This window comes from Xenopus laevis, chromosome 4L (assembly GCF_017654675.1).
Source record: "Xenopus laevis strain J_2021 chromosome 4L, Xenopus_laevis_v10.1, whole genome shotgun sequence".
Classification (NCBI taxonomy): domain Eukaryota; kingdom Metazoa; phylum Chordata; class Amphibia; order Anura; family Pipidae; genus Xenopus; species Xenopus laevis.
This window is the reverse complement of record NC_054377.1, coordinates 139,974,670-140,026,493: the sequence shown is the minus strand read 5'-3', so window position 1 is coordinate 140,026,493 and position 51,824 is coordinate 139,974,670. Positions and strand designations below refer to the sequence as shown.

At 42.2% G+C, this 51,824-nt stretch overlaps 2 protein-coding genes across 8 annotated transcripts; one reads left to right on the top strand and one right to left on the bottom strand.

The window, feature by feature from the left end:
• Positions 1-14,110: 14,110 nt before the first annotated feature.
• Positions 14,111-24,104, bottom strand: tada3.L (transcriptional adaptor 3 L homeolog). 7 transcript variants are annotated; one of them, XM_018256457.2, is made up of 11 exons: positions 23,813-24,104; positions 23,570-23,703; positions 22,882-23,063; positions 21,803-22,021; positions 20,345-20,595; positions 19,819-19,924; positions 19,573-19,717; positions 17,350-17,453; positions 17,058-17,167; positions 16,038-16,223; positions 14,115-14,776 (listed from the first exon to the last, which is right to left on the bottom strand). In XM_018256457.2, the coding sequence occupies exons 4-11, from the start codon at positions 22,007-22,009 to the stop codon at positions 14,584-14,586; spliced, it is 1,302 nt and encodes a 433-aa protein (XP_018111946.1). In that variant the 5' UTR covers positions 22,010-22,021; positions 22,882-23,063; positions 23,570-23,703; positions 23,813-24,104; the 3' UTR covers positions 14,115-14,583.
• A 160-nt stretch (positions 24,105-24,264) lies between these two features.
• On the top strand, positions 24,265-44,696 carry LOC108714705 (actin-related protein 2/3 complex subunit 4). Its single transcript, XM_018259156.2, has 6 exons — positions 24,265-24,421; positions 33,174-33,292; positions 35,767-35,878; positions 38,509-38,604; positions 40,333-40,503; positions 43,811-44,696. Exons 1-6 carry the CDS (start codon positions 24,419-24,421, stop codon positions 43,814-43,816), a joined length of 507 nt encoding a protein of 168 aa, XP_018114645.1. The 5' UTR covers positions 24,265-24,418; the 3' UTR covers positions 43,817-44,696.
• Positions 44,697-51,824: the final 7,128 nt, after the last annotated feature.

The following is a 51,824-nucleotide window of genomic DNA, read 5'->3' as shown; positions in this document are numbered from 1 at the left end:
AAACTGGAGAGCTGCTGAATAAAAAGCTAAATAACTCAAAAACCACAAATAATAAAAAATGAAAACCAATTGCAAATTGTCTCAGAATATCCCTCTCTATGTGATACTAAGGGGTTATTTATTAAACTCCGAATGGCAAAAATACATTTCAAACAAATTCGTGTTGTTTTAGTATAAAAACGGAATTTTTCGTGGAAAAAAACCCACAAATTTGTCGGAATTTATTATATCCCGTGGATGGAAAATGTTTGAATCTGAAAATCTGGCATCAGACCTGCCGAGGTTGCATATACGTCACTGGGAGAGGTTCAAAGATATCTTGATCTGTACTGGGTTTCGTGCAATAATCTGAGGATTTTGTGGTTTTCAGGCAAAAATCTGAAAAAAATCCCGAGTTTTCGGGTGAAAAACTTGTACGATTAGTTTTTTTCATGATTTTTTGCTGCAAAGAAAATTTTCAGGAAAGAGTATTGATCAATAAGGAGAAAAAACTTGTGCTGATTTGGCCGGAATAGTTTTCAGAAAATATTGATATAAATTTGGATTTGATAAATGGGTCTACCCAAGTTAAGTGTAACAGGTTTCATCCAAACTCGCACAACCTGGGCTTTAAAGTATTAGAGAGCCCGGTGCTCAATGACGGAGGGATCGGCAGCCTCCCAATCTTCAATGATGCAGAAAATTCACTGGCACACGTGGCAAATGACAAAGGGGTTGCTGCCCCCCGGAACGTTGCACTCACAAAGAAACACACAAGGTCTTGCCCTACCCTAGTTAACTTAAAGGTGAACAACTCCTTCAAATGGTCCATGTAGCATTGCTGTTGATAAATATCCAGTTGGTACTGTTTGAAGCCCAGAGAGCAGTTTTTTGGTAGTCTGCCAAAGAATTAGATTTGGGGTCTGTGAAGCCTCAACATCCCATTAATGTATTGGTGCTCTCTGAGGAAGAAGAGGGGGCTGTTTTGGATCCACTGAGGAATGTGAAAAATGCAAATAAAAGAAGTCAAACTGAATGTGGCATTGGGATTTAACAAGCCGGCCAGCATGTTCTACATTCCCATCTCTATAGCAAGCCTTAGAAACAAACCTAGGAAATAGTAGTCGGTTCTAGTGAATTGGGCAACACAATCTAAGCACCACTGCATAGACTAGCAACGGAAAGCCTCAGTGCTTTCAATGTTCCAAAACTACAACTCCCATCATCCCATAATGAACTGAGTTGGAGATATAATGCTGTATATGGCCAAGGCTGCCTAGAATAGTGTTATATGACTCATATGGCTTAGTCTCATCATTTCATCTCATTAGGAGTAGTGCAGACCAGATCTGCACAAAGGCTGGGAGTAGCGGTTTGTACACAAAATGTACCCTCTAGTGTTCTTTCTGGGAACTGCATACCTGATGTTAATATTAAATGGGTTTTTTTCCCATTTTTTTCTAAGGGAGGAAGAGATCTTACAAGACTAAAGGGCACCACAGAGCCCACTTAGAAACATTGTTAGAGCAGTTATAGGCCAGTTTCCTTCTTGCTGCAGATCTTCATTGTAGAACTGGAATGGGATGCAATAATAAGCTTGCAATGCATTTCAGCCACACTCTGCCTTTCATAAACTGCAATGGAGAATGCCGCAAAGGTCCAGAAGAGATGCTTTTTAGCAGCGTTTCTAAGCAACAATCCCCTGACGAGACATTGCACCTGTGACTGAAGGCAACTGCCATACAAGTAAATCGGGTAGACTATATGGGGTTCAAAGGGGCTGCTAATACTGCAGGAACAAAGTAGCTGTTGCCCTGGATGGATTGTGTTACTGCCACTATCTAGCCTTACTATACACACTGACCACCAGTTATAGCTCTTTTCCTTGCCTAACTATTCAAGCTGTTGCTGCCACCATCTCATTAAAAAAATATATATATAAAAAAAAAATAAAAAAAAAAAATATATATATATATATATATATATATATATATATATATATATATATATATATATATATATATATATATATATATATGTAGGGCCCAATGCAGCTTTTCTTATTCTCCCTCTTTCAATGTAGCCTTCCACCGTAGCGACAGCTTGGACTTCACCTAATAACACCTTTGCTAATAAAAGATAATGATGGAATCTAACAAGAGCGTAGGAGAAAGCTGGGGAATCAGTAAGGAATAAGGTGACTGTAGGAGTATGGGGGTACAGCCTAGTTCGGGGGAGGAAGACAACTCTGCAAATAGTAAAGTACAGCAATGTGCGGATTTAGGGTTTGAGAATTCTGTTTAAAAGAGTAAAGTTATTTTAAAAGCCATTGTTTTACTTTTTATACCTCCGCACGATGAATCACTCACTTTTATCTAATGAATAGATCCCACGCACAAGAACCTGGGCTACTCAGAACTCTGATGAAGTGCCAATAGAGAGGGCACGAAACGCGTTAGTTCGCACCACTTACCCACTGCCTGTTATCACTTATGCAAGTTGAATAAAAGCCGTTTTTCAAAGAATAAGTGTGGCGAGTCTTGATGTGGACGGGCCAGCGCTGAAGAGCGATACACAGATTCTGTCTTGTAAATGCCGGCTTGGAGTTGCCGGAGTATCGCGAGAGCTGCGGCCGAGACGCCACAAAGAAGGGTGAGCTCCGTTCATTTCATTCACAACCCGTGTTTCTCCTGCATACTCAGAACTGCCGCAAGGTGGTTCACATAACAGAAACTTCCTATAGCCTCTTGTATAGTAGAGATCCACAGAGGGACTAGGAGAAGGTCATATGGAGATGGTGCTTTTCAATGTGTTTATTAATGACCTGGAGGTGGGCATTGAAAGTACTGTTTCTATTTTTGCAGATGATACTAAAGGGCTAGTCCACACGGGGAGATAGCGACGCGTTTGCGGTCGCGGCGACAAAGCGCCGCGACAGTCGCCGCGACCGGCGCAGGCGACAGTTTTGTATGGGCGCCTATGTAAAAACGCCTGTGCTAACCACACGAGGCGATGCGCTTTTCAACAGTCGCCTGAAAAAGCCTGGCGAGGCATTTTCAGGCGACTGTTGAAAAGCGCATCGCCTCGTGTGGTTAGCACAGGCGTTTTTACATAGGCGCCCATACAAAACTGTCGCCTGCGCCGGTCGCGGCGACTGTCGCGGCGCTTTGTCACCGCGACCGCAAACGCGTCGCTATCTCCCCGTGTGGAATAGCCCAAATTGTGCAGAACTATAGGTTCCATGCAGGATGCTGCCACTTTGCACAGTGATTTGTCTAAACTGGAAAACTGGGCAGCAAACTGGAAAATGAGGTTCAATGTTGATAAATGCAGGTTATGCACTAGTAGGGAGAGATGGTGCCTATAATAACAGTGGGATAACACTCTCTGGGAAGGGAGTGTGACTGTGGGATAGCAGGTATAGTAGGGAGAGATGGTGCCTATAGTAACAGTGGATAATAGTCTCTGGGAAGAGAGTGTGACTGTGGGATAGCAGGTATAGTAGGGAGAGATGGTGTCTATAGTAACAGTGGATAATAGTCTCTGGAAAGGGAGTGTGACTGTGGGATAGCAGGTATAGTAGGGAGAGATGGTGCCTATAGTAACAGTGGATAATAGTCTCTGGGAAGGGAGTGTGACTGTGGGATAGCAGGTATAGTAGGGAGAGATGGTGCCTGTAGTAACAGTGGATAATAGTCTCTGGGAAGGGAGTGTGACTGTGGGATAGCAGGTATAGTAGGGAGAGATGGTGCCTATAGTAACAGTGGATAATAGTCTCTGGGAAGGGAGTGTGACTGTGGGATAGCAGGTATAGTAGGGAGAGATGGTGTCTATAGTAACAGTGGATAAAAGTCTCTGGAAAGGGAGTGTGACTGTGGGATAGCAGGTATAGTAGGGAGAGATGGTGTCTATAGTAACAGTGGATAATAGTCTCTGGAAAGGGAGTGTGACTGTGGGATAGCAGGTATAGTAGGGAGAGATGGTGCCTATAGTAACAGTGGATAATAGTCTCTGGGAAGGGAGTGTGACTGTGGGATAGCAGGTATAGTAGGGAGAGATGGTGTCTATAGTAACAGTGGATAATAGTCTCTGGGAAGGGAGTGTGACTGTGGGATAGCAGGTATAGTAGGGAGAGATGGTGCCTATAGTAACAGTGGATAATAGTCTCTGGGAAGGGAGTGTGACTGTGGGATAGCAGGTATAGTAGGGAGAGATGGTGCCTGTAGTAACAGTGGATAATAGTCTCTGGGAAGGGAGTGTGACTGTGGGATAGCAGGTATAGTAGGGAGAGATGGTGCCTATAGTAACAGTGGATAATAGTCTCTGGGAAGGGAGTGTGACTGTGGGATAGCAGGTATAGTAGGGAGAGATGGTGTCTATAGTAACAGTGGATAATAGTCTCTGGGAAGGGAGTGTGACTGTGGGATAGCAGGTATAGTAGGGAGAGATGGTGTCTATAGTAACAGTGGATAATAGTCTCTGGAAAGGGAGTGTGACTGTGGGATAGCAGGTATAGTAGGGAGAGATGGTGTCTATAGTAACAGTGGGATAATAGTCTCTGGGAAGGGAGTGTGACTGTGGGATAGCAGGTATAGTAGGGAGAGATGGTGTCTATAGTAACAGTGGATAATAGTCTCTGGGAAGGGAGTGTGACTGTGGGATAGCAGGTATAGTAGGGAGAGATGGTGCCTATAGTAACAGTGGATAATAGTCTCTGGGAAGGGAATGTGACTGTGGGATAGCAGGTATAGTAGAGAGAGACGGTGCCTATAGTAACAGTGGGATAATAGTCTCTGGGAAGGGAGTGTGACTGTGGGATAGCAGGTGTAGTAGGGAGAGATGGTGCCTATAGTAACAGTAGATAATAGTCTCTGGGAAGGGAGTGTGACTGTGGGATAGCAGGTATAGTAGGGAGAGATGGTGCCTATAGTAACAGTGGATAATACTCTCTGGGAAGGGAGTGTGACTGTGGGATAGCAGGTATAGTAGGGAGAGATGGTGCCTATAGTAACAGTGGGATAATAGTCTCTGGGAAGGGAGTGTGACTGTGGGATAGCAGGTATAGTAGGGAGAGATGGTGTCTACAGTAACAGTGGGATAATAGTATCTGGGAAGGGAGTGTGACTGTGGGATAGCAGGTATAGTAGGGAGAGATGGTGCCTATAGTAACAGTGGGATAATAGTCTCTGGGAAGGGACTGTGACTGTGGGATAGTAGGTATAGTAGGGAAAGATGGTGCCTATAGTAACAGTGGATAATAGTCTCTGGGAAGGGAGTGTGACTGTGGGATAGTAGGTATAGTAGGGAAAGATGGTGCCTATAGTGACAGTGGGATAATAGTCTCTGGGAAGGGAGTGTGACTGTGGGATAGCAGGTATAGTAGGGAGAGATGGTGTCTATAGTAACAGTGGATAATAGTCTCTGGGAAGGGAGTGTGGCTGTGGGATACAGGTATAGTAGGGAGAGATGGTGCCTATAATAACAGTGGATAATAGTCTCTGGGAAGGGAGTGTGACTGTGGGATAGCAGGTATAGTAGGGAGAGATGGTGCCTATAGTAACAGTGGATAATAGTCTCTGGGAAGGGAGTGTGGCTGTGGGATACAGGTATAGTAGGGAGAGATGGTGCCTATAGTAACAGTGGATAATAGTCTCTGGGAAGGGAGTGTGACTGTGGGATAGCAGGTATAGTAGGGAGAGATGGTGCCTATAGTAACAGTGGATTATAGTCTCTGGGAAGGGAGTGTGACTGAGGGATAGCAGGTATAGTAGGGAGAGATGGTGCCTTTAGTAACAGTGGGATAATAGTCTCTGGGAAGGAACAGTGGGACATAAACTTTCCCTGGTGGTACCAATATGTTGAATTGCAAGGGTACTTCCACAGTTACACAATACAAAGTTAAATGTAATGTTAACTTCACATTTAAATTTCCTTGATATCGGTGAGACCCGGGTATGCAATGTGCATATTAGCCGCTGGTGTAAGTATCTCAGTGCCAGTTGTAGACAGTCCCTTCCAATCCTGTTCTGAGCAGCTGTCTCTTCTCTGCTCCCACATGTTCTATTTGTCTTTGGTTCCTTTAGGTTTCTGACATGTTCATTCCCTTTATGATCATCTAAACTCCATTATCACTGCTCATAGGTTTAAAGGGCATGTAAAGGCAAAAAAATAAAATCCAATCTCCAATATACTTTAATTAAAAATTGTGTACCACTTTTACAAGGAACCAGACTGGATGCAGTGAAATTCTCCCTTCATTTACTGCTGTGGATAGGAATTGTCAGATGGTCCCTAACTGCTCTGCAGGGAAACAATCATACTTATGAACAGCAGGGGGGGCCCCCGCCTTACTTTCCAGCCATGCAGAACTCAAGCAGCTTTGTTTGTTTCCCTGTAGAGCAGTCGGCGACTGTGTAGAGATTTGTATTGGATTTTATTTTTGCCTTTACATCCCCTTTACTGTTTCCAACTCCAGCTGCAGGGACAAAGATCATTGAGCCAGATTTAAACAGATAAACTGGGATTCTATTTGGAGGATTATTTTGCTGCAGCCACTGGTTCTGCAGAGTTGGAGAAAGTTTATATTAAACAATACAAAAACTATAAAAGCCACATTAGATTACATGACAACACAGGACCCAGTGCAGTCTGTATATTCTGATTATTAATCAGTCTTGCTGTATCGGCTTCTCGCAGATATTATTTGACTTGTGCTGTTTTGATAATTCACAACGATCCCTAAGCAGCCCAGACCTCACTGAGCATGTGCACAGTCTTGGTCTTGCAAAGATGTTTAACAAAGTTACAAGTTGGTGACCCCCTATGAAAGCATAAATCATTTGTTTGATTAGGCTTGTGGTGCAGTAAGTTCATGTTTATGTTTAGTATACAAAATACAGCATTTCTAGCCTTCTTCTATTTTAGACTTTACTTACCCTTTAAGTGAATATATTTATTGTGTAAAGTAGTTCAGGGAATGGAGACACAGGGGTTAGCTGCCCAAAACTCTCTGTAATATACCAGACTATAGTGTCTGCACTTTCTGTCGCTGCTGGGGCCCCTCTCAGCCTTCCAGCCTCACTAATTGGAGATTGTGAGTCACGGGCTGGAAAGACTATGTATTATACAGAAGGGAGATCGTCAGGATAGAGATAATGTAAAACTCCCAGCATTTGCCAACATTTCCTTATTTCCATAAATAGGACATTCCTGTGCCTTTGGGTGATTCAGTATCACATGCTGAGCAATGCCAAGGAACAAGGTCCGTCTGCACTTGGAAAGAAATCCATTAGATCTGCTCCCTATAGGTGCACAATGGGCTTCATTTCATCCTAACTCATTTCAATCCAGTTGTCAAGGGGGTCACTGACCTCAGCAACAACCAAAACAACAATGTGGCTTTGACTTTTTCGTTTAATTGCTATTCTTCTTTTATTACAGGGTCATGCTTATTCATCTTCTGCCCGGTTACTAAGAGTGATTAAAGGGAGTTGTTCATCTTTAAATTAACTTTTAGTATAATGTAGAGAGTGATATTCCGAGAAAAATTGCAATTGCTTTTTAATTTTTTATTATTTGTGGTTTTTGAGTTATTTATCTTCTTTATTCAGCAGCTCTCCAGTTTGCAATTTCAGTGATCTGGTTGCTAGGGTCTAAATTACCCTAGCAACCATGCATTAATTTGAATAAGAGACTGGAATATGGATAGGAGAGCACTAAATAGAAAGATGAGTAATAAAAAATACCAATAACTGTAAATTTGCAGAGTACAGAGCATTTTCTTTCTTTTTTTCCCATTTCAAAGCTGGAAAGAGTCAGAAAATAAATTTAAACTCATTCAACTCTTAAAAAGGCCAATTGAAACGTTGCTTAGAATTAACCATTCTATAACATACTACATGTTAACCTGAAGGTGACCCACCGCTTTAATATAAAGTCCAACTGAAAAAAGACAAAGGACTGTTTATATCACACTTAAGAGTTTATACGAAGGGGAACGTCCTATAAAAGAATAAATCTAATGATAGTTTGTATTATTTTATTTTCATTTGATTTAAATTTGTATTCCAGGCAAGTGTGTTTTAAAGAAATTGTAAACAAAAACTGGGTAAATAGATAGGCTGTGCAAAATAAAAAATGTTTCTAATATAGTTAGTTAGCCAAAAATGTAATGTATAAAGGCTGGAGTGATTGGATGTGTAACATAATAGCCAGAACACTACTTCCTGCTTTTCAGCTCTCTTGGTTTCCACTGATTGGTTACCTCCCAACATTTTGGAAATAGAAAGAAGGACAAAAAGATCTGACCACACCCATTGTTGTGACCATGCCCCCTAATTACCATGTTCTTTTTACAAAAATTGGCAGGTTATGACATTTTTAACACATTTCTGTGGTTTGTATGTGTTATTGCTAATGCAGGTGAACTGCCCTTTAAGCTCAAATCAAAGTTTCCACAAGAGACCTGCTCATCTTAAATTGTTACAATTGTTTCTTTGTACATCTAATATAAGTAATTTAAAAAATTAGTTTTTTTGTTTATCTAAAATTGTTACAAAAGTATCCAAGTGCACCTGCCACTTTTTCTGGGCTCTCTGCCAAAAGCCAATTAAGTTAGAAACTTTGTATCTTTTTCTGGCTCTTCAGTGCAGGAAAGTTGGGACATTCCAGTACAATCCGGGACTGCGGGTTGAGCTGTCAAAATCTGGACTGTCCCACGAAAAATGGGACAGTTGGCAGGTATCTGATTGGTTAACAGGCAGAAACCAATCAGTGACTTAATGGGGGGTAGGGTTGCCACCCGGCCGGTATTTTTCTGGCCTAGCTGGTAAAATACCTGCCAAGGCCGGGATTACAAATTTACCGGCAATGTAGCTGCCGGTAAATTTGTAATACGATTAAAAGGAGCCCTCGGCCTGCCCCCAATCCCCTGGAACTTACCTTTTCTTTTACTTCTTCTAGCGTCCGTGGCCCCGCCCCTTTTGACGTCACGGCCCGCCACTTTGTGTCCCCGCCCCCAGCAGCCGGTAAAACATTTTAAAAAAGGTGGCAACCCTAATGGGGGTGGGGGGTGTCACATGGGCCATAACTGTTACTTTTGAATCTGAGCTGAATGCTGAGGATCAATTACAAACTCACTGAACAGTTATGTCCCATGTGGCCCCCCTTATAGTCACTGACTAACTCAGAGTTAGAGAGCTGAAAAGCAGGAAGTAGTGTTCTGGCTATTATGTTACACATCCAGTCACTCCAGCCTTTATACATTACATTTTTGGCTAACTAACTATATTAGAAACATTTTTTATTTTGCACAGTCTATCTATTTACCCAGTAGTCATTTTTACACTGAACTGTTCCTTTAAGCGGTAATCAATCATGGGAGGCAAGTTTTTGGGCCCTGCACCAGGAAAGGGATATTGCACAGCAGATCAGTTTATGGCCAGATATCGGTTGGGTTGGCCCCAAAAATGCCTTGCTGATCCAAGCACTGAATATGTTTAAAGATGAGAAGAACCCACACCAAGTCCTTCTTTCCATAACCAGCTTGGCCTTCATTACTTTATATTAGGGTTGCCACCTTTCCCACATTCGGAATCCGGGCAGGGGGTGGTACCCGTGATGTCAGAGGTGGGGCCAGTGATGTGAAGGGGCAGACCTGTGACATATAGGGGCGGACTTGTGATGCAAATGGGCAGGCCTGGGCCGTGACAACCCGTGATTGGCCACAGCACCCAAGAAGCAGGTAACAGGCTTGCCTGGTTTTCAGACTTCTGAAAACCGGGCAGGTAATTTCGAACTGGACAGATGGCAACCCTACTTTATATATATCTTAACATAGCTGCCTGTTAAGCAAAGAATAGCATATAAAATCCTTCTGCTAACATTCAAAGTATTGATGTGGGTGCCGGCCCAAAATCCGCGGATTGGTCGGGTTCAGGCCCACTGCCGCATCAAGTCTTCAGGTCTAACACTTCCAGCTCCTCCATTTATAGATTTGTGCCTGCCACGCCCCTTTCATGACATCACTGTGGGGCGGGGAGGGCCCAGGTCTTTAAATGTAGGAGTTGAACCAGGTCAGGTTGGGTGAGGGCAGATTAGGGTTGGGTGCAGATCCAGAAAATGTTGACCTGCACATCACTAATTCAAAGCCCTTCACTCCTCACTACATTTCTTCCCTTGTATTAGTGTATGTTCCTAGCCGTCTCCTCCGCTCATCTCAGAGCACCATCCACTGCCACCTCTCAAACCTTTTTATCTTGTTGCTCCTTACCTCTGGTTTCCATCCCTGAATTCCTTTATAAGGAACACGCTCTCTAAATCTCTTCAAGAAAAAGTCTACCTTTTGGAGCACTAGAACATAGTCTAGTCCTGTACCTATTGGACAATGCCTTTTCCTTGTGCACTTTCCCCCCTGCAATTTGTGCCTGTATGTTATCCACCCACCCACTTAGACTGTAAGATCTATGGGGCAGGGACATCCTTCCTACTGTGTCTCTTATCACATAGCACTTAAAGGGCACCTATCACAGCCAAAATCAAACACATATTAACAATCTGACCAGTAAAAGCTAAACACGTTTAATCAAACTACATATATCGTTTGTAAAACTGCAGGTTTTAAAAAAAAAAACCTTACTTTGTCAAATGGGTTCTTTCACTGAGGGAGGCAATACTGTGACTATAACAGAGACTCTAATATGCAAATTCCAGGAGCATGCTCAGATTGTAACACTGCTTTGAGTATTCTACCCAGAATGCCTTGTTTAGTAAACTCCTCCACTAGAAGTATCAGGAGATTTCCCTATCTTGTCCCCTGCTTGTAAAGTCATTATGCAAATGAAGGGCACACAGTAACTTCCAGCAGGTGGCAGCACTACTGAACAGCAGCTAACACACAGGTTTGGCTGATTTGAAAATAGCTTAGAAGGGTTGATAAGCAAGCAAGAAATTTCAACTGAGCATGTGCGAGATTTCAGAGCTACAGTTGGCTGGGAAGATATAGGTAGGAGGAGCCAGTGAAATCCAAGATGGCTGCCTCAGCTAGAACTGCAGGGGAGATAGGGGAGATCTTGCAGAAGGAATAGTGAGCTGATCACTTACATTATACAAACAATTCTAAGTGTTTTAAAAATCAGATTTCTTGAACTTTCACATAGTGTATTTACTTAGGAAATGATTTTGGACATGATTGGTGCCCTTTAAGCTCAATGTCCTTATATGAACTCTGTATGTTTATTGTATCTATTATGTGACTTGTCCTCCCTGTGTGTAGTTTACTATATATTGTATTTTAATATATTGTACTTTTATGTATTGTACGGTGTTGCGGTTCCCTAACAGCGCTTTACAAATACTGTTAAACATAAACAGGCTGACGAGCTACCGCTTGCCATATAGGGCATGTTAAAGGGATTCTGTCATGATTAATATGATGTAGTTTTTATTTCTAAATGACACTGTTTACATTGCAAATAATTCACTCTACAATATAATATTTTAATTCAGAACCAGCGAGTGTATTTTTTAGTTGTAATATTGGTGTGTAGGTGCATCTCAGGTCATTTTGCCTGGTCATGTGATTTCAGAAAGAGCCAGCGCTTAAGGATGGAACTGCTTTCTGGCAGGCTGTTGTTTCTCCTACTCAATGTAACTGAATGTGTCTCAGTGGGACCTGGATTTTACTATTGAGTAACTCCATTGAGTGTCTCAATTAGGGGTGTACAGAATCCAGGATTCGGTTCGGTATTCAGCCAGGATTCGGACTGAGCCAATACTCTCGCCTGGCTGAACCAAATCCTTAAGGCCCCCATACACGGGCAGATAAAAGCTGCCGACAGACCGAGTTGGCATCTTATTGGCCCGTGTGTGGGGCCATCCGACAGGCTTCTCTCATCGATATCTTAAATTATTTGATACACTTTTGATGTTACTGTTCCTTTAAAAACAACAGAGGAGTGTGAGTTGAAGTCTGAGGTACCATAAACGGAGGGGTCGGAAGTCGAAGGACTTATGTACACAGCTCTTCCCAGCAAGGCACAGGGTCTGCTTCCTCTACTGTTACCAATTTGACTTGATACATGGGGACACAACAAACTTTCCCCAAAACATAAGATCAACTGAAAAGTAGCTAATAAAATATTCTGTAAAGTAACAAACTATAAATTAACGTAAAGATGAAATACAAAATTAAAAGGACACACAGGAGATGTAATAAACAAACACCTGATAGGTCAATATTGGCAGCATATGGGCATGTTTAAGTGCATTAGTGCCAAGAAAATGAATTAAAAATAGAGAGATTTTTGTAGTTACCGTTTATCTTTTTCTTTTGACCTACATTGGGGGACATTGGCACCATGGGGATGAAGATCCAGCAGCTGGAGAGCGGACACGAAGATGTTGAAGCTGACTCCTCCTCCTGCTGTGGCCTTCATCCCCTGCTCTCCTCCTGTCGGATTCAGTTTCACCAAAGAAGGAACAAACAGTAGCCCAAAAAAGAGATGGAGTCCCTCAACCCCCTCGGTACTGCCACAATGTATTTATATAATACACAAAAGCCATGAATATCTTGTAAATTACATCCTTAAAAATGGTGAGTTCTGATGCCATTTCTGTCACGACTCACTGAAACGTGTGTATTATAATAAATAAATTACCCCCTGTTGCAAAATATGAGGATCTTAGAAGTTACCTCGAAGTTCCATGACCTGTATAAAAACACTTGGCCTTCAGCCTCATGTTTTTATATGGTCATGAAACTCCTCGGTAACTTATCCTCATATTTAACAAGAGGGGGTACTTTATTCACTACACACACACACACACACACACACACAGACACCCACTATGGTGCACTCGGTAAACATTCATTCACATGCCTATGTGCAGGTCAAAAAAGCCATAATTACCACAATGAAAAGACCGCACCAATCAGGTCTTGAAAAAAAGTGGAATTTTTTTTTTTTCAACCTTTCGGCTCCTCACTTGAGCCGTCTTCAGGACGTCCTGAAGACGGCTCAAGTGAGGAGCCGAAACTTTGAATAACATTTTTTTTCAAGACCTGATTGGTGCGGTCTTTTCATTGTGGGCAATCACTTTCTCTTAAAAGCTGCGAGTTAGCAGCGGGGGAGGATTCAGCCCTTATATAAGAAACCAAGGTTCAGCAGACTTCTACTAATGCTATTATGCAGAGAGACAGAGGATCCTCAATAATGTGACTGGTAGGTGAATAAGTTAGGGACCGCCATATGGGGTTTACCTTGACGTGGTATGGTGGCTTTTCAACTTTATGATCATAACTTTGTAACTAAAAACCCCTGTCTTAGTTAACACATGCATTTGCAAATCTACTGAACTACCTAGACAGGGGCCCAGGGAATGTGCACTGACCAATTTGGACATGTCAGTAGCACTTCCCTTATATTTATATACAATTTTACTTAGCAATGTGGCGTGCTCCCACAACCCCCCCTGTATTTGTCGTATAGCCTGAAGCTCTGGCTAAGCTTCCTGTGGTTTGTAGCACCCCCCATACCCACCCCTTTATTAAATGTGGCCCTATGCTTTTAACCGCACCATATTAACACATATATATATATATTTTTTCTAAAAGTGGGCGTTGGTTTGGGCAATCACTTTCTCTTAAAAGCTGCGAGTTAGCAGCGGGGGAGGATTCAGCCCTTATATAAGAAACCAAGGTTCAGCAGACTTCTACTAATGCTATTATGCAGAGAGACAGAGGATCCTCAATAATGTGACTGGTAGGTGAATACGTTAGGGACCGCCATATGGGGTTTACCTTGACGTGGTATGGTGGCTTTTCAACTTTATGATCATAACTTTGTAACTAAAAACCCCTGTCTTAGTTAACACATGCATTTGCAAATCTACTGAACTACCTAGACAGGGGCCCAGGGAATGTGCACTGACCAATTTGGACATGTCAGTAGCACTTCCCTTATATTTATATACAATTTTACTTAGCAATGTGGCGTGCTCCCACAACCCCCCCTGTATATATATATATTATATATATATATATATATATATATATATATATATATATATATATATATATAAATATAAATATATTATTTGTTTTTTTCTTTCAAACCCCCTTTGAAAAATGAAATAAATAAATTCAATGAGATTTATTTTAAAAAAAAAGAAGACGGGATCAAACAGAGAATACAAATAACAAGATCTGTCTATATACACACCTTAGGGCAGCAGAATATCCATGTGCAGCCGTAATCTGGTCCTTCCAGTGATAACAGGCACCCAGACCCTGAATAAACAGTCCCATGCTGTTCCCACAGCCTCTAATCTATACATAACCCTGTACCCGCATTCTCTATATAATCTGTACATACCCTGCCAGGCTGTACCCAAACAGCCCCTGAATTATTTATACACAACCAGCCGTCACCCATATCCGAACAGTCTGTACATTCACTAGTCCCAAAAAACCTGCGCTGCACATTAATGAACAATCTGTACATACTGAGCCCTCACTAGGTGCCGCACCCACAGTCACTGAATCAGCTGGCACCCACTGCAAGTCCTTGATCAAGAAACCATTTCAGTCCTTTATAGGTTTCTCAATCAACCATCAAGCAGCTTTAAGATGCTCTCCCTTTCTTTAAGGGCTTTCCAGGCCTGGTCCTTTTCCTTCTTTGTTGGAGTCCTTTTCTTCTGCCGAGCAGCCATGATCTTCCGGAAAGCGTCCATAACCTCATTGTCAGCCATGCGGACTCTTTGTCGCAGCTCCTGCCTGTTCATTTCTTCCTTTGCAAGCCTACAGCAGGGAAACACATTGCAGCACCCAACAATAAATAAAGGGGGAGGTATTAAGGAAAAACAAACAACTGCCATTCTGAAAACACCATGTTTAGTTCAGTAGCCCTTAGAAACCAGGTGTAGCACAGTGGCCCATTAATTAGCCTTATCCTCCATAAGTTTCTCCATATATTTACCAGAGGCGAAAATCATTCAATCCCTTACAATTTAAAGGACAAACAACGCCAGATTCACTAGAGAGGTGTCAATATGACCTAGCCAAGGGAATAAAAAAAAAGCAAAAAAAAAAAAAAAGCACCTGTGTTTTTAAATAAACCTCTGTATGTCAAATATTTCCTAGTCCTACCAGTTAGAGGAACTGAAGGCGCAAGTTAGGGGCCGGACAAACATGCAGTTTTACGCAGCAGGGTTTTTAAAAAATTGACTGCTGTGTAAATACGCTAAGTGGTTTCAAGCTTAGGCACTGACACACTAGGTAAGCGTATTTACGCGGCAGTCTGCTTTTTTTAAAAACCGCACCACATTTTCGTGCATGTGTGTCCATGCCCTTAATGGGTATGCAAGACTAAAAAACTGAGAATATTTTGTCATTCTATGGCAGCAACATTGCTATAAATATTCTTTCATTAGGCAAAATAGAATTTTTGGGTTAACATGTCCTTTAACAAGGCTTTATGTGGAGGGCAAAATGGATTGGACCAAGTCAACCCACTGAGGATATGGAGAGACGTTACATAGTACTAGAAAGGGTTGTTAAAGGGGTCGTTCACCTTTGAGATAACTTTTAGTATGATGTAGAGTTTGATATTCTGAGCTAGTTTGCGATTGGTTTTCATTTTTTATTATTTATAGTTTTTGAGCTTTTTATTCAGGGTCCAAATGACCCTAGCAAACATGCACTGATTTTAATAAGAGACTGGAATATGAATAGGAGGGGCCTGAATAGAAAGACGAGTAATAAAAAGTAACAATAACAATACATGTGTAGACTCAGAGCATTCGTTTTTAGATGGAGTCAGTGATCCCCATTTGAAAGCTGCACAGAGTCAGAAGAAAAAGGCAAATAACTATAAAACTATAAAAAAATCAGTAATGAAAGACATTTGAAAAGTTGCTTAGAATTGGCCATTCCATAACATACTAAAAGTTACCTTAAAAGGTGAACCGCCCCTTTGATAACCAACAAGCTGACATCCACAATGCGTTACCCCCAAGTCATGGCAAGCCAGTGATCATTAGCAAAATGCAAGTCTCCTCACCTGAGCAGTTCCTGTTTCTTGGCTCGGTTGTGAGCACTGAGAGCCTTCAGCTCCGCTTGCCTTTTGCGCAGCTCGGCCAATACTTCATCCTCAGAATCATCAGCAGGGCGGTCGTCAGACTCCAGCAGCCCCTGGGCTATCAGCTCTTCTTTTACGCGGACCTCTAGTGACTTGGTATGGGGGGCACTGCCAAAGAGAATTTAATGAACCACCGCTAAGGCATCATTTTAATTACTTTGAATCAGGAGGCCCAGACAAAGTCCATTAAAGGAACAGTTCAGTGTAAAAATAAAAACTGGGTAAATAGATAGGCTGTGCAAAATAAAAAATGTTTCTAATATAGTTAGTTAGACAAAAATGTAATGTATAAAGGCTGGAGTGACTGGATGTGTAACATAATAACCAGAACACTTCTTCCTGCTTTTTAGCTCTCTAACTCTCTAGCTCTCTAGTCAGCTCTCTAACTCTCTAGCTCTCTAGTCAGTGACTTGAAGGGGGCCACATGGGACATAACTGTTCAGTGAGTTTGCAATTGATCTATAGCATTGGTTACTGCCTGGTAACCAATGAGTGGAAACCAAGAGAGCTGAAAAGCAGGAAGCAGTGTTCTGGCTATTATGTTACACATCCAGTCTTTATACATTACATTTTTGCCTAACTAACTATATTAGAAACATTTTTATTTTGCACAGCCTATTTACCCAGTTTTTATTTTTATACTGAACCTTTAATGCTCCCTGTCTGCAGGCTGTCCCTGCTGTATAAGGATGGCATGATTAAATTGTATACATTGGCGGCTACTGCCAATGTAATTATCAAACACTTTCAGCTGGCTATGTACCCAATCACATCAATCCATACCCACTCGGCTGCTTGGACAACTCCCCGCTAGCTTCTTATACAGGAGGTTCATGGGAAGCGATAAGGAAGCTAGCAACTAGTAACGCAAAGTTAGGGAAAGCAAAACATGAAATAAGAATTTACATTTACCTCTGAATTACCTATACAAGGTAAATGTACCTGAAGGGTTTGTTCTGGCTGCGAGGAGAGGTACTTGCTCCATCTGTTCCAGATTCCTTTCCTGATATTTCCGGGATTGGGGAATCTTCTACAGGGGAAATAATGTTCTCCTGGGTCAGAATAGAAGCAGGCACAATACTGGATGAGAGCCAGTGCTGAACTACATTACAAATCATTAGGTATTGTTTTTCGGTTCAAACACAATATTTACATATCTAATGATTCAAACACAATGCATGTGTCACTGAAGAGGCAAAAGGGTTGTTAGTAAAAACACACGTTAGGCCGTTACCTCCACCAAAGCCTGCAGGAGGCGCTGTGTCAGGTGACCAAATGGACAGCCATCCTCTGGTTGGTCATGCTGAGAGTCAGATTTCTTCAGCAAAGAGTCCACATCTGGAATGAGAAAGCAAACTGAGTCACATACATTTCCTTAGTGGGTGAAAAAAACCATGTCAAGCTCTTAAATCTATAGTCGTTTAAATGACAACACGGTACAGCACAGCAAACGGGGCACTATACACCCTGTTCAACCTCTGTCCAGACACCGGATTTAAATCCTATGCCTTTAAAGGAAATGTGATGCATGTTACAGCAGGACTGTCCAACTGGCAGACCCCCCCTTCTGTGGCCCCCCACATGCTGTGTCTGCTTACCATATGTAAGATTTTAAAGGTATCACTACAGAGATAAACTGGCCCTGCCTTGTTTAAACCTCACATTCAGACTGTAATCCCCTGTATTGTTCACACCTGTGATCCCCCTGTATTGTTCACACTTGTGACACCTCTATTGTTTATATCCTAAAGCCTGTACTGTTCTACCTGAGACCCAGACTGAAACTGCCACATTGTTCACCTGTTCACACTTTATTCAAAATGCTAATGGGGCACCAGCACTGTGTCACTGTATGTAGCACATATTAGACTGAGAGCTTTCCCTGTCTCCTGCTCTGTTCTGCCTTCCCTCCCTGTGTGTGCCATTCTCTGCTTGCCCAGTGCTGCTTGTGTGCCATTCTCTGCTTGCCCAGTGCTGCTTGTGTGTGCCATTCTCTACTTGCCTAGTGCTGCTTGTGTGCCATTCTCTGCTTGCCCAGTGCTGCATGTGTGTGCCATTCTCTGCTTGCCCAGTGCTGCTTGTGTGTGCCATTCTCTGCTTGCTCAGTGCTGCTTGTGTGTGCCGTTCTCTGCTTGCCCAGTGCTGCTTGTGTGTGCCATTCTCTACTTTACCAGTGCTGCTTGTGTGCCATTCTCTGCTTGCCGAGTGCTGCTTGTGTGTGCCATTCTCTGCTTGCCCAGTGCTGCTTGTGTGCTTATTGCCAATTTATTATTAAGACTTCAGTTAGTACAGGGGGAATACCAGATCTGGCATATAGTTCTATGGCATTTCACATTGATTGCCTGCGGCCATTTTTAAAGGTGGCAATACACTCCAATGCATGGCTAAACCCCTCACTACTAAACCATGGTCCCTGTTGGGGTATACACTACAGAAAGGGGGACATAATAATTACAAAGTGTGTTGGCAGGTAGTTTGAAAAAATGCTAAGGCTCAGGCAAGCCCTCAACTTTAAAAAGCTAAGTTAGTGAAATCTTATCAGAAGCAAGAGAGTGAAATACACACATCTTAAAGGGCACCTATCACAGCCAAAATCAAACACATATTAACAATCTGACCAGTACAAGATAAACACGTTTAATCGAAATACATATATAGTTTTTTGAAAAAACTGCAGGTTTTAAAAAAATCCCTTACTTTGTCAAATGGGTTCATTCACTGAGGGAGGCCATACTGTGACTATAACAGAGACTCTAATATGCAAATTTCAGGAGCATGCTCAGATTGTAACACTGCTTTGAGTATTCTACCCAGAATGCCTTGTTTTAGTAAACTCCTCCACTAGAAGTATCAGGAGATTTCCCTATCTTGTCCCCTGCTGGTAAAGTCATTATGCAAATGAAGGGCACACAGTAACTTCCAGCAGGTGGCAGCACTACTGAACAGCAGCTAACACACAGGTTTGGCTGATTTGAAAATAGCTTAGAAGGGTTGATAAGCAAGCAAGGAATTTCAACTGAGCATGTGCGAGATTTCAGAGCTACAGTTGGCTGGGAAGATATAGGTAGGAGGAGCCAGTGAAATCCAAGATGGCTGCCTCAGCTAGAACTGCAGGGGAGATAGGGGAGATCTTGCAGAAGGAATAGTGAGCTGATCATTTACATTATACAAACAATTCTAACTGTTTTAAAAATCAGATTTCTTGAACTTTCACAGTGTATTTACTTAGTAAATGATTTTGGTCATGATTGGTGCCCTTTAAGTTATGTTTGTGTGGAGTTCCCCTTTAATATCACCGCTAGTTATTATTATTATTATACAGCACTGATACATTACCGCAAACCCTTTACACGTTACATTTATAACAGCTCCTGAATGAAAGGTGAACTACCCCTTTAATAACAATTCTTTAGCTTTTCCACAGAGCGAGAGCATGCCCCGTGGGTCTAAATACAACTACCTTTGGAATCCAGTTCAGCCAGAGGTCCCAGAATGCCTTTCTTCTTGTCTCCTGATAAAGCCGCCCTGGCGCCATCTTTCTGCTCTTCCAGAAGGTCCTCCTGTGCCCACCGCTGCGAATAGTGTTTTCCCAGTGGAGGAATCTATCAATGAGGTCAAATTGTAGGGTTGAGAAACTGTGCTCTAAGATGGCTGGGCAGTTATACGGCTGGCAATCAGCACTTGCGCAGTATAGTTTGTGCACCTTATAGTAATCGGCTTCATCCTCGGGCGTTTTCAGAAGATCCTCTAACACTTTAATCTCGTCGTTTGTAATGTCTGCACAGTACGGTTCCACCGAGGCCCAAAACCTTCCATGCAGAGCACAGGAAAATATAAACCAAGCATTGTTACTGTTACATATCTGCCATTGATCAGCCTGTAAGTCTGACCCCCATCCCTAACTACAGACAACAAAGCACCCGCACATGAGAAGCAACCTCTATTTTCCCTTTGAAAAGACAGTAAAGTCCTATTCTTGGCTACTGGAGAAAGCATTTTGTTTTTTGGAAAGCCTAAAATGGCAGGGGATTTGCTTTTTTTTGTGGTCCGTGACTGACCATTTATGTAAAACGAAGCAACAGTTTCTAGTTACTATGGGGCTGGAGGCTAGAAACTAAAAATCTAACAAGTGGATACCTTCCAAGGTGTGCGACGTGTGTCTTTTTTTAACCTAACTACTATGTTACCAAATACCCTCACATGAAGTGATACTTAAAATTAAATTGTACCTGTTCGGGGCATCATTTTTGGGAATTCTTGGCACATCCACAGGATCATCGGTGAATTCATATTCCTGCATCTTTTGCTGCATGTTTCTAGACTTTGGCCTCCCGGGACCAGGTCCAGACGCGTGGCTAACTTTCCCGTCCAGCTTCTGTTTCTTGGGCTTGCTGTGTTTGATGGGTGTGCCAAGCTCATGTTCCTTGCCCAGTTTTAGGAACCGCCGATCACCCTTTTTATCCTGCCAGTCTGTGAGAATCTGCAATGAGCAGCAGAGGGGTTAATGTTGGCTAGAGTTGGTTACCAAAGCCAAAATAGTATGGCCAGAATCTAGTGATAGAGGAAGGGAAATAATATGCAAGTACAGGTATGGGGCCTTTTATCCGGAATGCTCGGGACCTGGAGTTTTCCAGATAACAGATCTTTCCATAATTTGGATCTTCATACCTTAAGTCTACTGAAAATCATTTAATAAACCCAATAGACTGTTTTTTGCCTCCAATAAGGATTAAAGGAACAGTAACATCAAAAATTTAAAGTGTTTTTAAGTAATGAAAATATAATGTACTATTGCCCTGCACTGGTAAAACTGGTGTGTTTGCTTCAGAAACTCTACTATAGTTCATATAAACAAACTGCTGTATAGCAGTGGCAGAAATTGAAAAAAGGCAATATGGCACAGGTTATATAGTAGATAACAGATAACTCCATTATGTTCTACAGAGCTTATCTGCTGTGTAACCTGAGCCTGATCTCTTTTGAATGGCTGCCCTCTGGCTACACACAGTTTATTTATATAAACACAGCAGTTTTACCAGTAGGAATCCACTATTTTGGATTCGGCCTATCCCCGGAATCCTTTGTGAAAGATTAGGCTGAATACCGAACCAAATCCTAATTTGCATATGCTAATTAGGGGTGGGAAGGGAAAAACATTTTTACTTTCTTGTTTTGTGACAAAAAGTCACGAGATTTCCCTCGTTGCCCCTAATTTGCATATGCAAATTAGGATTCGGATTGGCCGGGCAGAAAGATTTGGCCGAAACATAATCCTGCTGAAAAAGGCAGAATCCCGAACCAAATCCTGGATTTGGTGCATCCCTATTTACCAGTACAGGGCAAAACTGCATTATATCTTTACTTCAAAAACATTTTTTGATGTTACTGTTTTATTATTACAGAGAAAAAGGAAATAATTTAAAAAATGTGTATTATTTGGATAAAATTAAGTGTATGGCAGACAGGCATGCTGTAATTCTGAGCTTTCTAGATAACTGTTTTCCGGATAACGGATCCCATACCTGTACAGCAAAGGTATAATGACGTGGGCAGCATATTTAGTATTTTGCCTATACACAGACCTGCAGTACTGGGCATGAAACACAAGGGTTTATTGCTTCCTACCAAATACACGGAGCAACCACTACTGAGAGACAGTTGCTCTAGATTTCACCCCCGCTCTTCACCTGGGTCTCCGCTTCCAGCACACGGAGTCTCCGGCTCGCAGAGGACAATAAGGTTTCCAGCTCCAGCTGAAGAGTATCGAGCTCCTCAATGCCGATTCCGTCATCCTCTGAGCGGGACAGAACTGCGGTGTATCTGGGGCACAACTTAATATGATCCACAGACTTGAAGTCATGGAACTGGAGAGGACAATCCTTTAACTCGCTCATTCTTCCAGGGGCCTGCAGGAAAGTACAATGCAACAGGTTCATGATCATAATCACACGCAGGATCCAAAAACACCACATATGCACTTGTTTGCTCCTGTAACCTGTCTGCAACAAGGACTATCTTTCTAGGCACAGTCACCCAAATTATGATGCACCATCTCTGAATTGTAATCTCAGCCGAACATGATGCAGTTCTAACCCCTCAGCCTAACACAGGGTCAAACTAACCTGCTGGTACAGCACATGATCTCCTGGTGGATCTGGGTCCTAGTCTCCACCTAATTGTTCTAAAAGTGGCTCTGGATTGCAGGTTATTTTTTGGGCCCTACGTGGGCAAGTCTGACCCTGATCTTACATTATGCACCAGCCCAAATTCATCCCCTCAGTGAACTAAATTGTACACCCCTCAGGGCCGCCATCAGGGAGTACTCTTGTAACGAGCCCAGGCCTAAATGGCCTACCTGTGCTGCACTTTTTGAAATAGCCGGGCCCTATTTGACAGCGCTGAAGCCTTGCTGCAACTGCTGAAGTCCCAAACAGCTGAAGCCATGACGAGAACCGAAGCCCCGACAAGAGCCGAAGCCCCGACAAGAGCCGAAGTCATAAAAAGGGGAGGCCCTGGCGCCAGTTTTTTTTCAAACTTATTAGAGGACCCTCGCCATCAATGGCGTTTTATAACTTGTGTGTGGGTTTACCGTTTTTAGCTCTGATGTCTGAGTGGTCTTTTAACTGTGGCGTGGGGTGGCCGGAATCTGGGGTGGGCTGGGCCCAGAAAATTTTGTTGTACGGCGTCCCGTGATTTCTATTGGCGGCCCGATACCTCTTATTAAACCCAGTCTAAAACAAATCAGAGCATTTAATTCACACTGCACCTCTAATGTTGGCAGAATGCTGTCGTTTAAATAGGTGGCTTGTCTTTAATTTAACTTTTAGTTTGTTATAGAATAGAATGGATAATTCTAAGCCGCTTTTCAATTGGCCTTCATTTTTTCTTTTTAATGATTTGCCTTCTTCCGACCGTTTCCAGAATTCAAATGGGGGTCACTGACCCCATCTAAAAAAAAAAAAAAAGCCCTGTAAGGTTACAAATGTATTATTATTGCTTCTTTTTATTACTAGTCTTTCTATTCAGGCCTCTCCTATTCATTTTCCAGTCTCTTATTCTAATCAATGCCTGGTTGCTAGGGTAATTTGGACCCTAGCAACCAGACTGTTGAAATTGCAAACTGGAGAGCTGCTGAATAAAAAGCTGAATAACTGGAAAACCATGAATAATAAAAACAGATAGCAAATTGTCTCAGAATATCCCTCTCTACGAAGGTGAACTTCCCCTTTAATCCACAGCCAGCTACACTGCATGAGTATACTGTTCCCACAATGCACCAGGCAACTACAGACTGCTGCAGCACTTGTAGCCTCAATGCAGCGGATGTATCCATCCAAGGGGATTCTGGGAATTCTAGTCGTGTTCCAGCTGAGAGTACACGGCAGTCTATAGATACTAAATGATGCTCCCCGATACAGCGCCAGTACTCAGGCCTCATGCATTGTATCACGTACCCACACTGCGGCCTGGCCTCTCAATGGATCCTCCTCCTGCTGCCGCCGCTCTCTTTCTTTGTCTCTCCGCGGCCACTAGGGGGCAGAGCCCCGCCGCCGCTGTCACCGCCTGTCAGTCACACGAGAACGTACCACTGTGGGGAAACAAGTAGGGGTGTCATCTTATGGAGAAATACAAAAAAAACACGAATGAGTCTGTATTAGGTGCACAATAGCCACTTCTTTCTTTGGATACATTCTTACCACAAGCTGCCAGTGGATTCCCTTCTGCAAGGCTTTCATTTCTTTTACGCCCCCATTCTGCGCCTCAATGGCATCCACCACCCACAGAGAGGAATCGTAGTTGGCGCGCAATGGCGGCATAAGAAAAAGCTCAGCCTCGCCTCAGTATTAACAACCATGTGTAGCTGTATAATAAATCAAAGGGTTTCTGATACAATCGTCGTGACAACAATATCTCTCATGTAGGAAATTGAACTCGGCCGCTCATGTTCTGTTGTTTGTACACCCCCTAAACGCAACTTTGGTCTGATCCGCCTGCATTCCATATTCCCTAATATGGTGTGAAGCGGGGCGAGCCGGACCATTTTGAAAAGGAGGTTACTTCACTTTGTATTGCTCTAAATTAGTATATGTGTATAGTAACGTAACGAGAATGGAAATGAGATGGGCTCACGTTTATATTCGCAGCCAGTTTGGGGAAGAGAAATGACTTGGTTCTGGTATGCGAGCTCGAACACCCCTACTTTGTGATGGTTTAGTCCGAGAGCTGGCTGTGCCAGTGAGGGGGAAGAGAGCTAGTGCCCATGCGCGAGTCTGTCACTTCCGCTATCGGGGGATACCGGAGCGATGGTGAGTGTGAGGGGCGGGGGATTTTGGTGAGAAAAAGACACGAAACAGCGGAGAGGGTTCGGGATAAATAACCGGACTGTGGGCCGACTGTGTTTGCTGTGACAAGCCCGTGGGTTGTAGAGGGAGCGGTCCTGGGGCGGCTTAGGGAACCGGTCTTGGGCGGGGGCCCGGCGTAGGAATGTCCGTAAAACGCGGTGTTTCCTGGGATTTCTACAATGACCCTCTTTCTATAATTATCAGCGGTTGCTCTGAAGCTGCAGCTCTTTAGGCATCACTACTACTGACTGGGCATCGGCTTCTTCATTAGAACTGAGAGAGGGAGAGCTGTAGTTCAGCAACGCTCCCACGACCTGTTGCTCTTTATCTGCCCTGTCACTGGCAGCGCTTTTTATTTCACTCCTTTATTAAACCCAATACAAACACACAGATATGTTCACAGGGATTTTTTTTTTTAACTTTATTTGTATTTTGCTATTGAAAGAAGCCTCTGTCTGACTGCTCTGCAACTGCTGGTTCTGACTATTGAAACAGTGTATCAGAAGCCAACTGATTGTAAGGGCACTGTGATAAATGCAGGCTGCGAGAGAGAGATGACTACGGGTAAAGTCACACTGGGCGTTTTGGGGAGATATAGTCGCCTGGCGACTAATCGCCTCGTCTTTGCGGCGACCAATCTCCCTAAACGCCTTCCCTCACTCTGCATTTGCCAAAATGAAAAATCGCCGGCGCTAATCACAGGCGGCGATTAGTTTTCCGAAGTTTCCTGGTGAGGAATTTAGTCTGAATGGTTAGTGGCAGGTCGGAAGACTGGGACGTCCGATCGTTTGTCGCATACGAAGCTAAAATCTACACGTCTATGGCCAGCTTAAGGGGGCCCCAATAAAAGGTTAAACCTCTAAGGGGGGAGCTCGAGCAAAAACATTCAGATAACCGCTGGCTTATAATGTTAGTGAGAGAGAAACATGGGCAGTGATTTTGTTGCTGGAATGATGGGTGGCTCAGGTCCTGACACGTTGGGTTGCAGTTGTTCTCCTTCAAGAATCCGCTTCTATGAAACCTGGGCTTGAATAGAGGGGGTTGGGAGGAGTGTGAGACGAGGTGTGAGACGAGTCTTGGCTGTTTGGTGCAGGTATTTTATTTGGAAGGATCTTTAGGGCAGAGACGCACAGTGAGATTCGGGGAGATTAGTCGGCCGGCGACAAATCTCTTCTTCGGGGCAACTAATCTCCCAAAACTGCTGGTTGTAAGGTGACGTCGAAAAACGAAGCGCACCGATTGCCAGCCTGCCAGCGATTTACATTCTAGCCGTGGAAGGCAGTTTGGGGAGATAAGTCGCCCCCGAAGAAGAGGCGATTTATCAACGGGCGACTAAATATCCCCGAATTTCACCAAGGGACCATCAGAGAAAGACAACAGCTCCAGGCTATATAGTGCTGAAGGGGTTAAGCCTGAGAACAGAGGGAGGGCTGTATAGACTTGGGAAGTGTTTTATGTAAATCTACACAGGTATGGGACCTGTTATCCAGAATGTTCGGGACCTGGAGTATTCCGGATGACGGATCTTTTTGTAATTTGGATCTTCATACCTTAGGTCTACTAGAAAATCATGTAAATATGAAATAAACCCAATAGGCTGGTTTTGCTTCCAATAAGGATTAATTATATCTTAGTTGGGATCAAGTACAAGGTACTGTTTTATTATTATTACAGAGAAAAGGGAATAATTTTAAAAATGTGTATTATTTGTATAAAATGGAGTCTATGGGGTTTTCTGAAAACCGTTTTCCAGATATAACGGATCCCATACCTGTATATGTCACACACAGGCACATTTATTGACAATAGATCTAAAAGCTCTGGCAGTTTCGAGATCTGAAGTGGGGAAGGTGGTTAGCTGGTGGGGCAATCGCTTTCTTCACTTCCTGGGTCTGTGTTGGCCCAGGTCCTCAGAGGGAAGTTGGTTCCCAAAAGTTAATCATTAAAGTGACGTTATCTTACATTTTCTGCAGTGTTTATCTTAATGTGTAATTGGAATTCTCTGTGTCAGGCAGGTCCTATTACAGCCAATGGCAGGATGAAGCACCAGCTTTGGGTACTTCTCTGCTGGCTAAAAGACACAGATGGAGAATGGGCAGGTTCAGGTGCTTCTTTGCTGGATACAAAAAAAACAGATGGACTATATGCCCCGTGTGCCTTCAGCTTTAAAGGGATCCTGTCATCGGAAAACATGTTTTTTTCAAAACACATCAGTTAATAGCGCTATTCCAGCAGAATTCTGCACTGAAATCCATTTCTCATAAGAACAGATTTTTTTATATTCAATTTTGAAATCAAACATGGGGCTAGACATTTTGTCAACTTCCCAGCTGCTCCATGTCATGTGACTTGTGCCTGCACTTTAGGAGAGAAATGCTTTCTGTCAGGCTGCTGTTTTTCCTTCTCAATGTAACTGAATGTGTCTCAGTGAGACATGGGTTTTTACTATTGAGTGTTGTTCTTAGATCTACCAGGCAGCTGTTATCTTGTGTTAGGGAGCTGTTATCTGGTTACCTTCCCATTGTTCTTTTATTTGGCTGCTGGGGTTAAAAAGGAAGGGGGGGAGATATCACTCTAACTTGCAGTACAGCAGTAAAGAGTGGTTGAAGTTTATCAGAGCACAAGTCACATGACTTGGGGCAGCTTGGAAATTGTCTAGCCCCATGTCGGATTTAAAAAAAAAAAATCTGTTTGCTCTTTTGAGAAATGGATTTCAGTGCAGAATTCTGCTGGAGCAGCACTATTAACTGATTCATTTTGAAAAAATTTTTTTTTCCCATGACTGTATCCCTTTAAGGTTTCATTAGGTTATTCCTTCATGGTTGCCAACAGAACATCTGTTTGATCCAGTTGAATGGGAGAGACACAGATTTTTTTATATGGCACATAGAGAGCAGCAGTTAACCTACCTGTAAGTTTTTTGAGTACCTGGAGGAATCGCTCAGGGAAATAAGCTATGCTACAATAAATTACTTTTGGCAATACCAATGCAGATTTGTATTCCCAGTAGCGGCCTTAAAGGGATTATTATGATGTTTTTATTTCTAAATGACACTGTTTACACTGCAAATAATTCACTCTACAATATCAAATTTCATTCCTGAACCAACAAGTGTATTTTTTAGTTGTAATATTAGTGTGTAGGTGCATCTCGGGTCATTTTGCCTGGTCATGTGCTTTCAGAAAGAGCCAATGCTGCACTATGGAACTGCTTGTTGTTTTCTCCTACTCAATGTAACTGAATGAGTCGCAGTGGGACCTGGATTTTTACTATTGAGTGCTGTTCTTAGATCTACCAGGGAGCTGCTATCTTGTGGTAGGGAGCTGGTATTTGGTTACCTTCCCATTGTTCTGTTGTTAGGTTGCTGGGGAGGAAAGGGAGGCTGATATCACTCCAATTTGCAGTACAGCAGTAAAGAGTGATTGAAGTTTATCAGAGCACAAGTCACAAGACTGGGGGCAGCTGAGAAACTGACAATATGTCTAGCCCCATGTCAGATTTCAAAATTAAATTTAAAAAATGTTTTTGCTCTTTTGAGAAATGGATTTAAATTAGTGGAGCAGCAGTATTAACTAATGCCTTTTGATTAAAAAAAAACGTACTGTATGTTCCCATGACAGTATCCCTTTAAGGCTAGCTGTACAATATTGTGATTTATATGAATAGTATTGGTAGAGACTATGTCTGTAATGTACTATGTGCATCATCGTGTTTTTAAAATAGAAGCGGTGGTTTTCATTTCAGCATGTGTGTAATCCTCTCTGTCAGCATCTAAACAAAGTCTGGTCTGCTGTGTTTATCAGTACATTCGCACAGTCATAAACTGCAACCCCCCCCCCCCCAAAAGCCCTTCCAGAAAAACTGCAGCCGTTTGCAACTCGTGGCATCTTGTTAAAATTGGTGGCAAATTAGCAAAAGTAAGTGTTATGTTGCTGGCCCTTTAGGGTAAGAGACACACGTGGAGATTTGGGGAGATTTAGTCGCCTGGCGAGAAATCGACTCTTCTTCGGGCGACTAATTTCCCTGAACTGCCTTCCCGTCGGCTAGAGATTAAATGCCTCACGAGGAAACTTCGACTTCGGAAAACGAAACACTCCCGAGTGCCATCCTGCCGGCGATTTAGAATCTAGCTGGCGGGAGGCAGTTCGGGGGAGATTAGTCGCGTGAAAAAGAGATTTATCGCCCGGCTACTAAATCTCCCCGAATCACCACGTGTGTCTCTGCCCTAAGTGAGCAACCAAAACCCTATGATAGTCCGTCCAGACACGTTCAGATGCCTTCAAGCAGCCCCACAATCCCACAGTGCATTACACTTATCAATGGTATGTAGGGAATATGGGCAGGAGCGGCTGCAGATTATCCCTCACTTGATAAGTGGAAACTCTGCTGCTCAGGCACTTTCACATGTTTCTATTGAACACATTTGTTTCTGCTAAGGGATTGGATTACAGACAAGAATTTTTCATAGGTTTCTAAAAGCTCCTTTGTGTTTACTTCAGAAACTCTACTATTATTTATATAAACAAGCTGCTGTATAGCAGTGGGGGCAGCCTTTCTAGCACAGGTTACTCAGTAGATACCAGATAAGTTCTGATGAATCCCATTGTATACTGCAGAGTTTATTGGTTATCTGCTGTGTATCCTGTGCCTTTTCTCCTTTATCAGCTTTGAATGGCTGCCTCCATGGCTACACAGCAGCTTGTTTATATAGACTATAGTAGTACTTATCTGTTATCTACTGTGTATCCTGTGCTTGAATGGCTGCCCCCATGGCTACACAGCAGCTTGTTTATATAGACTATAGTAGTACTTATCTGTTATCTACTGTGTATCCTGTGCTTGAATGGCTGCCCCCATGGCTACACAGCAGCTTGTTTATATAAACTATAGTAGTACTTATCTGTTATCTACTGTGTATCCTGTGCTTGAATGGCTGCCCCATGGCTACACAGCAACTTTTTAATATAAACTATACTAGTACTTATCTGTTATCTACTGTGTATCCTGTGCTTGAATGGCTGTCCCATGGCTACACAGCAACTTTTTTATATAAACTATACTAGTACCTATCTGTTATCTACTGTGTATCCTGTGCTTGAATGGCTGTCCCCATGGCTACACAACAGCTTGTTTATATAAACTATAGTAGTACTTATCTGTTATCTACTGTGTATCCTGTGCTTGAATGGTTGTCCCCATGGCTACACAACAGCTTGTTTATATAAACTATAGTAGTACTTTTCTGTTATCTACTGTGTATCCTGTGCTTGAATGGCTGCCCCCATGGCTACACAGCAGCTTGTTTATATAAACTATAGTAGTACTTATCTGTTATCTACTGTGTATCCTGTGCTTGAATGGCTGCCTCCATGGCTACACAGCAGCTTTATATAAACTATAGTAGTACTTATCTGTTATCTACTGTGTATCCTGTGCTTGAATGGTTGCCCCCATGGCTACACAGCAGCTTGTTTATATAAACTATAGTAGTACTTATCTGTTATCTACTGTGTATCCTGTGCTTGAATGGCTGCCCCCATGGCTACACAGCAGCTTGTTTATATAAACTATAGTAGAGTTTCAGAAGCAAACACACATATTAGCCTACATCTCTGGTTGGGTAAAAATATTCAGTGTGACCAGTGCACTTTAAATCACAGTAAAGGATTCTATGTATTGGTTAAACAGGCACTAGTAATTTTGATTTGGTAGGGGATAATATGTTTGAAATCTAGTGCACTATTACAATTCGGAGCGCTTAGTTTTCTGAAGTCGCCCGAAGTTTCCTGGTGAGGTAACTTCGGGCGACTTCGGAAAACAAAGCGCTCGAGCGCCGTCCCGCCGGCGATTTACATTCTAGCCTGCGGGAAGGCAGGGGAGGCAGTTCAGGGAGATTAGACGCTCTGAAGAAGAGGAGATTTGTCGCTGGGCGACTAATCTCCCCAAATCTCAGCGTGTGTCTCTGCCCTAACTGGATCGGCTTTAATAGAGGAATAGTTTGAAAACAACCATTAAAAAATTGTAATGATTGTATATTGGAAAATCTTATTTCCCCCTCTTATTAGGCAAACATTTTATTTTTTTAAAGGGCTTGTTCACCTTTAAATTAACTTTTCGTATGATGTGATAGTGATATTCTGAGACATTCGGCAACTGGTTATTTTTTTTTTTTTTTAATTCTCTGTCTACTTTCAGATGCAGAATTGCAGCAGCATTCTGGTTGCTAGGGTCCACATTGTCCTAGTAACCAAGCAGTGGTTTGAATTTAAAATTGGAAGAATAACTAGGAGGGGGGCCTGAACATGGAAAGTAGCAAATTGTGGCCTCACAGCACAATAGGGTTTTGACTGCTGGGGTTAAAGACCTTTATTTGAAAGCTGGAAAGAGGCAGGAAATCAATTAAAAAAAAAAAAGAAAAAGACCAATTGAAAAGTTGCTAACAATAGGACACTACAACATACTAAAGTTAAAGATGAACTACCCCTTTAAAGTTATTGCCGTATGGCAGTGTTTCAGTACAAGTATTGTTACAAGGGTAAACATGGTTTCCATGGGTGAATGTAAATCATTTACAGCCTAAATCTCGCTGTTTTACCAGTTTATATAAACCGCCGGTATCTCTTTTATGCCATAGTTCATAGGAAGGCACAGGGCTGCTGCGAGGAATAAAGCACAATTCCTTTGTTAGATCACCACATGTACGTTTTATAGAGACCCAGTGGCTTTTCTTTGGTGTTAAAGGGGTGGTTCACCTTGAAGTTAACTTTTAGTAGGTTATAGAATGGCCAGTTCTAAGCAACTTTTCAATTGGTCTTTATTTTTTTCATTATTTGCCTTCTTCACTGACCCCATCTAAAAACAAGTGCTCTGTAAGGCTACACATTTATTGATTGTTATTGCTACTTTTTATTATTCATCTTTCCATTCAGTCCCTCTCCTATTTATATTCCAGCCTCTTATTCAAATCAATGCATGGTTGCTAGGGTCATTTGGAACCTAGCAGCCAGTTTGCTGATACTGAAACCTGGAGAGCTGCTGAATAATAATTAAAAAAAAAAAAGCTAAATAACTGAAAACCCACAAATAATAAAAAATGAAAACCAATTGCAAATTGTCTCAGAATATCACTTTCTACATCATACTAAGAGTTAACTCAAAGGGAAGCAACCCCTTTAAAATTCAGTGTTTTAAATTTTTTTTTCATTATTTCAGTCAGCCGTCTCCCAAAATAGAATTGTGTGGTTGCTGATGCTGCGTAGAGGCAAGAAGCTGAGTTTTTATGTTCAAAGTACAAGTTCTATTGAAATAAAATGAATTCCTGCGGTGCCGCTTTTTGCTAACTGCTGATTAATTAGAGGTGGTGGGCAAACCTATTGGGCATTTGCAATAGCAAGTGGTTTAACAATTAATGCACTATTATTATTATCCTTTATTTATATAGCGCTGGCATAGTCCATGGCACTGCGCTAACAGTCCTGACTCATATGGAACACTTCCCACAAGTGCCTATTCAAATATTATCAATATGAGAAATACCTCTCTTGGGGGGTTATGTGATAAACGGCACTGTAACACATAGCAACCAATAAGAAGCTAGCATTTACTGGTCACCTGTTTAAAAGCAAACATCTTATTGGTTGCTATGGGTTACTGCTCCTGGACAAACTTAGTGCCTTTTATTACATTTGGGGTTTGGTGGTTTAGCGTTGCACAAAGAAATTGTGTAATTTAATTGACTTGTATTTTATTCAATATAATTATAATACAGAAGAGCCATGAATATCCTGTAAATTATATAGTGAATAAAGATATTATGAGTTACCAAGGAGTTTCATGACCATATAAAAAGTATGATGCTGAAGGACAAGTGTTTTTATACAGGTCATGGAACTCCGAGTTAACTTCTAATATCCTCATATTTTGCAACTGGGGGTACTTTATTATAATACACAAATTTCAGTCCGTCATTTGACAGAAATGACATCAGAACTCACCGTTTATAACTTGATGACATCAGAACTCTCCTTTTATAAGGATATAATTTACAAGATTTTCATGGTTTTTGTGTTTTATAAGGATATAATACACAAAAGCTATAAATATCTTGTAAATTGTATCCTTATAATCGGTGAGTTCTGATGTCATCAGTTATAAACGGTGAGTTCTGATGTCATTCCTATCACATGACTCACTGAAACGTGTTTATTATATTAAATAAAGTACCCCAGTTGCCATTGACTTGTTAAGGAACTCGGCATGTTTTAGGTGGAGAATATTCGAATTAGGACTGTTTTCATGGTTGAAGTGTGATAAATAGCACATTCAAATTTAATTTATATATTCGAATGGGGGGATTAAAATTTGAATGTGTGAATTTTTACACCACAAAAATTCTAAAATTCAAATTCCTTAATAAATCTGCCCCATAGATTACAAATGCTCAGCTATGCACCTTTACAATGGACTTCTGCTTAACTGTAAATCAAAACAAAGATTGACGGGATGGGGTTGTTTATGCAGAGCTTTACCACTTGTTTTCAGATAGGGCGTTCTCTGTACTGGCAGGTGCTACAGCACTGTATAGGGTCCCGCTGCAACTACAAGCATGCAGTGCATTGAATGAAGCTCCATCTAAAGGGATGCACTTTGTCTATAGACTTTTTATAGTAGTGAACCGTTTGTAAATTGTCCATTTTGTCTCTTCTCTCTGCTCAGACTGCTACACTTCGCCCGTACCTCAACGCAGTTCGCGCCACTTTACAGGCAGCATTATGTTTGGAAAACTTTTCATCCCAGGTGGTAGAGCGACACAATAAGCCCGAAGTGGAAGTCAGGTAAGGTTTAAAGGGGATGTAAAGGCAAAAAAAATAAAATCCTATTTTTACTATCTCCAATATACTTTAAAAATGTGTACAGTTTTTATAAGAAACCTGACTTATGCAGTGAAATTTCCCCTTCATTTACTTGCTGCGGATAGGAAACTTGAGCCGGTCCCTAACTGCTCTGCCGGGAAACTGATCATACTTTCAAACAGCAGGGGGAGCCCCTCCCACCTTACTTCCCAGAACTCAAGCAACTTTGTTTGTTTCCCTGTAGAGCAGCTGGTGACTGTGTAGATACGAATCCACAGACCCAGTGCAGTCTGCATATTCTGATTATTAATCAGTCTTGCTGTATCAGCTTCTAATGCAGATATTATTTGACTTGAGCTGTTTTGATAATTTATGACGATCCCTAAGCAGCCCAGACCACACTGAGCATGTGCACAGTCTTGGTCTTGCAAAGAAGTTTAACAAAGTTACAAGATGGTGACCCCCTTTGATAGCATAAATTATTTGTTTGATTAGGCTTGTGGTGCAATAAGTTCATGTTTGTTTAGTATACAAAATACAGCAGTTCTAGCCTTATTCTATTTTAGGCTTTAGTTCCCCTTTAAGTAAGGGGGAGGGTTTGATTTAGCATGCGGAGTGAATTTCATGACACACTTCCCAAATATTTCCCTTTTATGTGGCTTTAGTGATTGTGCAACTAAGCCGTGCACATCATGTGGCTGTTTATTGAGGAAATGGCTCAATGTTTTAACAGATGTCTTTTCCTCCTTTTATACAGATATATATATAAATATATATATATATTTTGTGAGCAGGATCAAATGAACAGACATGTCTTGAATGGGGCAGTCCATTTATTGTTCACATATAAAGAGCAAAGCAGCATAAAACGAAATAAAACAAAATCCTTGCCACACTTGGGCTCTAACTAAAACACATGGTAGTTTCCCATGGTAGTTTCCCTCTCTACTACCGGTCCTACCGGTGTGTCTCAATCTTACTCTGAGCACCAAACCTCTCTAGCAGCTAGCAGATCTGGAATTGCCTGAAACCAAATCTGAACCCTAAGGGGACTATTTATTAAAGTTCGAGTTATGTTTTCGAGTTTTCTGGTTGATTTTTTTTTTTTGGTCAAAACTCACATTTTCGAGTTAAAATAAAAATCTTGAACTTGAGATTTCTTATATCCCGACCCTGGAAATAGCTTGAATCTGAGTCTATGTTTGAGGTTTTTTTGGAGGGTTTTACCCAAAAATAATTAGAGCAATTCAAGTTTTTCCCCTGGAAAACTATATTAATTCGGGTTTCAGATCTCGCAGAATCAAGGTTTTTCCATTCTAATTTTTCTAAAATAAAAACTGGGTAAATAGATAGGCTGTGCAAAATAAAAAAAAAATTATCTAATATGGTTAGTTAGCCAAAAATGTAATGTATAAAGGCTGGAGTGACTGGATGTGTTACATAATAACCAGAACACTACCTGCTTTTCAGCTCTCTAACTCTGAGTTAGTCAGCGACTTGAAGGGGGGCCACATGGGACATAACTGTTCAGTGAGTTTGTAATTGATCCTCAGCATTCCGCTCAGATTCAAAAGCAACAGAAATGACCCATGTGCCCCCTCCTTAAGTCACTGATAGGTTTCTGCCTGCTAAACAATCCGTGGATTTTTTTTATTTTGCACAGCCTATTTACCCAGTTTTTATACTGAACTGTTCCTTTAAGGAAGCAAGCAGTTTATTGCCAATAGATTGGCCACAATAGTGCAAGCTATAACACTATACTTATTCTTCAGAATGCTTTACCATACAAGAGTAAAGCTCTCTTGTTTGTTTAGGATAGCAGCTACTATATTAGTTTGGTGTGACATCACTTCCTGCTTGAGTCTCTCCCTGCTCACTTATGGCTCTGGGCTCAGATTACAGCAGGGAGGGAAGATCGAGAGAGGAGCAAACTGAGCATGCTCAAGCCCTTGCCCTGGAGGTTTAAGCTGAAAACAGAAAGTCTGATACAGAAGCCCATGAGTACACAATAGAAGGAAAGAAATGCAGTGTTGACAGAGTATTTGGAGCAGCATTACTTTGAGAGTTTACTGGTGTATTTATATAGACCTTTCTGATAAAGCTTACTTAATTTTAGCCTTTCCTTCTCCTTTAAATAAGAAACCATTCCAGTTGAGAGTTTTTTAGACCTTGAATGAACTCACAACATTCGACCTTTGACAAATAACCCCCTAAAACTCATGTGATGTGCCAGGAGCACTGACTGGAATGGCATTTGTATGTTAGTGAGCACAGGGGGGCACATTTTGCTATTGATCGGGCTGGTTCAGAGTAAACCGGTGTTAACTTTGTTTATAGAGAACTTTTGGGGGACAGTATTTATTTGTGTGGATGATAGCATGCTTTCTGATTCCCTTCATGTCTATATTTGTGATAACATTGTTTCTTCTATTTATTGTCATTTTCTTCAAATTCAGGAGTAGCAAAGAGCTGCTCTTACAGCCAGTGGTTATTAGTCGAAACGAGAAGGAAAAGGTACTCATTGAGGGATCTATTAACTCTGTGCGTGTCAGCATTGCAGTAAAACAGGTAGGAATCTTTCATGTTTTTTTTTTTTTTGTTTTGTTTTTTTGCACGGTTTTTGAACTTTGTTTTACATCATTTCAGGTCCATAGGCATCCAGTGAGATTTCAAAATTATATGGCTATTTTCACAATTATTATAGGACAATCCAGTGATCATTAGTTGTTTTTTTACAATATTCTCAGTTTGAGAAATCAGCCCCTAAAGCAGTGGTCCCCAACCAGTAGCTCGTGAGCAACATGTTGCTCACCAACCCCTTGGACGTTTCTCTCAGTGGCCTCAAAGCAGATGCTTATTTTTAAATTCATGGCTTGGAGGTAAATTTTGGTGGCAGAAAAAACAGGTGTACTGCCAATCAAACCCTCCTATATGGTGGTAATTCACATAGAGGCTGCCAAATAGCCAATTACAGCCCTTATTTGGCACCCCGGGAACATTTTTCATGCTTGCATTGCTCCCCAGCTCCTTTTACATCTGAATGTTGCTCACAGGTAAAAAAGGTTGGGGATCCCTGCCCTAAAGGATTTGTTTTACAGTTCATCTTAGTGCTTCCATGCAAAAATAATTGAGCCTGCAGCCTTGTGCCTTTGTATGGTCACAGAACCCCTCAGTGACCTCTAATATCCTTATCATTTACAGTAGGGGGTACATGATCCCTTATAATACATGAGTGATACTCAGAGTTCCCTGTATAACTCAGCCTGCAGACTTGTGCCTTTATTTGGTCACAGAACAACCCCTCAGTGACTTGTAATATCCTTATCATTTACAGTAGGGGGTACATTATCCCTTATAATACATGAGTGATACTCAGAGTTCCCTGTATAACTCAGCCTGCAGCCTTGTGTCTTTATATGGTCACAGAATCCCTCAGTGACTTCTAATATCCTTATCATTTACAGTGGGGGGTACATTATCCCTTATAATACATGAGTGATACTCAGAGTTCCCTGTATAACTCAGCCTGCAGCCTTGTGCCTTTATTTGGTCACAGAACAACCCCTCAGTGACTTGTAATATCCTTATCATTTACAGTAGGGGGTACATTATCCCTTATAATACATGAGTGATACTCAGAGTTCCCTGTATAACTCAGCCTGCAGCCTTGTGTCTTTATATGGTCACAGAATCCCTCAGTGACTTCTAATATCCTTATCATTTACAGTGGGGGGTACATTATCCCTTATAATACATGAGTGATACTCAGAGTTCCCTGTATAATTTAGACTGTAGCCTTGTGCCTTTATATGGTCACAGACGTTTGTTTGTTTTACCGGCACAATAAACAGGGTAAGCTCCCCTGCCTATTTCAAGTGTATCTCACAATGGTAATGGGACACTTTCATATGTCCAAGGACCTGGCACCACTGCTCTATTTCTGTTCAATAAAGGGAAGTGCAACTATGAATCTTCCTGGATTTACTCAGATTGGCCTGACGTGTAACTAAGTCTGTGTACTTGTGCCTTTATATGGTCATGGAACTCCTATGTGACTTCTATAATCCTTGTGTATTTCAATAGGATGTACATTCCCTATATGAAGCACTTTTAATTGCATACATTGCAGTTTTGCAGGGGTTGCACATCTATGATGTGCAGGCCGGCCCGAGGCTCTGGTTCAGGCCAAGCTCTTCCTGCTGCTCATCTTGCCCCGCCCCTCCCTGATGTCAGATGTGGGCGGGTCTGGCACAGGTATTTAAGGGGAAGCGGAGTAGTGGGTTATGACCGGATGTGAGTGCAGAGAGGCAGGTTAGGGTCACTATTGCACGTAATGGACCACTAGTGTGAAACCTCAATTCTGTTTATTCTCTGATATTAATTGTGGTCATACAGGTATGGGATCCGTTATCAGGAAACCCGTTATCCAGAAATCTCCGCTTTACGGAATGGCCCTCTCCCATAGACGTAATAATTAATCCAGCACACGAAGTTTGCTCAAGGGTTATTACCCGTGTTTAATGTCAAGCCAAACAGGTTACAACGTTTCGGGGGCGTACCCCTTCGTCAGGTGATCTGTGCCTCCCACTTCCACCATTAAATAGGTAAAAAAATATGGGGGTGTTGTTTAAAATTTTTTTACCTATTTAATGGTGGAAGTGGGAGGCACAGATCACCTGACGAAGGGGTACGCCCCCGAAACGTTGTAACCTGTTTGGCTTGACATTAAACACGGGTAATAACCCTTGAGCAAACTTCGTGTGCTGGATTAATTATTACGTACCTTTCGTTGGGGGTGCCGTCCTCCTATGATCCATGCACCGTGAACGTTGAAAGAGGGACCAGGTGTGCATCTGCATTTCGTTTGGCCTCTCCCATAGACTCCATTATAATGAAATAATCCAAATTTTAAAAAACAATTTCCTTTTTCTCTGTAATAATAAAACATTCGCTTGTACTTGATCCCAACTAAGATATAATTAATCCTTATTGGAAGCAAAACCTGCCTATTGGGTTTATTTAATATTTACATGATTTTCTAGTGGACTAAAGATGAAAATTACAGCAAGATCCATTATCCGGAAAACTCCAGGTCCCGAGCATTCTGGATAATTGATCACATACCTGTATTTAATTGGTTCATGTGGAGTTTGTGACATTAATACAGATTTTTCTCTCCCCCTCCCCTTTCTTTTCAGGCAGATGAAATTGAAAAGATCTTATGTCATAAATTCATGCGCTTCATGATGATGAGAGCTGAAAATTTCTTTATTCTGCGCAGAAAGCCTGTAGAGGTAAATAAAGGGATAAGATGGTGGTATATAAGGCAGGGAATACCTGGGCTTTTATATTCATTAATGTATTATGTGTGTGATAGATATTTTACAGAAATATATTATCAGAAGATTTTAAGGGGATTGTTCACCTTTGCATTAACTTTTAGTATGATGTAGAGAGTGATATTCTGAGACAATTTGCAATTGGTTTTCATTTTTTATTATTTGTAGTTTTTGAGTTATTTAGCTTTTTAGTCATCAGCTCTCCAGTTTGGTGTTTCTACAATCTGGTTGCTAGGGCCCAAATTACCCTAGCAACTAATGATTTGAATAAGAGACAAATATGAAAAGAAAGATGGGTAATCAAAATAACAATAAATCTGTGCTTTACAGAGCATCAGTGACCCCTATTTGAAGTTGAAAAAAATCAGAAGAAGGCAAATAATAATAGAAAAAAAACTACTAAAAAAAATGTAGACCAGTTGAAAAGTTTCTTAGAATTAGCTATTCTAAAAAATACAAAAACTTAAAGTGGTTGTTCACCTATAAATTACATTTTAGTACGATGTAGAGAGGGATATTCTGAGACAATTTGCAATTGGTTTTCATGTTTTATTATTTGTGTTTTTTTGAGTTATTTAGCTTTTTATTCAGCAGCTCTCCAGTTTGCAATATCAGCAATCTGGTTGCTAGGGTCCAAATTACCCTAGCAACCATGCACTGATTTGAATAAGAGACTGAATATTTGAATAAGAGACTGGAATATGAATAGAAGAGGCCCTGAATATAAAGATGAGTAATAAAAAGTAGTCATAACAATAGATTTGTAGCCTTAAAGAGTATTTGTCATCAGATGGGGATCAGTGACCCCCATTTGAAAGCTGAAAAGAATCAGAAGTAGAAGGCAAATAATTCATAAAATGTAAAAAAGAAGGCCAATTGAAAAGTTGCTTAAAATTATAACTTTTATAATAAAAGTTTACTTAAAGGTAAACTACCCCTTTAATATATATTGATTCATACCAATTCCTATTATTATTATTATTATTATTGGGATGCACCGAATACAGGATTCTGTTCGGTATTCGGCCGAATCTTTCTTGCAGGATATCATTAAAGGTAAACTATACCCCCCGAACAATGTAGGTCTCTCTAAAATATATTTCATAAAACAGCTCCTATGTAAAACCCTGCTTCATGTAAATAAACAATTTTCATAATAATATACTTTTCTAGTAGTATGTGCCATTGGGTAATCATAAATAGAAAACTGCCATTTTAAAAAATAAGGGCCGTCCCCTGGGATTGTAGGATTCACGGTGCACACAAACAAACCATACATGTTAGGTCACATGAGCCAATTAACAGACAGAGTTGTGTCTTTTGCTTCCACACTTCTTCCTGTTACAGTTAGAGCTGCAGTATTTCTGGTCAGGTGATCACTGAGGCAGCACACAGACCATCATGAAATGGGGGTTCAAGGCAAGAGATGTAAAAGGGCAACAAATACTTAAATATATATACCGGTAATATGATATAAACTGTTGCTTAAATATTCATTTTGGGGGTAAAGTTTTCCTTTAATACCATTTAGCCTGACTTATTCCTTGCTCTATTCTCCGGAGCTTTTGGGCTGGCTGCTATTCTAAATGAATCTGGTGTGTGTGGGTGAGACCAGTCTTATGCCAGGAGGGCTATGACTGTAGATCCACTGTGTTCTAAATGAACATTTTCTCCCGTTACCAGGGATACGATATCAGCTTCCTGATCACAAACTTCCACACGGAGCAGATGTACAAGCACAAGCTGGTCGACTTTGTGATTCATTTCATGGAGGAGATTGACAAGGAGATCAGCGAGATGAAACTGTCAGTCAATGCTAGAGCACGTATCGTAGCTGAGGAGTTCCTAAAGAATGTAAGTGCAAATTCCAATTACCTGCCTACATCAAGGTTTGGCTTTGTGTGTGATTGTGCAAATGCATGTGGGCAGTATTGTACCTAGCTGCATTCAGGACAGGTATGGGACCTTTTATCCAGAATGCTCGGGACCTGGGGTTTTCCGGATAATGGATCTTTATCCCTTCTAGAAAATCATATAAACATTAAATAAACCCAATAGGCTGGTTTTGCTTCCAGTAAAGATTAATTATATCTTAGTTGGGATCAAGTACAAACTACTGTTTTATTATTACAGAGAAAAAGGAAATAGTTTTTTAAAATTTGGATTATTTCGTTATAATGGAGTCTATGGGAGACGGCCATTCCGTAAATTGGAGCTTTCTGGATAACGGATCCCATACCTGTATATATTTCTTCTATCCTCTACAACAACCAATAGACTATACCATTTTCTCTTTATCTATATGTCATCCGTAAAAACATGTATTGCTTGGTTAGTACAGCTCTTAATGGAGAAGCAAACCCTTTATATTAAAATCTCCTACCTTACACAGACCCCCCCTCAATGCTCGCCCCCCAGCCTACAGTAGGTGTTACCCTCGGTAAATGCCCCTAACTCTTTACTTACCCCTCGTTGCAGATTCAGCATATCGGAGTTTACCGGCACCATCTTCTTCTCTTTGGTAATCTTTTGTTCTTCTTCCGGCATTTGGGCAATTTCCGTGACTTTCGGCGCAGTTGTTAAAAAACCCGTTAGACTGCTCCAACTGCACATGCACAGATATGGCGCTTACTTCACAAAGTTTACAGAAGAGAAGAAGATGGTGCCCCTAAACTCTTATGCGCTGAATCTGCAACGAGGGGTCAGTAAAGAGTATGGGGCATTTACCGAGGGTAACACCTAGGCTGGGGGGGGAGGAGGGAGGGGTCTATATAGGGTAGGTGATTTTAATATAAAGGTTTTGGTTCTTCTTTAATACTAGCTGACCTAAGCAAAATATTTAGCCCCTCGTACAATTCAGTTGCCTTAACTGTGGCCTGTCTGACTGATATATGGCTAAAAAGTGGCCCAATATCATCAGACAGGTTAGAAAATCCCCTTGGAAGAGAACTACATCAGCCGGTTGATGTGATCCGTTCCCGACAGGCCTGCATTATGATCCGGGGGACAAAACAACTATCCGCTTAATTTGGCCCACCGTGTGGTTAGTTAAATCTTGTTAGGTGACTTTGCCGAATAAGTACAGGTATGGGATCCATTGTCTGGAAACCCGTTATCCAAAAAGCTCAGAATCACTGAAAGGTAGTCTCCCATAGACTCCATTTTATCCAAATAATCTAGATTTTTAAAAATGATTTCCCTTTTCTCTGTAATAATAAAACAGTAGCTTGTACTTGATCCCAACTAAGATATAATTAATCCTTATTTGAAGCAAAACCAGCCTATTGGGTTTATTTCATGTTTAAAAGAGAAGGAACTGCTTCGTACACTTGGGGGTGCCAAATGTTAAGCACCCCCAAGTGATTGTATTAACTTACCTGAAACCCCAGGCTGGTGCACCTATTAGCCCGGGGTTATACCAGTGAGCACCACAGAGTGATCCTCTTCCGTCTTCTTCTTTCTTCAAATTTCCCGGGGCAGACGGCTTTTCGTTCTACTGCGCATGTGTCTGCCCCGGGAAATTTGTAGAAAGAAGAAGCCAGAAGAGGATCGCTCCGTGGTGCTCACTGGTATAACCCCAGGCCGGTGCAGTTTTCTGCTGATAGGAGCACTGGCCCGGGGTTTCAGGTAAGTCAATACAATCACTTGGGGGTGCCTATCATTTGGAATCCCCAAGTGCACTAAGCTTTTGCTTCTCCTTTAAATGCTTTTCTCGTAGATAATGTCTGAAGATCCAAATTAGGGAAAGATCGGTTATCCGGAAAACCCCAGGTCCCGAGCATTCTGGATAACAGGTCCCATACCTCTTTACATGTATGATTCTCACCTAATATGGGCTCTAATTAGGAGCTACAGACAGTTTGACCCTATTTGACCAAATAGCATATATAAGCCTAGCTCTGGATCAGTGGCATAAATACCCTACAGCAGACCCCCCTCCCAGCTCCTTCTGCCGCTTTTAATTTCACTTGATTGGGGCGAGCACGCAAGGGGTGGGTTTGCAGAGAATTCACGAGAAGAGACTGCAAGTGCTGGCCACTCCTGACTTCTCCAGCAGCTTATCTTTTGAGGGGAGGTGTTTCTAATTACATTCAAAAAGAGGAAGATTACACTCACAAAGAAAAATTCATTTATTTAACTCAAAAAGTTACAGTAAATAAATAAAGCATTGGTCTTACGCGTTTCGACCAATTAAGGTCTTCATCAGGGGGGGAAAAAAACTAGGGATTGTCAGGGCCCAAAGGCGCAGTTTGGAGTGCGGACCAAGGAGGAAGCAAACACAGTTCGTGGTACAAAGGGTTTAGGCAGAAGAATCGTCAGTTCAGGCAAAGGTCGGTCCAGGCAGCAAGATAACGTGGTCAATATTCCAGGCAGAGGTCGGTCCAGGCAGCAAGATATCAAGGTTTCAGGCAAAGGTCAAAGATCAAGGAATCAATAATAGTAAGCACTCAGGATAGAAGAACCTATACTCGGGCACTGAGAGAACCTTCTGGCGACTTTAAATAGGTGGATTTTCGCGCCAGATGACGTCACAGGACGTGTGCCAGAATATGCGCCAGTGTCTGCACGTTTTTGGATGCCAGCGTCTAAAGGATGCGCCAGCGTAAATACGCTGCGCGAAAATGCCAGCGTAAATATGCTGGCGTCTGACGCCCGCATGGCCTCTTCTGGGCGCCGCCATCTTGGACGCGCCGAGGACGCCTTACAGGGTCGAACCCCCGAATCCTTCGCAAAAGATTCCGCCGAATACCGAACCGAATTTGCAAATGCAAATTAGGGGTGGAAAACATTATACCTTCCTTGTTTTGTGATAAAAAGTCACGCAATATCCCTCCCTGCACCTAATTTGCATATGCAAATTCGGATTTGGTTCGGCCAATTCCAAATCCTGCTGAAAAAGCCAGAATCCTGGATTCGGTGCATCCCTTTAAAAAAAAAAAAAAAATTGGTCAAAACGCGTAAGGCCAATGCTTGATTTATTTACTGTAACTTTTTGAGTTTAATAAATGAATTTTTCTTTGTGAGTGTAATCTTCCTCTTCCATGAAAGTGGAGATAAACATCTAAAATCACCGAGGTCTGCCAAATTGTTAGCCACACCCCAGTCTTTCTTTTTTTTTTTTTTCAAGAAAGGGACTAATATATTTTTTTTTCTCTTCCAGTTTTAATGTATGTGGATGGGCTGCAGGATGTGACTTCCTCGTTTTGCTCCAGGATCTCTGCGTTGCTGCCGTCATTGGCTGGGCAGGGGATATTAGGGCCAAGGGAGGGGGCTTGCATTTAAATGCAGAATAAAGAGGCAGTGAATGTCTGTCAAAAAGATACCTCCAGGGGGGAAATGTACATGGCATTTACCTTCATTCCAAAATCCCCCACAGGATGGGACAGAAATATTTTTTATTGTTATTTTGAGAGAGAAATGATGTGCTTGTCTGAATCTGTATTCTTTTTTTTTTTTATTATCATTGCTTCTATTTCCTTCTGCAGCCTCTTCAAAAGGGCCTCCCAATTCTATCAGTAAATGCCCACAACTGGAATCTCAGTGGCACTGAAGGGGTTAATCCTTGATACTCCCTAAAAACCAAGGATTAAATGATAATGTGTAACATCAGCAGGGTCTATACTACGTTCCTATACATTAAGCTGCTGGCCTGCCCCTTGTGTTGTTATAAATTTGGGCTTATCAGGAAAACAAATACTCCTTAATACTGCCATAGTATCTAGCGGTACTGTAATCCGTTGTTTTTCCTGTTACTAAGGCTATAATGTGACCGTGCTCTTGTACAGCCATTACAGTGGAGAGCTCGGCCTCTGCTCTGAATCCGGTAGGAGATTCTCCCCCGGTGGGCCTGACACACAGACTGTTGCCAAATGATACGGTTGAACCTTGAGACAGTTCTCTGTCATGTACTCTGAAAGGTTTCCAAGGAGTTTAGTTCCCACAACATGTTGGAAAGTTGTATCTCCTGTTTCTTCTGCTTTTTTTGCACTTACTGTAGATTTTTTCTTATTCAAAAAAAAAAAAAAAATAAAGCCTTTTGTCCTGTCTCATCTGGCTGCTGTGTGGGGTTTTTAGTAGGAAAGTAGAGAGAAGCTTTGTAGACAGTTGCATTGTGCTGCTAAACATTTCGGTGTTGAAAGGGGTATTGCAACATTAAATTATTTAAAGGGTGCTGGTACATAAGGAGACTGCGGTTAAATCTTTGCTACGGGAGGCAAACCTAACAAAAAAAAAAAAATCTTTCCATAAATTGAGAAATTGAGATTGTTGCAGCAAGTAAGATGTATTTGTCGTGGCGATCTGGTGATGTGAAGGAAGCAACTACGAGCGACAAACCTCCTTGTGTACCATCATCCTTAAAGGACCAGTAACATCAAACTTTTTTTTTTTTTTTTTTAAAAGTTTGTTGGTATACAAAAAAAAACAGACAAATGAAACTTTGAGATAACGAAAACTCTACTTGTGCTCTTCAGAAAAGGCGATTCACTGCGCGGCGCTCAAATTCTCTTTCCTTATTGGAGATAGCAAGGCCGGAGAAATGGAGAGCCGCACAATGGATCATCGCCTTTTCTGAAGACGAGTGCAAGCTTAAGTTTTGGTAAGTTATTTCTAATTAAAGACTTAGCGATTTCAAAGTTTCATTTGTCTGTGGTTTTTCTTTTAGAAATTTTTTTTTGATGTTACTGGTCCTTTAAGTAAACTTAAGTATGTTATAGAATGGCCAGTTCTAAGCAAATTTTCAATTGGTCTTCGTTAATTGTTTTTTTTCTTTTAGTTTTTTAATTATTTGCCTTCTGAGTCTTTCCAGCTTTCACTGACCCCATCTAAAAACAAATGCTCTCTAAGGCTACAAATGTATTGTTATTGCTACTTTTTATTACTTATCTTTCTATTCATTCCCTCTCTGATTCATATCCCAGTCTCTTATTCAAATTAGTGCATGGTTGCTAGGGTAATTGGGACCCTAGCAACCAGATTGCTAAAATTGCAGACTGGAGAGCTTCTGAATAAAAATCTAACTACTAAAACTACTGATAAAAAAAAAAATGGAAACCAATTGCAAATTGTCTCAGAATATCACTTTCAACATCATACTAAAAGTTAACTCAAAGTTGAACAACCCCTTTCACCTTAAAATTCATCTTCGAGCTATAGAAAGAGTTGTTCTAATGCATCCTGCAAGTGGCTTTAATAAGGAAACGTAGGAATCTGTCCCTGCTTTGGAAACTACTTGGAACCCATCATCAGACTGCACCATCTTAAAGTGATACTGACACTAAAAAATGAATTTTAGCATATGAATGTACATTGATTGTTACCTATAGGTCATGTTGATAATTTTTAGCTGAGAGGTTTGTTTTTGTATATAATTGTTAGTTGAAGTTCCTAAGCCTGACTCTCTGACACTCTGACTTTGCCAACCTGACTGTCCCATCTCAGCCTGTTAGTTACAGTTTCTAATGCTAACGGACTCCTGCTGCACAAATATGGCAGCCCCCTCATACAGGAACATGGGGGATCAGACAGGTAATGTAAAAGCATCATGCAAATACTTTATGGCAAAGTTAGAAGTAGCTTGCAAAGCCAATATTATAATAGATGTAAAAAAAGTTTAATTTCAGGTGTCAGTATCTCTTTAATGTCCATCAAGTTCAACCTTTTAACTTTTTTTAAACTGCCTAACTGCCAGTTGATCCAGAGGAAGGCGAAGAACCCCATCTGAAGCCTCTCCAATTTGCCTCAGAGGGGGAAAAATTCCTTCCTGAAAATTCTGTTTTCTTAGATGGGAATAAACACAATGGGAGAGTAAAAGTACAATCATCCATTCACCTCGTATATCTCCATTACACAAATAGGGAGGCAAAATAAAATACAGGTGAACTTTTCCAGTTACTGTAATGCAGCTCTCAAGCTTTTACATTGAGGCTACACATGAACTCCGCTCTGCACTGCCACCTATAGGAGAAAGAAAACAACTGTATATGGCTCATTAATTTATACATAGAAAGGCTGAACTCTACAGTTAAAGGTGCAATATAATCCTGTGCTCAACATAAACACAAGGAAACCAACAACAATTGCATTTGGTATCATTTAAAAAATATATGTAGTTGCTACTTTTAAATATGAGAGAGACAGGTTCTCTGGTTATTTTGTAAAAGTGAGATTTTTTCAAAGTAAAGATGTAATCCAAATTCTTTTTTTTATTAAAGCATTCAGAGCTGTTGTAAACTCATTTAAAAATCTCAGCTGTCAATCAAATATTGCCTGCCCCTCCTCTATGCAATTACTGTCACTCTCCATTCAGCACTTCCTAGATGTCATTGCTCTCCCCACATTCCCCCATTCTCTTCACCATTTAATTGTGTAGCCATTTGATGGGGATGGACATCAGGTCCCCCATTCTGGTGCACAAACAAGATTCTGAGATGATGCAAAGCTTGCCTTTATACTGGGGCTCATTTATCAACAGTGGGCAAATTTGCCCCATGGGCAATTACCTGTAGCAACCAATCAGTGATTAGCTTTTTAAAAGCCAGCTGCAAGTAGAACAATGAATGCAGCAATCTGATTGGTCGCCATGGGTTACTGCCCATGGGCAAATTTGCCCAGTGTTGATAAATGACCCCCACTAAGTGTCCCCAAAATGGCTGCTGCCTAATTGCTATAATTATTGATTCCCAGACAGAAGGAAACAAGATTCAAATACAGTAGAACCCCCGTTTTACATCCCCTGATTTTCAGTTTTCCCTCGTTTCACATTGTTGTTTTGTGGTCCCACCTGTATATTGTGCATAATACATTTCCCTGACTTTACATTTTCCTGGAATTTTACGCCATTTTTTTCTGGTCCCCTGAAAAATGTAAAATGGGGCTTCTACTGTAATTCATATTGTGTAATTAAAGTTAATTTTGCTTAACATGATAAAATAGGATTAAGAATAATTTTTTTGGGTGACGGGTCCCCTTTAAGAGTGATGGGAGACTCAGGTACAGAGGCCAAAATCTGGTAACCCCGGGTTGCCAGGTCTAATTTTCAAAGTCAGTTACAAAACCAGCCAAAAAACAGCCCAGAGGCACTTTAAAAGTAGCCCCAAAATAGCACAATATGTGCAGTGAAAAAAAGTAAATGAATACATTTGAAAATATGTCTTTTTCACTGTTTCTCAAATTTATCAGTGAAGCAAAATGGGAGAGATTCGCCCGTCACCGGGAGGTATAGGGGCCCCATAAGGCCCTAATACACATACAATTTCAATAAATATTGGTAAACCAGCTCAAACTCTAGATATTTTGGTGGCCGGCAGATTTTTTGCCCCAAAATTGTCTGAAATTGGGGAAAACAGGATTTTTTGATACTCACCGTTAAATCCTTTTCTCTGTAGTCGATAGGGGGACACAGGGACTCTTGGGGTTTAAGCTCCACCCTCCAGGAGGCAGGACACTATTAATAAAATTAAGTGGGCGTGCCCATATAGTGGCTTAACCCCACATGCTGTAGCATTCCTTCAGTTGGTACCAAAGAGACTGCTGAAAGACAAACTGTATTAACACTCAACTTGCAAAACCGTAAATCAGGAAAACTTTTCCTTAAGACCAAGTGGTCAACATTTCGCTCAGGGTTGGGAAGCCCTGTGTCCCCCTATCGACTACAGAGAAAAGGATTTAACGGTGAGTATCAAAAAATCCTGTTTTCTCTGTCGTCTAAAGGGGGACACAGGGACTCTTGGGGACTTAACAAAGCAGCCCCAGACAGCAGGGTGGGAGCGAATACAGATAAGGTAAAGACACGTTACTGTACCACAGTGTGTAGTACTGTGCGGCCAAAAGCGGCCTCCGCTGATGAGAACGTGTCTAGTCTGTAGAATTTAGTGAATGTATGAACCGAAGACCAGGTGGCTGCTCTGCAGATCTGGTCCAAGGAGGCCGAGTTGCGCCAAGCCCAGGAAGCACCCAAGGATCGTGTGGAGTGAGCTCGAACATTGGCAGGAGGAGTTCTGCCCTTAGCTAGGTAGGCTTGTCTGATGGTTTCTCTGATCCAACGTGCGATGGTAGTCTTGGAAGCTGACAGGCCCCTCCGAGGCCCGGACGGAATGACAAAAAGGGCTTGAGAGCGCCGATATGATTTAGAACGGTCAAGGTACCAGCGAAGTGCTCTGACCACATCCAGACTGTGAAATCTCCGTTCCTTGTCATTCTTGGGTTCTGGACAGAGAGATGGAACCACAATCTCCTGGTTCACGTGAAACGATGACACGACCTTAGGCAGGAAGGAAGGCACAGTCCTCAGGACTGCCTTGTCCCTATGAAAAACCAGCAGAGACGGATCACAAGATAAGGCACCTATTTCCGATACCCTGCGAGCAGATGAAATGGCAACAAGGAAGGCAGTTTTCCAGGTAAGCCACTGTTCAGGGACGACACCCAGAGGTTCGAAGGGAGGGTCAAGGAGAGCCTCCAAAACGAGGTTGAGATCCCATCCAGGGACTGGTGATCGATAAGGTGGAACGATATGTTGTACTCCCTGTAGGAAGGTGCGGACTGAATCGTCTAGGGCTAGACGAGACTGGAAAAGGACAGAGAGGGCAGATACTTGGACCTTCAAGGAACTGAGCTTCAGACCGAGTCGAAAACCTCGCTGTAGAAAGGATAAGATCCTGGGAATATTGCAGTCATGGAAGGAAAACATTGATTCCTCGCACCAGTTCCAGTAGCTGCGCCAGACCCTGTGGTAGGCCTTAGAGGACGTAGCCTTGCGTGACTTCAGCATAGTGGCAATCACATCGTCCGCTATACCCTTACGTCTCCAGATGGCCGCCTCAACAGCCATCCCGTCAAAGCGAACAGTCCCGGATTGTGGTGAAATATGGGACCCTGCTGGAGAAGGTCGCTCCTGGGAGGGAGGCGAACTGGTTGAGCTATGGACATGTCCTGAAGATCCGTAAACCACGTTCTCCTGGGCCAATACGGAGCTATGCTTTGCTGCGGGTACCTCCTTGTCTGTTGATGTACGCGACGGTTGTGGAGTTGTCGCTTTGTACTCGGACAGACTTTGTTTGGAGTAGGGGAGACCAATGTCGTAGGGCAAGCTTGACTGCTCGAAGCTCCAGGACGTTGATGTGTAGCCTCGTTTCTGTGGGAGACCAACGGCCTTGTACCGACGAGTTGTGCCACGTGGCGCCCCACCCGAGGAGACTTGCGTCTGTCGTAATCACGGTCCAGTCCGGAGTTGCCCAGGACTGGCCCGTCGTCAGATTGTGGTGGTTCAGCCACCAGAGGAGTGACTCCCGTGTTGTTTGCTGTAGAAGAATCCGTTGGGACAGGGGACCCCCTTTCCATCCCGACAGAACGTTGGCCTGTAGAGGTCTCAAATGGATCTGAGCAAAGGGAACCGCTTCGATGGACGAGACCATCAGACCGAGTACCTTCATTGCGAGGTGGACTGTGGGGTGCCGGTCTTGAAGGAGGAGATTGACTTGCGCTCTGATCTTCCTCTGCTTGTCCAGGGGCAGCGAGACACGTTGAGTCAGTGTATCGAATTGGAGACCCAGGAATAGCATTTGGTGACTGGGTGTCATGCTGGATTTGTTCCAGTTGATGGTCCACCCGAAGCTCTGAAGCAGCGATATCGCTTGTTGCATGTCCCTTCTGCTCTTTTCTAGTGTTGGAGCCTTCAGGAGAAGGTCGTCCAGGTAAGGTGTGATTGAGATTCCGTGGAGTCGTAGGGTTGCTGCCGTCACTGACATGAGTTTGGTGAACACTCTGGGGGCAGAGGAGAGGCCGAATGGGAGTGCCACAAATTGGTAATGGAGATTTCAGAATGCGAATCTGAGAAAACGATGGTGAGGAGGCCAGATTGGAACGTGGAGATACGCGTCCTTGATGTCGAGGGACATCATCAGTTGACCTGGTTCCATTCCTCGGATGACTGACCGGAGAGTTTCCATTTTGAACCGGACTGATCGTATGTGTTTGTTGAGGAATTTCAGGTCCAATACTGGTCGGAAGGACCCGTCCTTCTTTGGCACCAGGAACAGATTGGAGTAAAAGCCGCAAAATGTTTCTGACGGGGGAACTGGAATGATCACTCCATTCTGTTCCATGCTCGTAATGCAGTCCAAGAAGGCTCGGCCCTTGGCTGGGTTTGAGGGGACTCTGGACATGAGAAATTTTCGGGGAGGAAGAGAAGCGAAGTCCAGGTGGTAGCCCTCGGAAACGATTTCGGTTACCCACGCGTCCGACGAGTATCGTGTCCACACCTCCCGGAATCTCAGCAATCGTCCCCCTAGCGGTTGCAGTGACCCCGGAGGGGGTGACCCGTCATCCTGAAGTGGCCTTGTCGGCTGGAGACTTGTTGTGGAATTTGTTGTTCTTCCACGATGGCCGTCCCTTGTCGTTTGGTTTAGAGCGAAACTGAGAACGTTGGGGAGGACTGTGCCGTCTGGAAAAAACGTCCAGCGTGGCCGCGAAAGGACCGACCGCGCCTGGAGGAAGTCGTGGGTCTTGACTTGCTTTGGGGGAGGAAGGTGCTCTTCCCTCCCGTGGCCTGTGAGATTATCTTTTCGAGCTCCTCACCAAAAAGTCGCTGTCCCTTGAAGGGTAGTGAGGTAAGGGACTTCTTGGAACTGACATCCGCAGACCAGTTCTTCAGCCAGAGCGTTCTGCGTGCTGCGACGGAGAGAGCTGATGTGCGAGCAGTAATCTGTGCTGTATCCAGGGAAGCGTCGCACAAGTAAGCTGCTGCCTCCGCGAGGGACTGTGCGGAAGGTAGGATGTCAGCTCTGGGGATGCCATCTTGAATATCGGCAACGAGGGATTCTGCCCATGCCTGAATGGCTCTCGCTACCCAGGCTGAGGCGAGAGCTGGACGAAGGGTTGAGCCAGCGGATGAATAGACTGCCCTGAGGAAACCTTCCAGACGTCTGTCAGATGGGTCCTTGAAGGCTGCGGCGTCCGTGACTGGTAACGCTGTGGATTTAGATAATCTCGAAACTGGTGCGTCCACAGTTGGAGGCAGTGACCATTTCTCTACCAAGTCCTTGGGGAATGGATAGGATTTCGAAAATTTCCGAGTAGCTTGGAACTTGCGCTCCGGCGAATTCCATTCCTCTTGTATTATGTTAAGGAGTTGGTCATGCGAAGGAAAACATGCAGAAGCTTTGTGTTTTCTTTTA

Coding starts and splice junctions, on each gene's coding strand:
- LOC108714705 (XM_018259156.2), top strand. Junction 33,293..35,766: donor AAGCCCGAAGTGGAAGTCAG/GTAAGGTTTAAA, acceptor CTTCAAATTCAG/GAGTAGCAAAGAGCTGCTCT. Junction 35,879..38,508: donor TCAGCATTGCAGTAAAACAG/GTAGGAATCTTT, acceptor CTTTCTTTTCAG/GCAGATGAAATTGAAAAGAT.
- tada3.L (XM_018256457.2), bottom strand. CDS start 22,009: ATGAGCGAGTTAAAGGATTGTCCTCTCCAGTTCCATGACTTCAAGTCT. Junction 19,718..19,818: donor ATGAAGCCGATTACTATAAG/GTGCACAAACTA, acceptor CCTCATTGATAG/ATTCCTCCACTGGGAAAACA. Junction 14,777..16,037: donor AAGAAACAGGAACTGCTCAG/GTGAGGAGACTT, acceptor TCCCTGCTGTAG/GCTTGCAAAGGAAGAAATGA.